The following is a 55,674-nucleotide window of genomic DNA, read 5'->3' as shown; positions in this document are numbered from 1 at the left end:
TTCGACGCAGTACCCGCCGGGGGAAGCAGAGGAAGAGGAAGACCTCCACTCCGTTGGAAGGACCAAGTGGAGAAGGACCTGGCTTCACTTAGAATATCTAATTGGCGCCACGTAGCCAAAAGAAAAAACGAAAAAAGCGGTTGTTAACTCAGCTATAATCGCGTAAGCGGTGTCTACGCCAATCAAGAAGAAGAAGAATACTCTATAAGTGATCCGATATAGGCGGTTTCTGACATATTATATTTAGTGTATAATAAAGAAGCCAATGTCTTACCAAAAGAGGCTTAAAGTATTTCAAATAATTAAATTAGTAAGAGACCACATCAATTGCTTTAGAAGTATTTAGAAGAATTTATCATAAGCTCAAAAAATTCAATTTCAGAAATCCACATGTCCATTACTTTCATCATTAATGTAAGTAACTTGTTATAAGTGCATTGGGCGATGTCAAATTTTGATTTTATCCGTTTTGATTTTATCAATGTGGCTGCGTCATTTTCAAACGCTGTATGAAATTCATAATTCTGGACATGAAAATGGTTCAGTTCGGCACATTTGTATATCAAGTCCGCTAAATGAGTGCGAGCATAAGTCATTCTTTGGCATACCCAAAATTTGGCTCATCTAAATTATCTAAACTCTGCTGCAATGGGTAAAAGCTAATTACCGGTTATTGTATATAAACAGGTACATACAATATACGTATATACATATGTGTGTACAGATCTCAATTTTTTACAACTGTTCAAATATACATTAGAGTGAGTCAAACAGAAATTATACTTAATGAGCTAAAACGAACCTACTATATTTATACAGAGCAAAAAGGCAGAATTTTCAGCTTAATTCTAAAAAGTGTCAATGAGCAAAAAAAGTTTTAAATTTAAATAATACGTTAAACATCGGTTTTCATTAGACATACCGTAAATTTAATGTTTAACCTGAAAACTTTTAATAAAAACACATTAAAATTTAACTTCTAATTCTTTAACTTTTCAAAGGTCTTAAGTACATACAAGAAAAGATTTTTAGGTAATTTTATGATCGAGAAAAATAGATGATTAAAAGACTTATATTTTAAAAGCATTTAGATATAAAGAACATGCGAGACATAATGAGTTCGATAAACCTGAGTTAGCTTTAAGTACCAACCGGAACAGTTTGATTTTTTCATACAATTATGTGTTTTATTCTCTATAAGAGACCGAAAATAAAATATTTTATCTTTAATGTTTCAAAAGCTTTGACATTTTTAAAGATGAAATGTTTTTGTTAGGAGTTATTTAAACGTGGAACCTTAAATGCTTATCGGCACCTTTTAAAATGAAGCTAAATATTTGGCCTTGCAGGGATATTATATATATATATTGTATATATATTCGACATTTAAACTCAAAAATTCGATTGTGTAGTTTGTGGCTCGCCCTATTATACATGCTATATTTACCATATGTATGCCTACTCGTCATATGTAAGATTTAGCTTTGAGTACAATCGGACCAGTTTTTTAATGTACATAATTACGTATGCTTTTGCACAAGTTTCGCTCATTCGTTTTACTTTAAATCATTTTGCAAAAATTTGAAAGTTTCAGCAAATATTTTATTTTTTCATGTTGAAAAAGTGGGCGGATTTATCTTACCTGCAACGTTCAATAACTATATGCCCAACTTAACTTATTGCCATTTTTTATCCCAAACGTTAAACGCGTTACAGACTTTGAATACGACAGCCGTACAGTTAATTTACCTTTTAACTAGAATATTTTGTATTTGTCCAAATGTATGCTGTTTTCCGTTTCTTAACATTAGTATGTCTAGTGATCAATGTGCTTATTATTTTAACATTAACTGAGATTGAGTCAACTGGCGCCCGTTCATTTCAATCGGCTAATGATAGTAGCAATGGGCTCAAACTGTTCTCTGGTGTACAAAACTTCCCTTCGGAAATTTTACCGCCAGCAATAGCACAAATCCAAGTGGACTACACACATCAAATCCATCCATTGTCTCAAAGTGTTGTAGGTAGCGATGTTAGTGAAAGTTTTGGACGAAATTACGTTGATGAGATGCCAATAGCAGCGGATGCAAGTAAATCATTTCAAATTGTAAATGAGTGGAAGTATTTAGATTTTGAATATCCGACTTATGCACAGCGCCAACAAGCCATCGCAAAACGGTGAGTTTCGTGTTAAGATCTTACTCAGTTGTTCAGTTTGGTGAACATATTCCAATTTATGTAAGCATAAAAGCACATCATATATGTACATATTTATGTACTTTACAAAAATATGTAGAATAAAGGCTTTCTTTACCTCTGCTACTCTAATAATTGCTGTCCCTACAGATATTAATATGTTCAGTTGATTCTCACGTATTACGTAAAAAAGCTGTACTCCCGTTTATACCGGATTGGTACAGTGATATCGGTTATCATTAAAAAGTTGATGAGTCTGTACCGCAAATTTCGCTTTATTTAAGAACATTTAAGGTGAAAATTACTAAAAAGTATGATAACTCACTAAATAAATATGTCAGAACCTCTAAGTTTCACATCCTACGTGATACAGAAGAATGCTAAAACTGGGCAATGGATGTCCACATTTAGCTGAAGTCCTATATCTCAGTAACTATTAGACCAATTTCAACCAATATAACATTATCCTGTTATTCTAATATAACATTGCAAAATGGGCGAAATCATATGCCATAATTTTATATTCGTTATAAACATTACTCTTGACATTAAATCGCGAGCTAATGATGGTTATTAAAATAAAACTTTTCATTGCTTATTACCGAAAATATTGCTTAATTTCTGAGATTTTTGAAATTCGTTTCCCGTAATTCCTTGATGACTTGGCACCCAGAAAATAACAATTTTTTTGGAACAATAATACTCAGAATTTGAGCAACTAAGTTATAAATAGACTGTCAAAATTTATTACGTATTTTCCGGTGTTATTCCATGCAAACGGGCATGTTTTTGGTATGGCTAAAGCCTTGGGGGTGAATATGGAATAATAGTCAGAAGGAGGCCTGTTGAAGTCATATTGTTGTTTATAGACATGTCTTGCTGTAGCCATGGCGGGAAGAAGGGTTTTCTTCTTGTTGAGTGTTGAGTGTTGAGTTTTGGAATTAAATATTCAGTTTTCAGTTTGAAACAATATATCCTCTATTGATGGCAACCGTATTTCTGCGAGAATACATCTTGTCGGTGATGTGGGTAAAGCGTTTAAGCTACGGCGGATTGCAGCGTGGTGGGGAGGTTGAATTTCCAACCCATATTCCAACTTGAATAGAATCAAAGCTCAGGTTGAATTAGTAAGAGTATTTACGTGTTTTTCTGAGAATTTTGAACTTAAAAATTTACTGATATTTAATCGAGATTCTAAGCTAGTCTTTAAGGTAATTCAATGTTGTTTAAAGTTAAATTTATTGTCAAATATTACTCCAAGAATCATTAAATTAGCTACTAGTTCTATGATAATTTTATTTATTAGTGTGTTATCAACCGAGCAATGGTGCTTTAGGCAAATAATATATGTAATACTTTGCATTTATTAATAGATAATAAGGCCCCCGACTATTTTCCCAAGTTTTGTATGTCCTGAAGAAAGTTGGAAAAGATATTCTTTATTTTGTTAGTATCTTCTGTTTTGGTATACATTATTGCATAGACAGATATACGAGGTGTGCTCAAAAATTATCGCAAATTTTTTGTTTTTTCAAAAATTATTTATTTATTCATGAATAWCTATTTTGTCCCCTTCAAAGTAATGAGATATTATACACTTGTGCCAACAGTTTTTCCAATCTTCTAAGCACTTCAAAAAATTATTATTTTTTTATCTTCTTCAGCTGTTCCTTCGATGCCGTCTTTATCTCGTCAAGAGAAGCGTAACGTCGTCCTTTCATGGGCCTCTTCATTAGTATGTTGTTTTTGGCCAAAAAGTGGCGCACAAGCAACGATGTGTGAKCAGGGGCGTTATCGTGGTGCAAAAGCCAATTTTTGTCACATCTTCTCGGCCTTCTGAGAACATTTTRTACCTCCGATAAACGTTGCTTCGGTCCAAGGTAGCTTCTCCGTATGCCACARTCAACATTCGGAATGCATTCGCGCACTTAATTTCGTTTTTCACACAAAATTTGATACAGGTTCTTTGATCAATTTTTTTGAATAGGTAAAAATCGAAGACGATCCAAAACACGTGCAAGCAAAGCAGCTGTTAACAATTAAATGAACATTCAAAATAGCCGAGCTTGGCAGCGTAAGTGAGAGACATGCGTACCACAAAAAATTCGAAATACGAATATACGTAACTCGCGAAAATTCAAAATTCGCGATACTTTTTGAACACACCTCGTATGCAAGCTTTTATGATGCGGTACAATTGACTTAAGTTTGTCGAAAGCGATAATGAATAGGATAAAGAGGAACTATGTGGGATGCTGTTAAAAAAGACAGAGTGTTGTTAACTCGTACTCTGAACGATCAGTGAGCTGCGTTTCCTTTATGGTTTATGCCTTTTGTTTGTGGTATTGATGTATTTGCTTTTTGTGGATTGTTTTGGTTAATATGGCAACGTCATGGTGGATGTTGGAATAATTGAAATTAATCGATTTGTTCAATATTTCGTTTATAAATTTACCCGGTTTAGCAGCATCTGTTTTATATTTCGGTGTAATAGCTTTGACAGACGGCAGCGTTAATCCAGCTTAACTGCATTAACCTGGACTATATCAGGAGTTAGTGAAGATTACTCCAATTTAACCCTCGTTCATTTTTGTTGGCAACATTGTTAAAAATGGCCAATTTTAAACTATTGTGAATGAAAAACAAGCAACACTGACAGCTGTTTTTCAAATTTTCGATAATAAAACAAGAGATTTTATGTTATGATGTTTTGATGCAATTTTAAAAATATTGATATGTTTTTGCAATAAAAAATAGTTTTGTAAAAATTAGTCGGCTAACAATCGCAGTGTTTATCTTCTATCCATTTTCATTGAAAATATTATAAAAATCACAACCAACCAGTCACCTACAAATTTGGATCTGATTAAGTGCGAAGTTAATCCGGATTAACGCTGCCGTCTGTCAAGGCCATAAGTATGATTTTTGTCGGTTTCAAATTGTGTAGTAAATTTAACAACGATTGGATAGTGGTAACTGCCATGAAGAAATGTATCGATTTTCCAATGGCTTCCATTAAAATTAAAGATGAGACCATGGTTAGTCAATATTTGTAAACGTATTATGAGCTAAAAAGTAAGTAGCCGAAGCATCGTTAACACCAGGAATAAAGGGATATTCAACTTATTCCAGTGTGAGAGTGCCTCAAAATAAGCGTGTTTTTATAACATTTTCCATTATGGTCAAATCGAACAAAATAATAATTTTTGGGCATTTTAAATTAAAACAGCCAACATTTAGTACGAATAAAAATTACGATATAATGGTTATTTTTTATATGGAGAAACTATTTAAATATTTTTAAAGTATATTAGAACAACTGACTGACTGACTGACTGACTGACTGATAAATTTGATGAAACGTTTTGTAATTTGAAGCATCATAGTACTATTTTCAATAGAAAATTATTAAAAACATTTAATGATTGAGAGCTAATAAGCTTAAATCCTTTTATTGGATATTCAAAGGTCAAAAGTCAGTTGTTCTAATATACTTTAAAATGATTTAAATAGTTTCTCCATATAATAAATAACCACTATATAGCAATTTTTATTCGTATTAAATGTTGGGTGTTTTCATTTAAAATGCCCAAAAATTCTTATTTTGTTCGGACTGGAAAATGTTATAAAAAACGCTTAGTTTGAGGCGCTCTCACACTGGAATAAGTTGAACATCCCTTTATTCCTGGCCCAACTCTCCTGCCACTGGAAATGTGATAACCGCTCACCTACCAAAGTTTGACGTTTTGCAATTGGAATGACTGGAACGGCCAACAATGAAAACTAAAGAAAATGCGAAGTTTAAATATTTTTCATGAAACGTTATGTAATGTGATGCATAGTAATATTAATTTTCAATTACTAATGATTAAAAACAATTATTAATTGAGAACTAGCAGGCTTAATTCACCTTAGTAGGTATTGAAAGTTCAAAAGTCAGTTGTTTTAATATAAAATAAAATCATAAAAAAAAATTTAAACAGTTTCGCGATATATTAGAAGTCCAATATAAAATAATCTTTAATTGTATAAAATATTGGGTATTTTAAATTAAATGCCGAAAAATCATTTCTTTGCCCGATCTGTCTACAATGGAAAATTATATAAAAAACGCTTATTTTGAGGTGCTCTTACATTGGAATAAGTGGGCATCCCATTATACCTGATCGTTAAGAGCAGAGATAAAGAGATGTCTAACTCCTCTTTCATTGAAAGTGAGAGAACAATTGCTAACCTCGATTAACTGTCAAAGTTCAGGAGGTTTTGACGTTTAGCAAATGGAAACGAGCGATGGCCAGATTGAATTTTATCAAAAAAGATTTAAAAGGAGGGATTTGTTGCATTGTTCAAGACCACTTACAAAAAATGTAAGGCAATGAAAATTAAATAAATTTATGAAATTTAAATCTATTAAACGTTAATTTTGAAGCGCTCCCTTTATTCCTGGTTAAGAAGATCGAGGTTGGTTTTCTCTAAAAGGTTTTCAGTTTTTTTAATTCGAGAGTTGGTTGAGGACGATTGTTGAAAATGTGAGCACCGCTCTCCTACCGAACTTTGACTGTTGACTTTATTGGGTAGGTTTTGACGTTTTGCAATTGGAATAACTGGAACCGCTAGATTGATATGATACCAAAAATATATGTGACGGAAGAATTTGTTGCCGCCGTTCAAGATCGCTAATAAAAATTTTAAATAATGGAAATCAAAGGAAATGTGAAATTTAAATATATGTATTTCATCAAATGGTTTGTAATGTGATGCGTAACAGGCTTAGTTCACCTTATTAATTATTGAAAGATCAAAAGTTAGTTGTTTTAATATACCATAAAATCATAAAAAAGGATTTAAATATTTTCGCCATATATTAAAAATGCAATATATAATAATTTGCAATCGTAATAAATGTGGGTGTTTTAATTTAAAATGCAAAAAATTTCTTATTTGGTTCGATCTGGTCATTAGGGAAAATGTTATAAAAAGCGGTTATTTTGAGGCGCTCTCACACTGGAATAAATTGGGCATTCCATTATCCCTGGTTATGGATCCCTTTATCTCTGATCTCTGGCATTAGTCGAAGACTGAATAAAAAAAAGTTATCTCGAATATACTAGAGTAATGCCAATCTGATATAGTGACCAGCAGAGATAAAGAGATGTCCAACACCTCTCTCTCTCTGGAAGTGAGAGAACAATTGCTAAACGTCAATACCTCCTGAACTTCGACAGTTGATTGAGCCAGGGAGAGGGCCTGATGCGCTATTATCAGTCTGCCCCCTCCTGCTTAATTCCTTACTTAATATTGGTTGTCAAAAAAGTCTTGCGGTATTTTCGCTAGTTGGCGCTGAGTGCGCGTGCTTCCAGTTTTAATCGTCGCATCGGGTCATGCTATACCTTTTGGGAAAGGTCATTTCACGAGCTAACACGTGTCGTTTCTTTTAAGTCTTTCGTGAGTTATAGCGCCGCAAACATGGAGCAAAATAAAGAGAAAATACGGCATATTTTACAGTACTACTACGATAAAGGCAAAAATGCATCTCAAGCCGCCAATAAAATTTGTGCAGTTTATGGACCCGATACGGTTTCCATTTCCACTGCACAATGATGGTTTCACCGTTTTCGTTCTGGTGTAGAGGTGGTCGAAGATACGCCATGCTCCAGAAGGTCTGTCGTCGAAAATTGCGATAAAATCGCTGAATTGGTCGAAAGAGACCGGCATAGTAGCAGCCGTAGCATCGGTCAAGAGCTGGGCATTAGTCATCAAAAAAAATTGTATGAGCAATTGAAATTTCAATAAAAATACCGCAAGACTTTTTTGACAAACTACATATCCCTGAAGGCGTCCCAATTCGCCCTAAGAGGGTTACGTTTGGGGGGTAGTTGCCTGACCTTTACCTTTAGATTGAACTTTATAATCCTGTGGTCTGACAAGGAGGGCTCCGCCGAGACTCTCCATTGCGAGACCAATCCGGGTGCAGGCTCATTGTTCAAGGTGATGTCCAACACCTCCGTCCTGCTTATAGTTATGAACGTGGGTTCACACCTTACTTTCTCTATCACTAAATTCCTACCTATATTGTACTCTAAAAGAGACTCACCTCTTACGTTGCAGTCGGTACTGCCCCATTCCGAGTGGTGAGCGTTTGCGTCGCAGCCTATGATAAGGGGGAGCCTGTGCCGTCTGCAATGCTCTACCAGCCTCTCCACCATCTCCGGGGGTGCCGTAGATGCCTCCCTTGAGAAGTAGGCTGAAGCCAGGACGAAGTCCTTGCCCTCGAAGTCCCTGGCTTGCACCGCCTCCAGATCCTGCGTCAGGAACTCTGAAATGCAGAAGAATTCAATGTTATTCCTGACAACTATGCAAGTTCTAGATCTCTCGCTAGAGAGATCTCAGATTACCTTATTTGATTCCGACTTGAGGCCTTTGATCTTTCCTCTGTGGACCCAAGGCTCTTCTATCAGCAGTATGCCCAATTTTTCCGCTGTGAACCTTCTCGTTATGACAGTTGAGGCTGCAGCCGCGTGATGCAGGTTCACTTGGGCGATCTCCGTAATGAAGGCCATTAATGGGTTCGAAGAAGGGCAGATCCTCTTCCCCGCCGGCAATCGTACTGCCATCCATTCGGTCTCCTAACCCGCCGAGGAGTTCCTGCGTGGAGGGTAGCTCTGCTGACTGGCCGCAGTGGCCGACATCGGGGACGTCGGTGGTCGCCGCTGGCACTGCCTGCCTAGTCCTGCTTCCGCAGGGCTACTCCGCCACCTCGTCCACTTGCATTTCTACTACCTCCAGGGCTGCTACAGACGAAGCCGTTGTTCTGGTGAGTCGCAGGCGTTGCAAGCGTACTTGTACGACTCGTTGGCAATGTACAACTACAATCTCCAACCTTTCATATCTCCAATTTCCTCCATTTTGCTGCCAGACCTAAGGCGAACTCATAGGGCTTGTCCCCACACCGAGAGTCATGCTGTGCATGATTGGTAAATCAGCTTTGGAGCGAACTCCCTCAGCCAGTTGGCGGACGTCTCGTCCATGCAGTCTACTTGCAGCATACCTCCTCTGAAGTCCATCCCCAGGAAGTACGCCGCGTTCTCATCCCCTCTGCACACCTCTTCCATGAGGAGGTCCTGGAGCACGATAAGGTTCTCCGGTTTCAACGACTCTGCTGGGTAGTTGTGAGGCAGTACAGCCATGCGGATGCCTTTAACAGCGTCCGCATATCTGCCCCGCCGATCCTGTACCCGGTTGGGAGCCGGTGCAGATGGTTGGCCTCCGACTACTTCAGTGTTGCTGCCCCTAAACCTTTTGGAGCTGGGGGGCTCCTTCGGCGTAATCTGGCCGCTCTTCTCCTTCGCGGTTTTTGCATAAGTGTGCTCGGGCAGTGGCCTCCCATCACCACGCCTTGCGGTCAAGGTGGTACTGACCGGGCCACGGTTGCTGGTTCCGCTGCCTGGCGCGCGAGCTGACACGTTTTTGTCATGCTTCTTTGCCGGGGATGCGTTGCCCTCTTTGCCTCCGTTCCTGGCCAAAGCCTTCGCTAACTCATTAGTTTCCCATCTCGGTGGTATCGCAGGTACCACTTCATGATGGCACCGCTCATACCCTTCCTGCATGGGTCGTCGCACCCGCCGGGTTTGCCGGCTTCCGAGAGGGGGCGTTTCCCACCTCTTCTGCGCCACCTGCTTTTTCTACGCCAACCGTCGGGCTCTGCCCGATGTGATTCACCCGAGTCTGACCCGCTGCGCCTTCCGTCAGGGGTCTTGGCGCGCTCGTTGCTCCTACAGCGGCACCAGGCGTTTTCGCCATGTGTGCGCCACTGCAAGAGGGCATGTCGTCGTCATCCTCCCTGGCATGCTCCTCAAACAGCGCCCGCTACTCTGCCGAAAGAGCGTCAGGGAAGCCAAACCTCCGCCTAGCTCCTTGACCCCTCTTGAATACCTCTGCACCGATATCCTTTTCGTTGTCCGTGTCCGTTCTCCTTTGTTGTTGCCTTGTTTCCGTGTTGTCCGATTTTTGATTTTGGTTTTATTTTTGAGTGCTCATCTTGTTCCTCCGGCCCTTGGCTCAACGGGGTGAGCTGTCGGGTCTATTATTTTGATGGGGAACTAGGAGGTCCGCCACGCCAGAGCCCCTTGACGCGGTAAGGTCACAGTTACTCCCCAATTCGGCCCGGTGTTGGGGAGGCTCCGTTAGAATACAGCCGGATTTACCTCCTGGTTGCAAACCATACAATGGGCACGGGATAACACCCTGGATTAGGAGGTGGTAGCTCTTGGTTAGCGCACGCATGCATCCTTCATGGGCAGTGCTTATCAGCACCATCCATGCCGGTTGGTGGACGTCGAGTATGCCTTGCGCCTAAGAGACTGCCCCGCGGAAAGTTGCCTACCATTCGCAGAGGGATTGGGTATTAAAAGGTAAAAAGTCAGTTGTTCTAATATACTTTAAAAAGATTTAAATAGTTTATCCATATAAAAAATAACCACAATATAGTAGTTTTTATTCGTACTAAATGTTGGGTATTTTAATTTAAAAGCCCACAATTTTTATTTTGTGCAATCTGGCCATAACGGAAAATGTTATAAAAAACGATTTAAATTAAAACATCCACATTTTTATTTTGTGCAATCTGGCCATAACGGAAAATGTTATAAAAAACGCTTTAAATTAAAACACCCACATTTATTACGATTGCAAATTATTATGTATTGGACTTTTAATATATGGCGAAACTACTTAAATCCTTTTTTATGATTTTATGGCATATGAAAACAACTAATTTTTGATCTTTCAATACTTAATAAGGTGAATTAAGCCTGTTAGTTCTCATTTAATAAATGTTTTTAATCATTTGTATTTGAAAATTAATTCAATTATGCATCAAATTACAAACCGTTTGATGAAATATATTTAAATTTCACATTTTCTTTGATTTTCATTATTTAAAATTGTTATTAGCGATCTTTAACGGCGGCAACCAATTCCTCCGTTCACATATATTTTAGATATAATTTCAACCTGGCTGTTCCAGGCATTCCAATTGCAAAACGTCAAAACCTACCCAATCCAGTCAACTTTCAAAGTTAGGTAGGTGAGCTGTTCTCACATTTCCAGTGACAGGAGAGTTAGGGGTCTCTTTATCTCTGATAGTGATTTTTGTTTTACTTTAATTGGTATAGACCTCATATTTCTAAATATGTGAAAACTTAAGTTATTTAGGTTGGTTTTAATATAAATATCTCGAGCACGAAGCAAAATGTTGTAGTGAATCTAAGTGAGTATATGATCTATAGTATGAATTAATAAAATATTTTTATGTAATTGTTATGCATTTATGGTTCCGACAAAAAATGAATGTTGAATTTTTACTCAACATTTTTGTTTTGTCAACTCCTGGATGCGTTTATCCTTCTTTAATACTTGCAAATTTTGGAAATATAATACAATTGGTTACTCTAAAATTGAATACTTCTTTACTTGTTTTATTCTATTTTTTTAGCGATTTTGTTCCAGAAAATAATTTGCCATTGGGCATTGATGTTTATGATGACCGTATGTTTATTACCACACCTCGTTGGAAGGACGGTGTACCATCAAGCCTCAACTATTTGCCGTATCCGCCCAAAGAACGCAGTCCAGCCTTACGCCCCTATCCAGATTGGAGCATTCATAGCAGTGTCAAGGAACTTAACTGTGGTAAACTTATTTCGGTGTATCGTACCTCAATAGACTCTTGTGGTCGCATGTGGGTTATTGATTCGGGCATAGTTAATGCAACAGTTAAGTTAAACCAGATTTGTCCACCAAAAATTGTGGCTTTTGATTTAGCTACAGATAAAATGATTGTAAGCTTTACGCTGCCGGCGGACCAAGTAAAAGAAGATTCCTTGCATTCGAACATTTTGGCCGATATTCAAGACAATCAGTGCCAAGACGCCTACATTTATGTTACAGATGTGTGGCGCTTTGGTATTGTCGTGTACAGTTTGTCTAAAAATATTAGTTGGCGTGTAACTAATTACAACTTCAATCCCAACCCTATAGCATCCGATTTTAATGTTTATGGATTAAATTTTCAATGGTTGGATGGCGTTTTTGGCATGAGCCTTTCGAATCAAGCAACGCCTTCGTGTGGTGAGCGCATATTATATTTCCATCCAATGGCGAGTTTTAAGGTAAAAATATATACAGTTTACTTTTCTGATACTAAATTACTGATTTTATATTTATTTTTTGAAGGAATTTGCTATTTCGACCAGATTGTTGCGTGACGAAAAACTATGGCCAACAAGTGCTCAAAAACTATCAAAATACTTCGTTGAAGTTGGCGATCGCGGAGATCTTGGACAGTCATCTGCAGCAGGTATTTCACGCAATGGGATAATGTTTTACACACAGGTTCATCGGGATAATGTAGCTTGTTGGGATACCACTAAGCCATATGTGCGTGGCAATTTGGAGATGTTGTTAAAAAGAGGGCAAACACTGATACAATTTCCCAATGATTTAAAAGTAGACCAAGAAGAAGAGCAAGGAGTATGGGTGATGAGTAATAATCTGCCGATCTATTTGTATGGCCAGTTGGATTACAGTGATGTTAACTTTCGTATTTTGCGAGGTGGTGTAAATGACATTGTCCGCGGCACTATATGTGACACACAAGTGCAAGAGGCACATTCTAAGATCCCTGTTGTAATCCAGTTACAAGAAGGAGAATGTTATTAAGACTTCAATGGAGTTATTATGTCCATAACTATGAATGACAGCCATAAGTACGTTTCTGTTTCGCAATTTTTGACTCTATTATTTGATACGATACTATTAACAACGTAAATTACGTGAAATAGCAATGTATATAATGGCATTAAAATAAAGGCATTTAGCTATTTCTACATTTACGAGTATTTGCAGTAATAAGTAAGCACGTGTCTCTGTATTAAAATATATATACGTATAATGCAAAAATGATATTTTTACATTTCATTAACCTAAGAAATGGTGTCCACTCGCCCGCCTAAACACTGTAATGCGCTAACATTTTAGGATTAAGTTATGTTCTATAACTGCTGTAAAAGAATAGGCAACTTAAGATCATATCACTCCATTATTTGTCATCAGTGCCAGGTTCTTACCTGCTTGCCACTTTTATTTAATACTTACATTTTCAAATTCATATCATTCGAATGGAATGACACGGCGCAGGCAGCAACAAGCTCGCAACAGCTGACCTCTCTTGGTAGATTTCCTGGGTATCGTTGCTTCTTAATAGTACAGGAGTCTTAGTATGGTTGATGTTACAGACAGGACTGGATCAAGGTATCAAGCGACCCGTGCCTAGGATCTCGAACGCCTGATTTCGTTCTCAATGAGGAGTGTTGCTTTAATGGAGAGCATATTTGCGGATTGAGAACATCAGGTTATAACTTATGGCCAAGTTGGACATATGCGATGGCTAATAAAAAACTTAAAAAAAGCACTAGCAAATACCGGTTGGTTTCAGGCTATATGCCATCGGAACTGAAAAAGAGCTGGTACGGGACCTTTCAAGTGATTCATTATATTCGGATGCAAATCAAATTCGCCCCACACAATATGGAGCAGAACGGATATCAACCAAAGGAGTGAGTTGTTCTTTAACTATTTACTGGGTACTAGGCTTTTGTTATGTAACAGAAGTAATAGGTCAATATTCATAACAAGAAACCAGTGGAAAATATTAGATACTCATGTTAGAAAAATTAATACGGATAATTCTTGAAAAACACTTTTTTTCGTGGAAGTCTTTTTCTGATGATATCGAAAACATAGTGGAAGCATTGGATACCTTCAAAAGCCATGGTAGGCCATGCTTATATAGAATGGCATTGCAATTCAACTATATTCTTCAATATGGAGGAAAGCTAAGGCTACATATAATATACCAAAGGCTGGTAAACACTTGCCATAATTTTTTATGGAAACGTTGGAAATGCTGGTAGAGTTACACATAAAAAGCAACTTAAACCCAGAAAAATGGCAAATACTGTGGGCAGGTCAATAATTTCAACGCAGGGAGCTTGAAGGATATGGGAAGATCTGTGTGAAGGGGTACATACCAAGAAGGCGTTCATATCCACTTATCTGAAATAAAAGTACCCTCGCTAAAATTATACACACAATATAAATTAATTAGGCTGTTCACGATAAGGTGGTTATCGGGTTATGTGGTTATGTGATTAAGTAAACAACAATAAAATGCGATATGACAAAATGACCAACTTTGACCAACCCAGACCCTTGTTTATAGATTATGTGGTTGTTTGCTTATTTCCAGTGTCAGAAAGTCGTTAGCGTTTTACTAAATGGCAGCACAAAAAATAAATAAAACTAAGCGAATGGCATTTCCATTTATATCTTCTAATTGGAAATTCTGCTATCAACAGCTGTTTTTTGTTTACAATTGCATTGTGACACTGTTCAGGGCGCACGATGTCTGCAAATTTTATACAAAGAATCTTTTGAACCCTTAAAATTCGGATTATTTAATAAGCACATACCTTCAATAAAGTCCATTTCCTGAATAGCAGAATTTATCTTAAATTCAATTATGTTGCTTTTCAAACTTTGTTTAGGCATTTTATAAGTAGAAATTTCATTGAACCTAAAATGTAAACAATGAACAGCTGTTTGTGTAAAAATAAGCATATAACCATACAATATGGGATGTTCACGGATCATAGAGGTTATTTTTAATCTAATAACCACATAACCTGATAACAACCTTACCGTGAACAGCCTAAATATTAATCGATGAGCTGTAGTGTGCGAACTGAACTTTAATGATAGCAAGGCAGAGCTAGAGCATGAGACGTGCCTTCCGTCTATCGCAACATAATCGATCGTGTTGCTGACATTTCGATTAAGAGACAGCCAGGTAGCTTGATGTATTTTCTTGTGCTGGAATCTAGTACTACAGATAATCATATTTGGTGTCGAAGTCGATTAGCCTCAATCCATTTGAAGATAGTTCGGCATGGAGGCTGAATTCATCAACCGTTGTGCCAAAGATACCTTTGAAGAATGTTCATAAAAATTACCACCCTTGTGAGATTTTTGTTATTTGTAAGGTTTTCCGTATGCTGAGGTGATTTCAAAAGCAAAAATCTATTATATTAAATAACTTGCGGTCTTTGAACATTTTACTTCCTTCTGAGTATGAATAAAAAGACATGTATATATTTATGTTTAATTAATTAGGACAAGATTTTATTTTTAAATATGTACATATGTATCTAATACATGTGCGAATAAAAAGATATTTATTTGTAAATAATATACTGTAACGCTGCAGCTGCTCCTGAGTTGTTCTCTCATATTTTGAAATTATAAAAATAAATGAAATTATTATACTATATGCACCAAAATTAATAGATTTACAAAATTACCCACTTTTTTTGGTTGTCCATTTCTTTATGTTGTCTTGTTTGTTTAGGTATTGGACGAAGGAGAAGCCAAAACAAATTAAAATAGTATTTGGCAGAAGTTTTCACAAAAAAAAGGGGTTTTGATAAACATCTTCAATCTTGTTTTGTTTTTAGTTGTAATTAAACAAAAAATTCTACGTTCAAGGCCCTGTTGAGTAGTTCGTGAGAGCCCGCGTTTAAAGTTTTATATGACTATATAGCTGATCTCTTAGGACAATATTCTAGGCATGTTATAGAATTAAATAAGATTGTTGTCATTTTTTGAGTCCGTGAAACTCATGTAATGGCTTAATTAAGGACAGGATACCGGAAAATAAAAAAACTGAATAGGCTGTTGTATAGGAGATATATGTTATAGTTGTCCGACTTGATTATTCCAACTAATGATCATGTGAATATCAAAGAACATTTTATAATAACTTAAAAATGTTGCATCGAAAGCGGATATCAACCTATAGCCTCTTAGGCAGAATGGTTCAGTATGATTCGTAGTAGTTTTTGAGCATATGCAATTTTACGCACAAATATGTATCCATTCAAATATGTATATTGATCAGTAAGTTAGTTGCGGAAGTTTTTGTTTTTTTAAAATGGGAAGGAATTAAAATTTTTTTTTTTTCAAATAAAATTATTCTGCTGCCATTTAAACTCATAGTATCATTGAAGAACTTTAATGGTTTTTGAAATGATTATTTGTGAGTTTTAAAATCATAGAATGATTATTTGTGAAATTGTGGCGCCTCATATGGCCAACCATTGTAGCATGTTAGGTATAATAAAACGTAATTAAATTAATATCGGAAAGAATAATATTTAGAGATGAATAATGAGAATAAATTAAATTTATTCGCCTTAAACTAATCTACTCTTCTTCTTCTTTACTGGAGTGCACACCGTTTACGCGATTATAGCCGAGTTAACAACAGCGCGCCAGTCGTTTCTTCTTTTCGCTACGTGGCGCCAATTGGAGATTGCAAGCGAAGCCAGGTCCTTCTCCACCTGGTCTTTCCAACGGAGTGGAGGTCTTCCTCTTCCTCTGCTTCCCCCAGCGGTCACTGCATCGAATACTTTCAGAGCTGGAGTGTTTTCGGCTATTCGGAAGATATGACCTAGCCAGCGTAGCCGATGTCTTTTAATTCATTGACTTTCGAGGCTGACATTGTTGTTGCTGTTAATACAGTGATATACAATACTATGGTATCATTAATATCGGGGAACGCCAGTAGCTTTTACAAAAGATTGTGCTTCTCGATTCAGCTTTGCAGTTCGATAATTCGAGTAGATCAAAGAGTAGATTAACGAAGTCGAACGAAAAGGAGTCGCCTTGTTAGAACCCTCTTGTGGAATCGAACGGCTCGGAGAGGTGTTTCCTGCCCTGACGGGGCTTTTGGTGTTGCTCAACTTCACTTTGCATAGCCCTATTAGGGTATACCAAATTCAGACATCGCGGCGTAAAGGCAGCTTCTTTCCATGATGTCAAAAGCAGATTTGAAATCAACGAAGAGGTGGTGCGCGTGGATTCTCTGATCACGGGTGTTTTCCAGGATTTGGCGCATGGTGAATATCTGATCGGTTGTTGATTTGCCAGGTCTAAAGCCACACTGACAAGGTCCAATCAGTTTGTTGACGGTGGGCTTTAATCTATCACACAGTACGTTCGATAGAACCTTATTCGATTTGTTGAGGAGGCTTATAAAACGGTAGTTGGCGCAGATTGTGGGGTCTCCCTTCTTGTAGATTGGACAGAGCACACTTAAATTGCAATCATTGGGAATGCTTTCGTCTGACCATATTATACAAAAAATTTGACGAGAGTTCCTTATCAGGTCTCCGCCGCCGTATTTGAATAGCTCGTTCGGCTGTCTTTGGTGATTACAGCTTTTCGACGACGAACGTTAATTGTGCTGGTTGACGTTCGTTTTTTGCTTCACAGACATGTGATAACATTCTTCCAAAGTCCATCGGTATTCCTAAATATTTAATTACATTTCAATACTAAATTTCACGTTCATAAATGTTTGCAGTCGTTTCGAAATATTTCGTTCTTCTTCCTTGCTTAATTGTTTTAAATGGAAATTTCGTAGGCTTAAATGAAATAAAATCCAAATATTTTTTTGCTATTGACAGCATTTGCTAATACAGCTAATCTATATTTATATAGGCCTCCGAAAGAAAACTAACGGTTAAATCTGTAGTTAAATACCCACTAGTTTTACGAGAGAGAGAGAGTTTCTTAAGGCCGATTTAACAACTCTTTTGTATGTGCGATCGTTCATCCCTATTTTACGGAAAGGCCTTATGCACGGTTGCACGGTGTGTTTGTATTAGTTTCCTAACTATTTTTTTTTAATGCAATGTATGTTTCGTTTGGCGTAACTTGCTGGGGCAAATTCATATGTATTGCACTCCACATTACGTGTCACTGAATATTTGTTTCATTTGTACATACATATATATGAAGACCAAATCTGATGCTGATACTTAATACGAAGAGAAAAGCATAAAAGACGAAAAATATCTTGACATAATCCCTTACAATTGTTGAGAAATATTATTCTTCAGTTTGAAATTTTTTTTTAAATGTATTCTGTTTATTGTTGCACATACACATTGTTTTGGTACTCGTTAATATAACTTAAGATATACATACTTTATTATTTAGTGTTGATGTATGTGGCAACGCTGCCGTTGATGTGTCATGGGTTTATGTTACATACTTTTGGGGTCAAAAGCTAAGGCGTTCGCTGGACGTAGGAGTATCAGCGCAAAATAACAATAAATCTAACAAGTGAAAACAGCCTGCACAAGACAAAATCCAAAATCTATAATAAAGCATATTTAAAACCTAGGGGTTTGGACACTCAGGTATATTGTGAAAACTATTTAGTTGAAGCAAGTGGTACGAAAAGGTTCTAATATTGTAATCAATAATTAGAGCAGCAACTGTTGTTGGCACGCACACACTGGCACGTACACGCACAAATCCTCACTGCTTGAGTTCTAAGGAATAATTTGCTCGCAAACGTACATATTTACTTACACACACATATGTGGGAGTGTCAACATTCGGTTCAACTTAGCAACGTGAAGCTTTGCTTATGTATTAAAAAAAACTCACACCACAAAGTAAATCGCGCTTATTTTCATCCGTTATACTTATAAAAAATTGCACACTAACAAAGTAAGGCAACAAATAGCAAAATAAATATATCGATTATATTCGTATTTGACGTTGCCGTCGTGCTTAACGTCGTTGTCGTCAGTTGCTGCAGTGTCCTGCATTCAGTGTTCAGTATTCGCTCGGCTCTCCTTTTGTTCGCCCAACTGGCGACGACAATTTTCGATTTCGAACAAGCTAATTACAAACGAAACAATAACAAAAAACAACATAACTATATTTAATGAAACATTAATGCGTCAAAAAAGTATTTGAAGAGAAAATATATGTTTACCTATGCGGTATAGAACGAAGCATAGATGCATACATATATGTAATATTTCACAAAATTTAGAGAGTACACAATATAAATATGTACATGCATCTGTACAAAATGAACAAGTATAGCATCTTTGGATTAGTAAGGAATACTATAACACAATCAGACGGATAGCCAATTGCACGCTTCATATATGTATACTACTGTGATGAAATTTATATTTCTCGTGTTTTTCGAATCGGTAAATTTTTTTTCTGTAAGTTGATAGCACTGTTAGTGACATCTATGCCAAATTTCTCGTCAAAATATTCATTAGTATTTGAGATACGCTCCGTTTTTCGAGGCTCTAAAAGTGAATTCTTCGATTTTTACTATGTCTGAATTTATTGAACAAATACATAAGTGCGATAGTGCTTCATCTCATACTGCAATAGTTATCGTGCCACAATCACCGTATTCGCCTGATTACCTTCGAATAACTTCCGGCTATTCAGCAAATTCACATGACCACTCCGAGGACATGGTTTTGACTTAATTGAAGATATAAAGGCTGAATCGAAGAAAGCTCTGAGCTCTTTTTCTTTTTCCAAGTGCTATGATGACTGGAAAATTCGTTGGCATATTACAGCGGGTGGGGATTACTTTGAAGGAGATGAAAAGAACAAAATCCTCCTTTCAATTTGATCACATACTCGTATTCTAATGTATGCATGTATAATAGAGAGTAAATGAATGTGCATGATAGAAAAAACTCAGAAAAAGAAAAGTGCAAATACATGTTTTTGATTTAGGGGGGAAGAAAAAAGAAACAACAGAAAGTGTTATAAAGTGGCGAAAATATTACGGCGGTACGATTTGATCAGCTGCTTCAATATGTTTTTGTAATAACTCCTTTGCACATGTGCATATGTGATTTAATGACAAGAGTGTCGTGTTTTGCCTTATGAGTGATTATTTTGATATTAAGTAGACATAGTCAATGGAAACTGGTGTAGCTTACAACAGGCCTATAACTTATGTCACATTTCGTTTAAAAGTAAATCCTTGCAATATCTATAAAAATTTATATACAGATATATAACATACATATATACCTACATATTGCACATTTTTAATTCAATATAAGTGATTTTTAACAATTATGCCTTTAATTATTCAAATACAGTTCGGTAGAGCCACTTTATGTAGTATAATCTAGGTTAAGCCTTTTCCGCAATTTAACAAAATCAGATAAGAAATATTAAACTTAAATACAATTAGAACTCGTTATATCTTCGAAAATATTTATGAGTTCCTCAAATTACAATTGCAATACAGGTGCAAATCCATATGTATAAATATGCGGCAAAACGTACCACTATTTACTAAGAAGATTAAATCCAGGGTATTCAACAACGGCAGAAGGGACTTAATGTTAGGTCGACCCCCCTAATTTGAGTTCCTAGTAACAGGAACATTTTCGGCAACTCAAAAGCAGACGAATTCGCCAAGCTAGACGCTTCTTCAGACGAATCCTAGGTGTAGTTAATAGTTATCATATCAGATGGGAACGATATAGAGAGAGCTTTATACTTATTTTGAACAGAGAGCTCAAAACAGATGAAAGTCAAAAAATTAACTGAGAGATAACGAAGCTTAGAATAGGTATAAGAAGGGTATATTCATAACTACAGCTATAACGGGGCATTAGTCTTTTGGATAATGATATTAAAAATACGTCTGCCTCATATAAATAATTTGTGGAAAGAAGAGAATAAGGAAACTGTTTCCACATTCTTTGTGAACGCCCAGTTATAGCACAAACCCGTTACAGAATACTTGGAATCCATCAGGCATCAAACCTTGAAGGACTTCCACAAAAAGCATAACGGATATAAGTAGTTTCATTGAGAGCACCAAATGAATTAAGTGCAACGATGGAACGAGATAGCAAGATAATAAAGGCCTTACGATAGTGCATCAAAATGGTACATACAGCGCTAATTGAGCCTTGGATGGCGGCATTTCTATCTACCTAGAAATGGATAAAGTGCACACAGTTTGTAATATCTATAATAGTGTTTGGAATATATACCAAAATTTCTTAATATCAACCAAATTTTTTTAGTTTTACAAAACATGTATGCATTTTACTAAAAACATACACCAAAATAATAATCTGCTGTATAATAGCAATCTCTTTCGCTTATAATGGTGCATGCCCTAATCTTAAACTCGATTATTTTCGCTCAGAAAAAGTTTTGCAGGTTTGGCACTTTGTGGCTACATTGAATGATTTTAGTTTTCTTATATACCACTAAATGAAAGTAGCTGTATCGTCAATCCATTACAATTAAAATAAAAACAAAAGAGCATTAGACGGAATTTTGTTTTAAGCAATATCAATTTTATCAGCAAATAAAGACGAGACTAAAAATGATTTTATGTACTTTCTTGCATTTGAAATGCCAACATTATATTATTTCTTTTCAAGAATACATCATATCTACAAATCTTGAGAAAGAATACTACAGGGTTTGTCTTGAAAGTAATGAGACTGACGATTGAACAAAATTGGTTGAAACAATCGTTCTGCTCTTCCTCTCTGGCGTAGATACCTCTTACGCGATTATAGCCAAGTTAACAACAGTGCGACAGTCGTTTCTTCTTTCTGCTACGTGACACCAATGGTATATTCCAAGCGAAGCCAGGTCCTCCTCCACCTGGTCTTTCCAACGGAGTAGAGGTCTTCCTCTTCCTCTGCTTCCCCCGGCGGGTACTTCATCGAATACTATCACAGCTGGAGTGTTTTCGGCTATTCGGAAAACATGACCTAGCCAGCGTAGCCGATGTATTTTTATTTGGTGGTGTTGATACTGGTTCCAAGATAGACAAAATTTTCTACGACTTTAAAGCTATCACTGTCAACACTGACGTGAGAGCCAAATCCCGAGTGCGACGATGGTGTTCGATGACAGGAGATATTTCGTCTTGCCTTCGTTCACCACCGTACCCATTTGCTTTGCTTCCTTGTCCAGTCTGGAGAAAGCAGAACTAACGGCGCGGGGGTTGAGACCAATGATATCAATATCATCCGCATACGCCAGCAGCTGTACACTCTTATAAAAGATTGTACTTGCTCGATTATTTTCCCAAGCAGCAGATTGAAGAAGTCGCACGATAGATCGCCTTGTCTGAAACCTCGTTTGGTATCGAACGGCTCGGAGAGGTCCTTCCCGATCCTGGCGAGGCTTTTGGTATTGTACAACTACAGTTTACACAGCCCTATTAGGGGATACCAAATTCAGACATCGCAACATAAAGGCTGTCAAAAGCAGTAGTTGATGCAGATTGTGAGGTCTTCCTTTTTGTGGAATGGTCAGAACGCTCTTAAATTCCAATCGTTGGGAATTCTTCCGTCCGACCATATTTTACAAAGACGCTGATGCAGTTCTTCGATGCTTTGGCTTTGTCGTTCTTCAGACGGGTAATTGCTCTTCGAACTTCTTCATGGTCGGAACGTCTGCTCTATCGTCATCGATTGGAAAATCGGGTTCGCCTTTTCCTGGCGTTATGCATTAAATTTTCGAGCATTACTCTTGTCGGCCAACTTGTCAAACTCTCCATACTGACATATTTAATCCTGTCTCTGTGTATGTCTGTAAATGCGTCTCGCTTTCCTCTTAAACTTTCTATATACATCCCATCCCGGATGTGTTGTGTTTGATCGTAACGTTGCGATGTATGCGGTCTGTTTTCTCTGCGCTACGACACGGCACTCCTCGTCGTACCAGCTCTTCTTTTGCATTTTCCGAAAACCAATGGTTTCCTTTGTATCTGTTCTTAAATCCCACAGTTTTCTTATACCGAGTTGCTGACGAGTGCTCTCAGAAAGCAGGAGTGCAAACGGAGTAAAACATCGCTCGGCCGTCTGTTGTGATTGCAGTTTCTCGACGTCGAACGTTCCTTGTGTTTGTTGACATGCGTTTTTTGCTGCACAGAATCGGGTGCGAATCTTGGCTGCAACATGATATCTTAGCTGCAGCAGGAAGGCTGGAGTCGATGGTCGGACCTCGGAACGTACGCACGTCTAAAACACTGGAGACGGGTATCCGTCTATCACAATATGGTCGATCTGGTTGAAGGCTTTTCGATCAGGAGACAGACAGTTAGTGTGATGACTTCTCCTATGTTGGAACCTAGTACTACGCATAACCATATTTCCGGCCCGGGCGAAGTCGATCAGCCTCAACCCATTTTGGAATGTTTCCTCGTGGAGGCTGAATTTACCGACCGTAGTGTCAAAGATACCTTCGTTGATGACGCTGGCGTTAAAGTCAATCACCAATCATGAATTTGACATCGTGGCGGGAACAGCTCTCATAGGTGTGCTTCAAGCGCTCATAGAAGGCATCTTTGGTCACATCGTCCTTCTCTTTTGTCGGGGCGTGGGCGCAAATCAGCGATATGTTGAAGAACTTTGCTTTGATGCAAATTGGGGCCAGACGTTCATTCACCGGGGTGAATTACGATACTCGGCGACGGAGTCTCTTTCCTACCACAAATCTCACACCAAATTTGCGCTTCTTTATATGGTCGCTGCAGTAAATGCCACGAGCACCAACTGATGTTAGCCTTCATTCTAACGAAGACATCACCCATCTGGGCAGCGGCACCTTCCCAATTAAGGAACCGGACATTCCAGGTGCAAGCCCTCAAATCGTAATCCTTAATAAGTTTGGTCGTCATCAAAAAGAGGGGTTTCGCATCCAAAGCTGATTGTTATTTTTTATTAGGTGCGTTTTTTTATGTGCCGGATCCCAAACCCTCCCCTGTCGAGGACTTTGGCTACCCATAAGATACTTGGTCTAGGTCCGGAAATCGTGAGCTGCTTAAGTCATATGTAAAAGAATCGTTTCTGACCACTCCTTAGTGAAAGGCAATCAGAGAACTTTTCTCACTTGCGTGAACTTCTTCAAATGACTTCACCCAACCAATCGTTACAATGCAGCGCTGCCAGCCTGATATTTAATAATGAAAGGCATCACGGAAGGCATCCTTCGTAATAGCCATAAGAGGCGAGATGCATGCTGCTTGGACCCCTCTGTCCTCTCAAAATGCTTGCCTTTCATCGGCCTTTTCAGGCAAGGAAACGAAATAAGTCGGGGGGCATATCAGGGTTGTAGGGCGGCTGCGAAGGCATTGGGATGTCGGCCTTGGTTAGGAAGCTGTTCACAAAAAAGGCATTGTCGTATTGAAACTTCCAATCGGCTGCGATGCCTTGTCGGAAGCGATTGACCCTTTGTTTGAGTCTCTTTAGGACTTCCACGTAAAACTTGTGGTTAACGGTTTGTCCAGGAGGAACAAGTTGATGGTGGATGAGGCCTTTGATGTCAAAAAAGACAAGGAGCATCACTTTCACTTTGGATTTGCTCATTCTACATCGACCTCTTTCACGCTCTCAAAAAAGTCCTGATGCCCCCGAAACACACTACTTCTTGGTAAAGCAACATCTGGGTAAGCCTGCGTAATCATATCAAACGAATTTAATCGCTCTAACGAATGCTCCATTTTTGGTTAGCACCACTCACAGAAACATGTCGCGCAAAAATGTTTGTCCTGACTCTCCTGGTGCTCAACAACTGACCTGCAGCTCGTTCGTTAGCTAGAAGCGTCCTCTACCGAATTCAGTCGGTGCGCGCACACTTTGAAGTACAATCGCGGCAGGAAAAAAATCAGTCCTCTTACTTTCAGGACAAACCCTGTAGAAACAGAATCCAATTCAGATCTTATGAATAACCAAGTGCTTAACAAAAATAACCCACAATTCACATTTTTCTTTTTTTCTTTCATAAAACGAGTTTGATTACCTTTTGAATTTTACTTCAAAAAAGTAACTTTTTTGTCGAAGGATCTCAAGAATACTTAGCTAGCGTCTGTGTCCAGACGGACGATGAATAATATACTTATTGAAAAGTCAGTAAAGACAGTTCCACTTCAAAGCAAAAAAATACAAATGCACATATAACTCGTAAAAATTGAAAAAATGTACTGTGATCTGATGAAATAAAAATGAATTTGTTTAAATCTAAACATTTGCCTAAATATAGTCAATAAACATAGATTTGGAGGATGGAGTCATATTTTTAGCAATGTTACTATTGAAGCACAGAGCTTTAACATGTAATACTAATATTTTTTTTTCTAATTATAGCAAACAATGTTTTGTTTTTTTATTTATATTAAGGCTTTGCAACAGCGTACAATTATCACCCACGTGGCCAATATGCATTGAAGACATTACAAACACTGCCGAACCACGCTACCAAAACATGATCTCACCGAATCCATCAAATTGTATCGAAAATGATCATCACCGCACTCATCACACAGCAACTGCAGGTTCTCAGACTTGTGGCTTTAGCTCGGGAGTTCGCAATAACCGACGTAACATGAGCAACAATAATGTGTGCGGTGTACGCTGTCGTTCTTTATTGGGCTATCAACCGCATTTGCAGCTTATCAATGATGCTAATATTATGGGCAGCAATAATTGCTGCGATATTGGTGCATCTGGAGGCCGTTATAGTCCACATCCGAATGAGATGTTCTTGCATCATCATGGTAAACTCTCAACCCAACCGATTAATGGCTTTGATGATTCAACAAATTGTTGTTTGCCGCCACCATCACCAGCGCCGAATAGTGATAGATACATAATGGGCTTAACATCACTGCAAAGTTCTCAAATATGTGGCACTTCCAGTAATGTTAACTGTTTGGATATGCATACGACATACACTAATTATGATGGCGGTGGCAATATTGGCGGTCAAGTACATCAAGCAAACACACAGCATTTATATCATCATCATACTGCACAATCGCTTTCTTCATCCGCATCAACATTACCGTCGACTGTTTCTAGTAATTGCGGCACAAACTTGTCAGAAAAGTACGCAGGCAGCATGCAACAGTGTTCAAATTCACCGAATACTCGATTTCGCTTATCAGACCGATATCGTGAGGTTTCTACGCCTAAATCACTGGTTTTGAATAGCACAACCACCATTGGTAGCCAAGGCGCCTCTGCTGCGGCCACGGGTGATGTCTCAACACCGCCTTGCAGTACCGCACGATACGCCTCTTCCGCACATTTTTTAACACAAGGTACACCCTTGGTGACAAGCGACACATACACATACCTTTCGTCGACAGTGCATACGCCTGTAAAGCGCTATGTGCCGACCCCTCCACCGCCAAACGAACTATACACTGACATATCGGTACAACAGTCTACACTGACGCCGCAAACATATGTAGGCAAATGCACGAACAACAGCAGAGTGATCGGTGGAAATGGCACAACGCAACATGTCAACACACTGCCTCTCCGCTTACGCGTGAAATGCTGTGCCAATGATTTGGCACATCCACCAGTCATGCAGGCAGCTAATATAAATACCTCGCATATGACGCATAGTCTTGAGCATCGGCCACTCTTAGTTACCGACTACTATGCCACATCTCCGCGTAATCGATCATCCTTCAATGTTGTTAACAACAGCAATATCATTGCTAACGGCATGGATAATTCAAAATGCGCTGGAGTAACAGCAAAAGATGCTTCCATTATCATCTTACAAGATCAACAAATGCCAACAAATGAAAACTTGACATCGCTATCTCAGTTGCATAACACATCTAGCTGTATAACTTCTGCGTCGACGGCCTGTTCAGCGTCGACCGCTGTGGCGGGCGGTTCGAATCCTTTATGCGTTAGACCTTCGACGGCCTCACCACTATCTATTGGCGCCAACGGTATGTATGTAGTCGGCAACAGCCGCTTGAATTCCAACGGTGTCGTTCGTGGTAATAACTCAAATGTGATAAATGATAGTAACAGCCGCATTTATACGACACCTGTCACCCAAATGGATGCTAATTCTGGCTCAAATAGTGTTGGTGACAACAGTATTAGCAACATAAATTCTGGACCCGGTGCAGCCACAACTTGTTTGCATTGCAACACAGTGCGACGTACAACCGGCGTCCATCAGACCACTCAGACAACAGGCCCGATCAGCCCAATACCTATACAACAAGTACTTGAAGGCAATAGTGCAGGAGTCACCGGTAGTTGCAATGGCGTCTTTATACAGAATAAGCTGGAACAAACTTCTCTTTCACTAACACCATCCACTAGCGAGTCGCATATTTCCCCACAATCGCCGTTGGCAAACGGAGCACCGAATTCGCGAGTACCTTTTCGAAGTAAAGCGAATGATCACAGTAGCAATAGCGGAGTTGAGCAATTGCTACAGCAGCAAGGAGAACAAATGTATGTGACTTCAAAAGCCCTGCATCATCCAATGGATGTAATAACAGAGGGCACAATCACAGAGCACATTAGTATTACTGGCAACGCCCAAATGTGCAAGCAGCAGCAGCATCAACAAGCTTTGAACCTTAATCGGCAACTACTGCAACATTCGTCTTTGCAAATGCATCATCAATCACAACAGCCCTCACCAATACAACAACTGCCTGTACCACAACAGCAGCAGCAAATTCAACGCTTTTCTCGAAAGAAACGTTTGAGTCAATATATACGCAAAGAAATAGCCCGTTTTTTTGGTGTAGACGCCAGTACGGAAGCTGAAGAATTTGCTGTTTGGCAAGGTCGTCAAAGGCGTTTAGCCCTCCGAAGGTTTGGTGCGTTGAAAAGCGAGAATGAGTTACATACTGAAATAAACAACACAGATACCAGTGAGGTCAATAACCGCATAAATTTCTATAATGGAGTCGGTGGGGGGACTAATCAACAATACTATCAACATCATTATCACCCTTCGGAAAGGCCTGATATATTACCCGCTCATTATACAGAAGGTGATGACTTGACAATCGAATATACATCGCGACGACGTCATTTCTCATATACTGACTTCCAGTTAGGAGATCATGTCGAGCGGAAAGCATCCGTAGGTACAATGATTATGTCTAGTCTAACTTATGTCGTACAGACACTGAATAAACGACATCCACGCCACAACCGACAATGGTCACGGAGTTTTGCGCAAGCTCATATAAATCAAATCCATGGTATCGATAACTCAGGTGATATTTTTGAAGGCTTACCAGCGCTTCACGAAGAGGAACTATTTTTCGACACTTCAGGTACTGAGCAAACTCTAAACAATAGCCATGTAATTGGTTCGAATAGCAGTAATGGCGCAATTAGCGGCTCGTTGCAGCAATCGAACGTTATGCGACCCGGTGATGGCAGTGCCACGATTACGAACAATACTGGCGTACAGCTACTTGAACATCATCGACAAATATACATGAGTGAACGTATGCACGGATGGCGTACTTCGGCCGTAATGGGTGGTAGTGGAAAACATGGCACTCCCAACACCAACGTTGCTGCAAATGGTGAACAAATAACTGCATCCATATTACTGCAGCAAGCCACAACCACCAACATTAATACCGGTGGTCAACAATCAAGTAATGTTTGCAGTACTAGCATCTCCCACCAGTCCAATATGACACCGATCGCTGGTAATAATGGCACACCTTTACTGCCAAATGTACAACCAACAAACGGAACACGCGGCAATCGCATAGCGGCACAACTTTTAGATGGCGTACTCGAGAACTCGCGTCGCTCAATACAGCGCAAAGTTAAATTGTTTACAGTTAATGATCTAGACGATCGTGCGGATCATCGGCCATTTTTTACGTATTGGATAAACACAGTGCAGACATTAGTTCTCTTATTGTCGCTCATTTGCTACGGTATAGGGCCTATAGGAATTGGAGTTGAACAAAAAACGGGACAGGTACTGGTTACTAGCCTTAGTTTGCAAACAGTGCAGCACACCGAGCAGCGAAATTTATGGATAGGGCCACGAAATAATGACTTGGTACATATGGGTGCGAAGTTTGCTACTTGTATGCGTAGCGATGTTCGTATCACGGATGTGCTACTGAAGACGAGGCGGCAAGAACGTGAAACAGCTTGTTGTATACGCAACGATGATTCAGGATGCGTACAAAGCTCTCAAGCGGACTGCTCTGTGCGTGGACTATTCCCAACCGTAAGTGAAAATACAATTTTGTATACGTAAAAATAAAATGTGACAAGAGTATATATAAAATAATTTTAAATCTAATTTTAGAAGTCTATATCAACCTGGAAAAAATGGTCGCCTGGTGAATCTGGACCAGGTGGTCGCATTTCGGGTTCCGTTTGTGGACTGGATCCTAAATACTGCGATACACCCGCATCCATAGCACCATATGAATGGCCAGATGATATAACAAAATGGCCCATTTGCCGGAAAACAAATTCGTTTTCACAACGTTTTCGCTACAAAGATCACACCGCCGAACACATGGTATGTGAGGTCATAGGTCATCCGTGTTGCACTGGAGTTTATGGAGAATGTAGAATAACCACTCGCGAGTACTGTGATTTCGTCAATGGCTATTTTCACGAAGAAGCATCGTTATGTTCGCAGGTAAGGTCCATATTTGTCAAAGTTTGAACCATTCATCAATTTCTTAAATTAGATAAGAAAAATGCTTATTAGCATCTTTAAAATCATTGAACATATTCTTTCTAAATTTAGAACATTTATTTTTAAATTCGTTAATAATTTCTGTTTTACAAGAACAAATTTTCGGATTATATAACGAATGGATTTTGATTTCGGATGATACTGCGCCAAGATACAGAAGTCACCACAGTCCTACTTTTTTAAGAAATATTCGAATAATAACCTGCATTTCCGTTTATATACTCTAGCAACATGTTGATACAAGGCTATTGTATTGTTGTCACCTAAACATTGTTTGTATATTTTTCTTCTTCTTTACTGGCGTAGACATCGCTTACGCGATTATAGCCGAGTTAACAATCGTTTCCTTTTTTCACTTCGTGGCGAAAATTGGATATTCCAAGCGAAGCCAGGTCCTTCTGCATCTGGTCCTTCCAACGGAGTGGAGATCTTCCTCTTCCTCTGCTTCCCCCGGCCGATACTGCATCGAATACTTTCAGAGGTAGAGTGTTTTCGTCCAATCGGACAACATGACCTGTTTGTATCATCTGAAATCAATGTAGATAGATATGGAGTCATATGTATATTATATATATACAAAGTTATATACATATAACTCCATGTCTATCTAGATTGATTTCAGGTGATACAAACAGCTCATGTTGTCCGATTGGACGAAAACACTCTAGCTCTGAAAGTATTGAAATAAGCTTTCCAAAAAGGTATAGCATGACCCGATACGACGAATAAAACTCTCGCTCTCAGCGCCAACTAGCGAAAATACCGCAAGACTTTTTTTGCAACCTAATATATAAATGATTATCGTGTTAGGAAATGAGCTAAATTTCGATTGACTGTCTGTTCGTTCGAGACAAATTGCAAATTGTGAGCGTGTAGATTTACACCAAAAACTAACTCTTGGGTATTTGTTTATTTCTTGTCCTGCAAAGTACGTCGTCCTTATATATTTTCAATACCCCAAATTTGTATAATTACAGATTTCCTGCTTGAGCAACGTCTGCGGCATGGTGCCATTTATATCTGGTGAGGTGCCTGATCAATTTTATCGTCTATTCACATCACTTTGCTTACATGCTGGGATTCTTCATTTGGCCATTACTATCGCCTTTCAACATGTATTTTTAGCCGACTTGGAGCGTTTAATAGGGCCTGTTCGCACCGCTATTGTTTATATTGGCTCAGGACTGGCTGGAAATTTAACTAGCGCCGTATTAGTGCCATACAAAGCAGAAGTGAGTATAACGAAATATTATTTTACTTGATAGATTTTATTTGATCAACTCATATTTAGGTTGGACCATTGGCATCATTGTCTGGTGTAATTGCATCCCTGGTTGTGTTGCTAATACTTATCCACTGGAAGCATCTACGTAAACCGCACGTTGCTCTTTTCAAACTTATGTGTATGACAGCATTGGTTTTTGGCGTTGGAATACTACCTTGGCAGTTGAACTTTGCAGGACTGTTAGCGGGCATTTTTTGTGGGATATTCTTAACCATTGCGCTGGTGCCGTTTGTGAGCGTTACCAAATATGGACGAAAGTCTAAGGTTTTCACTTTATTCGTCGCATATATTTTTATTTAATGATAAATGAAGCACTCATTACACACATTTTGAAAGAAAATTTAAATTATATACAGTGAATATGTAAAGGGGTACCTATATAAAAGGGGTATATATAGTATAAAAAAGTTGCTAAATTATTGAGAAATTAAGTTTTCAGAAGGGGAAAAGAAATTGCTTAAGCCATTTTTTCTATCTGCTTAATTTCATTAGAGATAACATAAGTGATCTCTGAACAAAACTAACTGACTTTACGCTCGAACTACAGATGTACATAGCTACGATCGCTTTTACCATATTTACAGCGCTTTAATAAGATGAAACTGCATAATGAATATAAAAACTTAAAATTTTTTTTTTTTAAATGGACACGCTTTTAATGATCTTGCTATTTTTGATCTAATAAACCAATTTTGTCCGCCCTACCCATCAAGTGTATAAAATAAAGCATAGCATAAATTCCAAATGTAATCACAAAAAGTTAAGTTTCTGGATAACTCTAATGAAGTGATTTCTACAACTCGTTACTTATATTTTAAGCATCAGCCAAACATGTCTCTAATTTCGCAATATTTCTTTTTAATTTTGTTTTACACTTTTATTTCTAGATCAATCTTATATGGTCCTGCGTCATCTTCCACCTGTTTATATATTCAGTGATGCTGGGGATTTTCTACGTATTTCCAACGGAGTTAACTTCACTAAATGTGGGAGAAGTTTTAAAAACAAATTTGAACGGTAATTCAGGCAGTGACAGTAACGTTGCAGACAGCGTAATTGTTGGAGCCGGCGTTGGAGGAATCGGCCTCGTCGGTGGCCATAGTGGTGAAATACCTGCTGGTATCAGTAATGGCAGAAGGTATATTGGTAAAAACAAATGGTACCAATCGATGCAGCAGCAGCAGTATTACTATCACCATCGTTCCAGTGATATAATTACGAGTGGAGTGGTATGTAAACATACACATGTATCCACATACATGTCTTTAGCAAGATATGTATATTAATGCAATTGGGTGGGCATACAATTCATAATTTCCTCCCAAAAACGAATTTGCTGAATTCATGGTCAAATTTTCTATAGGAACATATTTTATATAAATGTTCTGTCACTAATTATTCTTAGAAAATACTGCAGTATATAATTAAAGCTGTACCAAATTTTAACACTTTCTTTTTATATCTTACTTAAAACATGATTATATTCTTGTATTTCTCTTCTATAATTAATTCACGGCGAATACTTAAATTTTGGTAGATTCCCACTTCTGTATTCTATGCATTTTTCTTTCGGATGTAAATGATAAATCGAACCGCTGTGTACCCGAACAAAGTTTTTGCTTTGCGATTACAAAGTAGAGCATATTTTTTCAACAATGGAAAGTGTTTTCCTTCTAAGCAAAGCTACTTCATCATCAGACTCAATTGGGTGCCTATTCATAGCGCTAAGCGAATGATCGGAATCACATCGGAATATTAACGAGTTGGATCTCCATTGCCATCTTGCGTGTTAGCACTGGACCAATGGAACACGCGTGCGCTTAGCAGGATTTGGTCACCGACTCGCTCCTGTGCGAATCCAAGATCTTTTTAGCCTAGAGTAGAAAGTGAGAGATCTACTGAATTACTTCCAAAGTTCATTTTGCCGCAATAGTAGAAGTTCTTACTGGACATTGCTCAATAGGTATTCATGGGGTAAGGCTAAAAATCTTGTCGGATGCAAATTGTCAAAATTGTACGTAGGAATATTATTTGGAAACATTCAGTCAAGACTGAGGTTGAATGATCACGGCAGTCTTATCTTCATTGAACCAGTAGACATAGCCGTAACTGACATTAGCCGTCTCCACAAAGTGTTTTGTCGATTTGTGAGGATGTTATAAACAATTATATAGGAGTTTTAGGTGCCACAACAGATCAGCGTTCTAAGCTGTCCAAGTAAGGTTCGTGTCTTCTCTTAACATAACCTGCTTTCTAAGAGAGTTATTCTTCCTATTAAAGCTTTCTGTGCTACATATTTGAACAATAAATGTACAAAAACTAAATGTTTAAGCCTATACATTTTCTTTGTTTCTTATTCAGGATTTACATAAGGAACCATTGCAAGTGCAGCAAAATGAAATGGGTCCTGTGCCATCATTTTATAATTATGCTTACCATATGAATCGCAGCAATAATCAAATGAGTAGCAAATACAAATATAATCCTAATAATAACGGTAATAGTAATAACAGCAGTTTCACAAATTTTTATTTTGCGAATAACATCAAAAGCTTTTTGAACAGCAGTAACAAGTCACACCATATAACTGGCGACAGTAAAATATTGTCAGAAAATGCGCGGCCTGTCAGCAAAATCATAGAAGTTGAAGCGGGATTGAATAATCGTAGTAATAGCAACACTAACATAATCGCGTATAACATTAAAAAAAATAAAAGAATTGGTGAGGAAGATATCCTTGATGGAAGCAATAATATTGACATTGACGTTATTGTCGGGGACATGACAGTTGGTAAGCTGCAGTCGTTGCAAACATTCAACGCTATAGTCAATAAGACGCCGAATTACGGTAGTGATCGATATTCGTTTGAGAAGCAAACTAACAACTTGAGATTTGTTGGAGTCAGTGCCAATGCTAACTTCAGCAGAAGTAGCAGTCTCATCTTAGAAAATCAACAGCTACAACTACAACAACTAAGACTTATGCTACATTCAGGACGAAAGCAGTCACACCCCAACGGCAATATTAAGGACACGAGCTTTTACAATGATCGCCAAAAATTAGATAATATTGTAGATTCGTTACATAACTTCGACGACATTGACTTACACAGGGAAGTAATGTATATAGTCCAAGCAGATACCGACAACAAAGACGACGTAGAGGTATCGCTTGTCACAAGACCACACATAAATCCAGATGAGAAAAGCCAGTTCACCTTCCATTTAAATGATAGCAGCGTTTTTGCGTTCACCAATGACAAAAATGTAAATAAGACTTCAACCAATCCAAAAGTCGCAAGAGTTGCCAAAACAAAAGTTCGTTTCAGCACAAAGCCATGGCAGAACTTTACGGGTAGTCAACAACAGCAGCTAAATTTAGTATCAAATGTTGCATCCCCATTTAAGAGATTGTATAAAAAAGTCACAGCGTTAATAGATACAGTAAATATGTCAGGTTCGGCTACTGGAGATCCGGCATCAACAGCTACAGGACCAAGAAGCCCCACATCGTCATCCACGCTGGGTGAAGCGGATAAATTGAAAACAAAAACTGAATTGATGAACAACAAAAGTGCAACAAAAACGACAAATAGCAACAGCAGCAAAAAAAAAAAGAAAAACAATAACACCAACAATACAGCAATAAACGCCAAAGGGGTATGAGTATAATAATATAAATATTTACAAATAATTTCACAAACAATAGTAGTAGCGAGCAAAAGCTAAAAAAGATTTCATTGTAGAACTAATGCTAAATACAATTTCCATATATTGCACATGCTGGTACACATACACACATATATTTGTACAATTGCATTCATACAGATATATCAGTAATGCCTACATTAAGCGAAAAACACTCCGAAATACCAAAAGAACGAGCATGCGTGCATGATTTTCAAAATATATGTATGTATAGCTTTGCGCGTGGCCACATGATCACTTATTAAATTCTCCCTTTTACACGAAATGGCTTTTAAGCAGACCCTTCAACTTATCTCTTATATATGTCGTTTTCGATTCGCCATATCTTTATATCATTATTTGCTTATGCCAGTTACTTCATTTATACTAGTAACTCGATTGCCACTTTCCACGAAAACAACTAGAATATTGCCTAACGCGATTAGGTGACTGAAGATTTAGAGCTTTGCCCAAGTTTAAGGCATGCTGTTAATTATAATTTTTATACGCTTGAAAAATGATGCTACAGAGTATAATAGTTTTGTTTACCTAATGGTTGTTTATATCACCTAAACCTAATCGAAATAGATATACATAGGTTTTATAATATATATAGTACATATATAAATGACTAGCAAACCCGGCCATGCGTTGCTGTGGTTAAATTTTTTGTTATATTACATTGTAGTAAACTCTTCACGGGGAACAGTTACCCCTTAATACAATGAAATTATTATGTACGAACGAAGACGGAAACGTTAAATCTTAAGAATCCACTGGATTGGAATTTCAAAGGGAAGTACTTTTAATACGATACAAAAGAATTAATTTAAAAATATTTTATTTTTATTTAAATTTCTAACAAATAGTTTTAATGCTTTAAGAATAATAATCAATATTTTGAATTATCAATACTTTTAATCTCAATTTAATTTAGCACTAATTGGTGCACAATATTTTTGGTTAATCCGTATCGTCATTGCAAAAGCTAAACGAAATGGAAATTGTAGCCTCCTGAAGGGTATCGTAAAATCCAATGGTGTCATTGCAATACGTGGCAACAGGACCACTTCACCTTTAAACTTTCCAGATAATATATTTCTTTCAAGAATATTTCCGGTGATCTTTTTGATAGCCAAACTCGCACTATTGCTTAATCAATGTGGATTCAAATTACGCAGGAGAAAAATAGGTGAACCATTCTTTAATGTGGTGGCATTCCAGGTATATCTAGTGAATTTAAAAATTCAATTGGAAAACTTACACTTTCATTTTCATTAAGTCATTTAGTGTAGATTGATTTAAAACAAATCAGATCGCCTGTTAACAACTGTTGTATTTGAAAGTTAATTTCGTCAACATCTACATTTTTAGATGCCAAAATAGGCCAGTTATAATTCAAGTAATTACTCTATATATTCGGAAAAATACTCTGAATCAATTAATTTTTTCCTCAAGAACAGTTTATAAATTATCAGGCAGTTGAATGCTCTTTCAACACGCTTGCGTCGGGCCTCTATGTTTCGTGCGTTGTCGAGGTTACATTTTTTCGGTGGCATTCGACTTAGAATAATAATTTCATCGTTTAAATATAAAAGAACTGAAAAACATGCTAATATAACACATTGAAATGAGGAGTGCAAAATAATTTGTAATAGAAGTGTAATAAAAATAATGAAAATAAAAATATTTGCACAAGTATTAAAAAAGTATGGGGAGCTTTTTATAATTTTTTCATATATACTACTTTGATGAAATTGAAAGGTGAATTTTTAATTTGTACTTCGCGTGTTTTTCGAATCGGTAAGTTGGTAGTATTGTTAGTCTATACTAAATTTCACGTCAAAATATTCATTCGTATTTGAGATACGCGTCGTTTTGTGAGGCTCTAAAAGTCAGTTCTTCGATTTTTACTATGTCTGAATTTATTGAACAAAGAAGAGCGATAATGCACCATCTCATACTGTAACCAATGCAGTGATCATTACGCCACATTTTCAAGTATATCACGCCGCAACTAACGCGTCGCCTGATTTTCCTTCGTGTAACTTCTGGCTATTCAGCAAATTCACGTGAGCTCTCCGAGGGCACCGTTTTGACTCAATTGAGGATATAAAAGCTGAATCGAAGAAAGCTCTGATGGCCATCACGACGGAGGATTTTTCCAATGAATATTGATGATATATGTAGATGAATCGAAAATTCGTTGGCATAAGTGTATTGCAGCGGGAAGGGAATACTTTAAAGGAAATGAAATGGACAAAATTCACCTTTCAATTTGACCACAGTAGTATATTAATTAATTTTTTAAGATAGCATTATTAAACGCCGTTTAATTATCTGCAAATTGGTAAATACATTTTTGTAAATCGATTAACTATCATTAATAAATAAATCAATAACATGAGAACCAAGCGGAAAATAAATAGCTCGATAATAAAATTTAGTTACGTATATCCTTTAGCCTTAGTTCCTCTTATTATCAAAATACATATTTCATACATTGTGATTTGAGGCATAGTAAATTTAATAATAGCCGTGTTTTATTTGACCATCACAAGCTAAGAGCTAAATCATGGACAAATAAAACGCACTTAGCTTATTCCAAATATTCGCTTAAAAATGAATAGGGTTGGTAATGCGGACAAGAACAATCAGCTGATATACAATTTAGTTTGAAATTTCAAATTTGTCGACGGAATATTAATACGCTATACAAATATATTTATTTTAGTTATTTGATGCCTAGAATACAAAAAACTGAAAACCAGTGTTCATATTTTTCTTAATTTAAACATAATACTCATCTCTAACTTTGGTTGGTTTACATTTTCTTCTGTCAAAATGAGGTTTCTCGACTTGTTAACTACTTCGTTTTGGGGAAAACCTTGCTATTGTGAATGAAAAACAGTGATGAACTGGCAATGCCTCTAGTTCAATATACAAGCTATAATAGCTTATGACATAATTATGTTGGCTAAGTCTTCCATACAAAATACGCTAATAGCTTAATTTTTTGGTCAAATAAAACACGCCTAATATAACTATGTGATAATACCATGAACATTTTTGTTGCCAAAAATTTGCAAACAAAGTACTAATCTCTTTTGCGATGGTTAAATAAAATGCACGGGTATTTTAAGTGTACATTAATTCAACGTTTATTTAGAACTTATGAAAAATATAATGTTCTATTTGAAATCCGAGTACACGTATATGGAGCGGGGAGGATGTAAACCGGATCGCTGAGTGATCGGAGGAGGTGATGTTTTATGATCCCAGTGCGCAATAGTTGTAGAAAAACCTTGAGTTCTGGCGAATTTGGTACAACGAACGAAAGCTTCTTACAGCGCAGTATAGAGCGGAATGTATATAGAACGAATGATGACTCCTATCCTGTTGTCCATCCTTTTTGTTTAGTGGGTAGGGGTACAGGTGCGTTGTAGTGTCATCAGCTGTGGTGAATTACGCTATTGTATTAGGATGCGCCAGTTTTACCGGGTAGAGGGGGTRGATGCTTAACTCATTTAAACAACGTACATGTACATATTTTAATTAAATATGTTTGAACAATCTAGGACTAATAATTTAAAAGCTAGTATAATTTCACTGTATTATCTTCATTATAAAGGAATTTAATTTATACTTCTAAGTGACACATGGCCGGCTACGCTAACATCAAAAATTGAAAAAGTAAGAATATTTGAATATTTTATTTCGAATTATTTTTCTGTTGATATGATAGCTTACATTTTAATTTATAATAGCAATATTATTTTATTTCAAATTCTTTGTCTCTTATTTGACAGTCACAATTATCCGTTAGATCCAAAATATTCTAACGGATGACGTTAACTGTGGGCTGGATTCAGTAAGTATAGCATGACGAGACGAGTTGAAATCGGTCCGCCTATCAGTCTGCTTGTGCATGCGGTAGCTTAAGTCAAAATTGAGATATCGTAATGAAACTTAGTACACGTGTTCCTTAGCAAAGTTCGGTTCTGTAAATGGGATTGGATCACTACCACGCCCACAAATTTCCGTTAACCGAAATCCAATCAATCCAAGGTGCCATAACTGATCAATAAATAAGATAGGCACTTGTGATGTAAAAATTTTGTAAGAATGGGAGTGCCCCTATGGCCTTTAAGATGTTCAATGTACATTTATCCTAAACCCTTCAATCGATAATAATCAAATTCACTCAGGACAAATCCCTTAAGTACCTCCACGTACACTGCTAAAATGGATTATTTAATGTATAATGAATTAGTTGGTATGTAAACTGATTAGGTTTTCTTAAGTAATATAAAACATACAAATACTTTAAAAATGCTAAGCTACTTAAGCTATTTTTTGTGCATAGCAGGGCAGGTAATAAAAATGTTAAACAGTAACAACATAAATTACAAAGAATACCTAGAGTAGTTTTGGCTAACAAAACGAAATGGAGAAGATTCAAGGGTTTTTTTTATATAGAGGACAGGCTTACCAACTGACTAAATAACAATTATCCGCAAAAATATCAATGGCTTCGTTTAAATCCAGGCTTGTTTTTAATTGCTATTAGCAATAAATGTCGGAGTCGAGTGTGGTCCTTTTAGTTGCTGCAGAAGTGACAGGAATTGTCTTGAATAATAACACTGCTGCAAAAACTTCCGTTATATACACTAGTCGGCATATTTATTTTGACGAAAAACAAATGGTTTAAGTTTTTATGTAACTTTGCAATGGTTTAATATAACTCAATGATTTTTTTCTGTATTACATAGTGCTAATACAAACTTAAAAATAATGAATTCAACATTTTGTCATATGAACTTCAAAAAATATAAGCTAAAGTAATTTTCATATTGTGGCGTAAGTATTTTGACAACAACCTTTTTATGTGAATAACAAAGTTTAAACTTAAAAAAACTAAAGGAAAAAAAGGAATTTAGTAAAATATATAATTTCCTTTAGTTTCAATAACTTTTTCCGGGCGTCCCGGTACTGAATCGATTAAACTCTGGAAATATCTGTTCCCAAAGGGAACTGACCTCAGAAATTTTCTCCTCTCTGGTTTTATTCAACGATACTCTTCTTTTACGTTTCATAAGAGAATAGACCTTTTCAATTATATTTAAATCTGGACTTTGAGGTGGCCAGTCCAAAGTGGTAACACCAACATCCTTCAAATTGTTGTAATCTTGGCTTTGTGTCATGGGGCCACAATAATCCTGTCTCCAGAAGTAAATGCATTATCATTTAGAACCCGTAAATATTGGTCTTGGTTCATCGAGCCGAACTTCGTTCCTGTAGTCACCCAATCCATTATACGCTACACATCTCCAGAACATCACAGAGCCTCCACCATGGCTTACTTTTTGGCAAACGGGCCGCCTTTTCTGCCTTTGTTCCATAGGTAATCTTACAAAAAATTTWTTTTTTTTATGAATTATACTCAAAGGAGCTTTCATTTGTCCATAGAACGCTCCACCAGAACTCCTTTGGCTTATGGACATATTCCTTTGCGAAAGCCAGCCTTTTGAGCTTGTTTGCTTTTGTTATATATGGTACTTTCTTGACTTTATAAGTCTTAAATTCACATTCTTTTAAACATCGACGGACTGTGCGCTCGCTAATTGGTGTTTTAGCTGTCAAATTAAATTGATCTGCTGCGGATTGGGGCTTCAGAAAAACATTTTTTTTTAATTCCCGTACAAGGACTCGGTCTTCACTGAGATTTGTTTTGCGTTTAGCACCTGCTTTTTAAACTTTTTAATTTGGTAGTGCACAGTTTGACGCGACACTTTAAACTCATTGGCAATGTCTTTGACTGCTATTCCAGCGTTAAAACTTAGCTCAGCCGTTTTACCCATGTTATTTAATAATTTTTAATAACTTTTTATTTTAATAACAACGTTTAATATTGCTCAAAGTTAAACACAGAAGTTCTTTAATTCTCGCGTGCTTAAAAGTGGGAAAATATTTCCATAAAGATGCTGCAAAAGGCCGATGCTGCATGCATTCTTATCAGCAGAAAGAGAACGCAAAAGGTAATAATTATGCCGACTAGTGTAGTATATTTTGTTCATTGTTGTGAGTATCCATGTTTGAATTGGTTGAAGTAAAACTAGGTGGTAAATATTAATAAATAAGTGAAAAACTAGGGCCTATTATATCTGAATATTTTCTTTGGATTTCGTCACACTTTTATAATAATATTGCTTCATCAACATGTAATAAAAATGTTGTTGTCAGAAAATCAAATAAATATTTTTTCTCGTTTTGGAATTCGGTGATAAAGTGCTAATTCATCAAAATGTTTTTTAACTTTCCCTTTCATTTTTTACTGCAAATGGGTATCAATACCATATTTTCTTGCAGTTTCACTAGCTTTGCACTTAAAAAATTCGAAATCAAACCTATAAATTTGCAACTTTGTTCTGATCTCTGCTAAAACTATACTCACCTCGCCCAAATTGAAGGTAGCATTTTTGTAAAGTTTTTAATGCATAATTGTTGCTGTTCAATACACTGTAAATGAATTCGCATAGGAACGCGAACTCGAAATTTAACACTTTTGATTTAGTATTCTCTGCTTCACTACGCTCATCTTTATTACGGCTCTTTAGAACTATTTCTGATAATGCTTTGATAATTTCAAAATAACGAAGTTTTATTGCAGACCTGATTTTTTCATGATATTTCACAATAATGGAATGAGCGTAGCCGCAATCTATAGATTTGACACAATTTATTGACTTAACGGACAATAATAAGAGTGGTCAAATCAAATAAAATTGAACCACTATATGGACCAGTACAAAACTGTTCTCTATAAAAATCTTAACTCGAGTTCACAGTAAAACGTTTATCGACGAATAAAAAACGCACATATCTCTATCCGTCAAATTGACAGCACTGCCAACCTACAGAAACAATTTAGGGGAAATCCCTAGGCATAACTTTTGAATTTCTCTCAACTGAGTTGTCATGATTAAAGTGGCGTTGTAACCTGTCATATTTATTTTGAAAATGGGAGAAATTTTCAAAAGTTCAGTTCGGTCGAAATTTCTGGTATGCCGTCTAGCTCCTGTATATGTAGCTACTCCACTGGTGTGATCGTTATAAGAGCGGGTGTCAATTGGGCGTGGCATCGTCTACATTTAGGTGAATACCCATTTCTCAGGACCAACCTAACCGATATCGACAAATTTGATAAGCATATCTACATATTATCTTCCTATTCCTATATTCCAATGTAAAAATGGGCGGAATTGGACTACATTATAAATTTCCCATATAACAAAATTTTAATTTCAAATTCATCTGATTCAATGAATATATTGGGATAAAACATTGAGCGGATAGTGTCTTTAAGATATGCGATCTTAGGCCAAAAAAAATTTAAAATCGGTTCAACCTTCAAATACCGGAAATATGAACCCTAGAGCCTCAGAGTGACTTTTAACCGAAAATATTGCCCAATATGTACATAATTGAAATTAGGAGATTCCTGATAATGTTAAGTCTGTATGCTAAAAGAGGGTTGAATCGGGTCAATATAGGCTGACTTTATACCGCATCGGTATATCGGCCGATAATGAATTATCTCAATAAGAGAGCGTGTTTTTCTGATAATGCACCGTTATGTGCGTAAAATGTTGTTGAAAACATGTCCTTAACCCAATATAACTAACAAACTTTAAAGACCTGTAGATATTTCTACACCTTTGATCCCTGGAAGTTGCAAGAGTAGGAAATATTTGGATACACCCGAACCTAGCCCTTCCTTACTTGATTTATTTACCTATAAAATGTATTTACAAGAGTTGCTTTTTATTTTTCAGGATTATAGAACAAAAACAAATATAAATCATCGAAAATCCCTTTATAGTTTTTTTTAATAGTTTCCATTAAAATTAAATCATCACTTTTGCCACTTTATTTGAAGTATCCCCAAAACAAAGAAACAAAAAAGTGTAAATAGTTCATGAATTAGATGATGTCAGAGACGAACGAAATACAATCTTAAATAATTAATTATATAAAAGTAAAACCATTGCATCATGACTTGATGGAAATTTTAAAAAATTACAAATTTTAAAAGTAAAGGCTGTTTGTCTAGATCCGGTCCCAGGCGGTGTTCGGAAATCAAAAACAATCGAACAAAAAAAATTTTTTAATAGTTATTCTAGTGCCAGATTGTGGAGAAAAACCACGTCGCAAACGTCGAAATTAAGAAGAGTGCTTCGAAAGTTCCTTCTGTTTTCAAAAAGCTCTATAAATTTCACCGAAATCTTCTGAACGGTTTTCAAGCTACATTGGACGCCATAAAATACCTTGATGGCTTTATTTGTTTTAACGGATACATGGAACGGTTCTTGATTTGTATACTGGAAAGTAAAAGAATCAGATGAAATTTAAAATTGTGTTATATGGGAAGTAGGCGTGCTTTTTGTCTGATTTCCCCTTTTTTTAAACTGTAGGAATATCAGGATTATATTATATACCGAGTTTGGTTGGGATCTAAATATGGGCGATGCCATGCCCATCACCCAATTTTAACAATTGCTCCCATAAAACCATCTCGTGCAATTGAATGTTAAATTTAACGTCTCTGATGCATTGAGGTACTGATTTATCTCGCTTTTAGTAGTTTTTGACTAATCCGTTATATGGGGAGTAGATGTTGTGGTTATAATCTGATTTCACCTATGCACGTTCGCAAGAAGTGTCTTCAACTTCTAGGTAAAACTAATATACTCTTGTGCAACATTTTGCAAAAGTATAAAAAAATATCACTACCCCTAGCCCTTTAATATTACATACAAGTCATACAAATACTTACACTATAATCACATTTCAAATAGACCAGACAAAAAAAAAGACAATAGCTTAAAATAATTTTTGGTTAATCTTTCACACTTTCACAAGGAGCCGGCAGCATAGAAAATGATAATAATATGCTCAACTACTGCGAGTTAAGATGAAACTTTCAATCAAAAATAAAATTTGAAGTATTTATTCTGAGCTGGTTTCTCTTCGCCGATAAATATTCAGTGATTGCCCCTAGCAAAATTATGTACTAATTACCCAATCGAGAAACACTATTATACTACATATGCTGTCTATTATTCGCGATTTCATTTATCGCCATCTTTGCGCCCGACTCTCTTGTTAAAAGAATTACATACAATATAAAAGCATACCGCTATCTTCAATGCCACCAAGTTTTGTTTTGAATACTTTAGCTACATCAATTTTACTATTGCGAATGGCTGAAATGACACATATTTCTTTTAATTATCAAACGGAAAAAATAATTTATCTACCCAGAAGGAATCGTAGTACAATTCCGTATGAGTCAAGGACATGTTATAGCCGGTCATACCAGAATTGTTGCCTGTGTGTCGATTGGCTACTCTCCAACCATTGGGGGTTCAAAGACAACTATAATCACTCTCTAAAATTATAACAGATATACATATTTACAATTAATTAATGATACTAATCCTCATTAATCAGGTTGCAACACACGTATATATGTATATACATTTATATGTCCATAGTCCTCTGTTGGCATCCGTGAATTAAGTCCACAAGAGAGTAAAAGTGATCAACGAGGATTCGAATCCTAAAATTTACATGATCCCATTCGTTTCATAATCATTATATGTTATATATTTTACGTATTTGAACATTTTTGCTATGCTCACATTTGTTGATATAACGGTCATGGTTTAGCATGGCAAAACATCTTTGAAGGCAATATATACCTATTTATAAAAGGATGTCATTCATTTGAATTTAACATTTTGCAAAGTTTTTTTTAAGTTTGTACGAGATATCAGCGCAGAAACCGTGTGCAATAACAGCATAAAAGGTACAATATTCAGGCTGTCCTCTTTCTATATTGTGTGGAATAACTTATCCCGTAGTAAATTATTTTCAATACTTTTTATGGGTTTTTAAATTTTTGCTCCTCATCCTCACACATACAAATGTTCATCCACACCTAAAAAACATAAATAATGAAAAAGGTATGAAGTAACGTAAATAAATCGGGCATGTAAATATGCAAGTTCGAAGTCATAATCACAAGTGAATAATCTGATGATACGATATATAAAGAACCATAATTTTTTTATATTAAAATATAATATTAATAATGATTAACACATATTTTCACATTCGTACATACATACAAACACACAAGTCATACGTGTCTGGAGCTGTTGTTGGAAAAACAACTTGGAATTACTTGAATTTGCTTTGTTGTCCTCCTTCCACTCTTATATGTATATACATATAAAGTTTTGATTTATATAAAAAACCAAAACAAAAAAACCGCAAACATGAATTGGCTGTAATGTGGAGTATAATAAGATATAAAAATGTGCATAAATTAAATATAAAATGGAGAATAAAATAGAGATACATACTAATAAAGAACAGTTTTCAATCAACTAAAACTTCATTTTCTTTAATTTCTTAATGTTACTTACTTGCTGAATATACCCCTATTTTCGGAAGGCTACAAGATTGTCGTTGTATTTGCTATTGATAATGCAGCGCTGTCAGATGGGAAGACTTTTTGGCTTTTTCCAATCCCGCATTTATGCGCAGTTATACCTGTTTTTTAAAAGTTTAATGTTACAACCTGTTTTTTTTTTTGGTATTTATATATATTTCGGAAGAAGAAGTATATCGGTTTCTCTATTCAAAATGCGAAGATAGAAAACACATTCCATCCTTGGCTGATCAAAAGAACTGGACATGGCCGAACTCTGACACTTCTTGGTTACTTGTCTCCAATATTTCTCACACTTTATCAATGATTCTGATTCCACGGTATGTTTCTCATGCGCCCTATGCGAAAGTTTGGATCTAGATCCAGAAAATAGTTTTGATATTGATTTACGATCAGTACTTTTTTTTTACCATTTATAGCCGATTTAAATTAAATAAGTTATTAGCACTTTTGTCCGAATAGATCATCTCTTTAAAATTTATGTCACTGAAGTGGATGTATTAATAGTTCTTCGGGTGTGATGCCTCTTCTTGCATAATCACGTGGATTATGAACGAAATGAATGTGATGTCATCGGGCGGGCGAAAAAGTCAGATGTGATGTGGTAGCAGTTACGTATCGTCATAAGAATAAAACGTACAAAGTCGTTTGCGTTACACGTCTTAGAGAAAATAACCGCTGCAAATACTTGTAAGCTAGCATCGTAAAAGCGATAAAACGATGTTTGTGAGCGTGGGATCATTTCCACCGACCGTTCGATATGAAACGAATTGAGCTTTGGAAGCTGTGACTTCATTCATTGGTGGCAAGATCAGCAAGCCATGGTGAGCCTCAAGATAGTTCCGCAGACTGCACTTGATAAATGAATATTTTCTTACGACAAAACGCAACGGAGACTAGGGAAAGAAAGACAGTCAGCAGATGCCTGCCGCATAGAAAACTTGACACGAGTCTCTTTGGTTCGAGGGAGAGCTGTCAAAACTCGCATTTTTTATAACATATGCCAATGATGCCACTGCTGAAAAATATTAGATTAGGCATTTTATAAACAATTTTTACGTATTTTGCAGTTTCCACATTACCACTGAGGTATACAAATAGCGCGTTCTTCTTCTTCTTGATTGGCGTAGTCACCGCGCGTTACCAATATTATTTTTAGGTGCTCGGTTCCCCAGTATTAGCCTCGGGATGTTATGATAAAAATTGTTATAATACTTACACTGTTTGGGAAAAAGTGGTGCACTATTAGTATAAGGAAGAAACAGAGCTTTGAGATTTTGAATTTACCCATTGAGAGTAGCCAATTGAGAAGCAAAGTCCTCTCTCAACAAACAAAAACCAAACTCTATAGGGCACTCATAATTCCCGTCCTGCTATATGGTGCAGAGACTTGGACGATGTCAACAACGGATGAGTCGACGTTGCGAGTTTGCGAGAGAAAAATTCTGCGAAAGATTTATGGTCCTTTTTGGCCACGGCGAATATCGCATTCGATGGAACAATGAGCTGTACGAGATATATGGCGACATTGACATAGTTCAGCGAATTAAAAGACAGCGGCTACGCTGGCTAGGTCATGTTGTCCGAATGGACGAAAACACTCCAGTTCTGAAAGTATTSGACGCAGTACCCGCCGGGKKAAGCAGAGGAAGAGGAATACCTCCACTCCGTTGGAAGGACCAAGTGGGGAAGGACCTGGCTTCACTTGGAATATCTAATTGGCGCCACGTAGTGAAAAGAAGAAACGACTGGCGTGCGGTCGTTAACTCGGCTATAATCGCGTAAGCGGTGACTACGACAATTAAGAAGAAGAGTGAGAGAGTAATGACTCCTTTCCATATGAAAAATGTTCAGAAACAGATATATTCATTGGAAGTGAGTGAACAAAAAAACATTGCACTTATTCATTTAAAATCAGAAGAAAAAAGCATGATTAGAATTCTATAAAGCCAATTCAACAAATTATTTTCAAAGATGTTGATAATCTGATCAACGCAAAAAACAGGGTGGTTGATGAAAGCCGCTACCAAAAAAAATTAAATAACTTATTTTCTATCTAATGAATCTGTTTTTTTAATTTTATTTTGCAGATTGGCTTTCACATTTAACAAAAATGGATAACTGGGACACTGAAACAAGAATTTGGATTGTCCGCCGCACTGGAGTCCGTAGTTTCGGTTCAAAGAGAGTATAGGCGCACGTTTGGCGGCAATCCTCCGAGCAGATGGACCATAATGTGATTTGTAAACAAGTTTGCCAAGCATGGGACCTTAAAACCCTTCAGTTCGAACGAAGAAAACAATCGCTGCTGTAGCTGCTACCATACAAAACAATCCACGTGTTTCGACAGGAAGCTTATCTGCTCAAATGGATGTAAGTAGACAGTCATTACAGTAAATTATGCACAAAGATTTGGACTTATTCCCATATAAAATTCAAATGGCCAACAAACTGAACGCTGCAGACTTGCCGATTCGCTTGGAATTTCGCCAAAAGATGCTTCAAATGGTGGAAGAGGATGGAAACATGTTGAACTGTCTTTTCATVTMKGACGAGGCCCATTTCGATTTAAACGGCAACATAAACAAACAAAATTGTCGAATAGGGAGTGCTTCCAACCCACAGATACTCCATGAGACGGAATTGCATCCGCTTCGTGTCACAATGTGACATGCAATTTCATCACGCTGCATTGTCAGGCCCTACTTCCTCGAAGAAAACGGTCACACCGTTACGGTTACTGGAGACCGTTACTTGAGCATGTTGAGGGATTTTTTTTATCCAGAATTACGCCGAATGAGAATTTCTTTCAACTCTGTGTGGTTTCAGCAAGATGGTGCAGCTCCTCCCAATAAGTTGATATCCAGAAACTCCACATTCCGTTGGCCACCCAGGTCGCCTGACCTTACTGCACCTGACTTTTTCTTGTGGGGTTATTGCAAACAGGAAGTCTATAAAGCAAAACCAACAAATTTGAATGAACTAAGGCAATCAATTCGAGAAACAATTTCGGCTATTCCTGTCTCAACTATCCAAGCAGTAATGGATAACTTTTTGGTAAGATGCCGCACATGCATCAACGAGCAGGGGGGCATTTAAATTCCATTATTTTTAAAACTAATTAAGCTATATTTAATAAAATTGATTGAGCTTTAACATGAATAAAAGAAAAATGAACTCCATACACTGAAAAAAAAATTATTTGAGTTTCTTAATGTAGCAAAATTCATCAGCCACCCTGTACATGAGATTAAGACCACAATCAATCATCAAATAATTTCAAGAATTTATAGACTACATCCAAAGCACGAAGAAGAGGTAAGAAAGCAAATTTATGAGCTAGAAAGTCAGGGAATAATCCGAAAAAGTGGGGGCTGATATGGCTCACCTATTTTAATTGTACCAAAGAAAACAGAGGGTTCAAATATTGAAAAATATAGATTAGTGGTTGAATATATGATAATAAATACTCTCTGCCAAACATTGACGGGATTTTGGATTAATTGGTCAAAACAGATTTTAAATTTAGAGCCATTGATTTAGCCAAAGGTCACCAAAAATTAATGGCAGAAAGAGACATCGGAAAACAGCTTTTGTTACTCCGACAGGACAGGTATGAGTACGTCCGAATGCCTTTTGGGCTTAAAAATTGCCCCAGCGACATTCCAAAAAAATATGAATGAGATTCTAAAAGAATTCATAAAAAAAATTTGTGTTGTCTATCTGGATGATATTTTGGTCTTTTCCACGTCCCACGGAAGAGCAAATTCTAACACTTGAAAAAATTTTCGCTTTTAATGAATCACAATTTAAAAATTCAAGCAAGCAAATTTAGCTTTCTAAAACAGGAAACGACATTTTTAGGGCATACGTTAACTCCCTCTTTTTTAAACGTAATACAGAAAATTTTGGCAATAAAAGAGTTAGAACTTTCGAAAGCAGAGAGATAACTTAAAGGTTTTTTGGGAGCTACAGGGTATTATAGGAAATCCATAAAGACTCTTCGAAAGCAGTACGCTAAAATACTTAAAAAAGGTTCTAAAGTAAATCCAAGACATTCGCAGTACATAGCTAGTTTTGAACATTTTAAAACACTAATTTCATCACATCTAATTTTAAGGTTCCCTGAATATGGCAAAGAGTTTACTATCACAACTTATGCAAGTGATTATCCAATAGGAGCAGTGCTTTCTCAATAAGATCAGCCAGTATACCACTTTTCCAGAACATTAAATAACCTTGAACAGAAATATGCTACAACAGATAAAGAATTTTTAGGCATTATACATATATTCAATAACCTACTATATTTCAGGGGCCAGTCCGCATAAGCAGGTTGGAGTTATCTCCAAGGGCTCCTGCTCCAAGTGGTACCAGAATTAAGTCCCCGGTCAGACTTCGTAGCCGAAACTACTTCCAGTTGAGCTTTAATACTGCTCAGGACTGGTGGCCAATAAAGAAGGTGGGGTTGGACCCCACTGAGACACAAAATATAAACCACACAACACACAACATTCATACTAAAAAACTAATCCTAATTCACAGTTAAACGCCTTCGCAGCTTAAACAATTCACGCGCATACAACCCTAACAATTCGGTATGCCGACTAGTGGAGGTCACACCACTAACATCTAAGTGCCCATTCATCCAGCTAATTCCCATATCACCCAAATCCCTAATGTCCGAGTACATCGGGCACTCCGCAATTAAATGCGACCAATTTTCCGACCCCGCCCCACAAAAACACCCCGACGAATCCGATAGGTGCCTCTGATGCAAAAATGCACCCGGTTGCAATGCAACTCCACATTCAACTGACGAAGTCAGTTCTTCCCGCAGTTGGGTTTTAACCACAACCACCACGATACTCCTCGAGGGGCCAGTCCGCATGAGCAGGTTGGAGTTACCTGCAAGGGTTCCTGCTCCCCGTGGTACCAKAATTAAGTCTCCGGTCAGACCTCGTAGCCGAAACTACTACCAGTTGAGCTTCCATACKGCTCTGGACTGGTGGCCAGGGATTGGACCCCATACGTACATCACATACACACACCAATCATACAAATCTAACTCTTCGGTATTCCGACTAGTGGAGATCACACCACTAACATCTAACTGTCCATCAGTCCAGCTAATCCTCCCACCATACAGGGGCTCCATATGTGGCACAGGCCACAAACAAGCCCCGATATATGGTGCGGACAGCACGGCGTCCGCGACATTAATCGCTCTTCAAAATGCGGCGTATTTTGCCTACGGTTGTCTGCAGTCGCTCCTTCACATACGCCAAGTGTGGAGTAAAACACATCCTTTCACTCATGGTCAATCCCAGATATTTGACTTGCGTCACATATCTGATGCTGGCCCCATTCACACGGACAATCTGCCCTTAAGCAGCATTATCACCGTTTTTCCCTTGATATGTCCACCTCCACATCTACACCCCAAGTATTAACGATCTCTAAGAGATCTCCTCCCGCCCGTTCTAACTCAGACCGCGAGCGACCTTCGACCATAAGAAGAAGGTCGTCCGAATACGCACAACACTTACAGAGGGGCTCGAGCTGCCCAAGCAGAGTGTCCATCATAAGGTTCCAAATATATGGACCGCAGATGGAACCCTGCGGGCAGCCACGAACCACTCCAAGCTCCACACTCCCATTCATGCCGACAAGAGAGGCCTTTCTGTCCAAAAAAAAACTCCGCCAAAGAGTAATTTCCGGACAGCCAAGCTCCTCCAGCCGTTGCACCACTCGATCCCAGCTTAGGTAGTCAAACGCCCCCTTGAAGTCAATAAATATGCCAAGGACATACTTGTTGACATTCTCCCTAACGACGTCCTGAACATAAAACCAAGCATCCTCTATACTGCGTCCCTTTTACCACGACCGACCAGGTCTATATAGGCTTCGGCATCACCGGTGCAATTGCTTCAAGCACAGGCGCTGGAGGCGTCGAGGAGTGTCTCCCACAACTTCCCCTAAGGGCATCAACCTGACCGCGAAGATGGGCATTCTCGGTTATTACCGTCATCAAGAGCGCCTCATATTTTGAGGCAATCTCCAACAGTCCCTTCGCAGTCCCTACATCAAAATTCTTGGCTTCAAAGACCAGCTCATTGAGCTCCCCAGTTATTCTTTTGGCAGCCGCAACATGGCTGACTGCTCCACCCAACAAAAACAGCCCCCCGTGAAACATCCCGCGTTCCCTCTTTTTTGGCACTCGAGACGCGAGTGCCCGCTTTCGCAGCGCCCTCCTTCCCGACGCCTTTGACCACCACGATAACCGGATGGACTTTCACAGCGGCGGCGACGCTTCCCCTCCCGCTCTCTCCCTAATTACGCGGCGACCCCGCACGCGAAACCGCTTTCTCAGCGGTGGCCATTTTGGCACTCCCGCCACAACTACCGCTCCCTCCCTTACCCCCGTCGTCTAGACGTGGCGCCCCAAACGCGCCTTACTACGCGGTGGAGACCTTACCGCTACCGTCATCTCCCCTTCACCACCCGACGTAGAGTCGTCCACGACTATAGAAGCGGCAGAATCTCTGCTTCCAGCGAGGGTCTTCGTCCTCCTCTTCCGTCCAGGAGGCATCTCACTTTCCGACTCACCCTTCAGTCGAACTGATCCGCTGGCGTACCACTAGCGTAGAAAGCTCTTGGCCAGAAAGATTCTGGAGCAGCTGCTCTCCAGATGCGAGCGTCTGAACGCGCTGAAAAGTGCGACCCACGCGAAGGCCCGCTCAATAAAAGTGACCACCCAAGCGGTCGATTATAGCGCGCTCGCAGTGGCACAGCCCACAACCCCAACCACTCAATTGGACACCGGACGGACAATGTCCCCGTAAGGGTCCGGAGTCGACCGATGTGGCGCTGAGCCGAATCGCACAGTGGGCTAAACGGTTCGCTTTTACGACCGTTGGTCCTCGCAGCAGTCGCAATCCCCAACGCTGGACAGACGCTTGCACCCTTTGGGCAATCCTGTCCAGATCTTCCACACACTGAGCCAACTAAGCGCCAGATGCTCAGCACAGATCTACTGTCAGGCAGTCCAGTCAGCAAGAACGCCAACAACACGGTGCTGCACTGTATGCGCTCCTTAATCGTACCCAAGTGTGGAGTAAAACACATTGGGCGAGTTCCAAGTTGCATGTTGCTTTGTATTTGTACAAAGTATCGAGTTCCTGAATGCAACCTGCTTATAATATGCAATGTATCGAGTTCCGATTAACATTTTATGCGTTATCGATACGCATAAATCAAGCATATGACGCATCAGAAATTTTGATTACGCTCAAACAAAACATAATGGCTGAAGAAGAAAGGTAAGAATAAAAATCTGTAAATATTGAAATTTGTGATTAAATTAGATGATATTCTTATTTAAATATCTTTTTCCTCCTTTTTAGTGATAAAAAGTGGACGCATGAAAGGAAGCTTTTGCTTTTAAATAAAAGGCTGTCCAATGAAGTTGATTTTTGCGCCAAAAGGAAAAAGAAGTCCGTCCTTTGGGAAAAGGTGCTCCGTGAAATTAAGGGAGTAGATGCAGAGTTTCCTTTTTCATGGGATGACATAACCAGAAAGTTTAAATAAAACGTCTGGAGAGGCTAAAACGTGGGAGTTTTTTGATCAAATGGACGAAATTTATGGAACCAGGACCGACATCGTTGTACCAGAGGAACTTTTGGATTCATCTTTAAGTGACATATTATCTGGTATAAATGATCACATCGCAGATGACGCTAATAGTGACACAGATAAAGAACCCCCACGAAAACGGGCTCGATGCGATGTTTTGGACTTCTTTCGCGCTGAAAGCCAAGAAGATAAAAAGTTTTTGAGGGAATTTTTGGACTGTGAAAAAGAAAAGCTAAAAGTGGAACGGGAAAAGGTTGAAGAGATGAAGAAGCTGCGTGAGGTTTTGTCCAACATTCGTAATTAAAACGCTGATAAATTGGTCATTAAAAGTAGTACGTGTAAAACGTAATAATAATTATATTATTTCATACAATGTGCTATTTTTTAATACCAATTAAAAGACAAGTTTTCTACAATAAAAATGTTTTTATTGCGTTCTTCAAGCAGAAAATAATGTAGTTAACCAATTTCTTTTATCACTTGCTGCAACCAAATATTGTTGTGCATTAAGGGACATATGAAAATGTTCGCTTTTATCGTACACTATTTCGAAAGGCTTTCCATTGTTAATTATAAAGTTATGGAGTACCAAACATGACATTATTACTTGTTTACCCACTTTGGGGTTTTGTACATCAACATAGTTTAAAATACGGAACTTGGTTTTCAAAATACCGAAAGCTTGTTCCACACACACTCTTGTGGAAGCTAAAACATTGTTGAATATAATTTGTGGAGGTGTTAAAAATTTATTGTCCTTATATGGAGCCATAAAATATGTTTCCAAAGGGTAAGCCCCATCACCCAAAAGGTGACATTCCGGTGGAAAGGGAATATTATTGTTGACAATTGCCCTTTTAAGTGGACTGTTCTGCCATACTAAAGCACCGTGGCATCGGCCGGGGTATCCCACACTGCGTCGGTGAATCGCAGTTCTCTATCAGCCACAGCCTATATAATGAATTAATCATTATATTAGTTTTGCTTTTAATGTGGATATTTGATTTATGATACCTGCAGAACAATTGAGCTTGTGCCCTTTCTGTTATAATAACTTGTTGAAGGTTGTGGAATACGAATATGGGTCCCGTCGACACAACCCAAAACAAAAGGAAAGGGATGTGCTCTGCTTGCCTCGAATAGCTCCATTGTTTTCCTTTGTGAAATTTCCGTAGACGGGAACTTGATGAGCTGTCTTTTGAGATTAGCCACGAGCCTTGTTGTTTTAATGAAAACTCTATAGCTCTTTCCGGCCTATAGCAAATCAACTTAATAAAATTTGTTTCTCTTTTAAGTCCTATTACTTTGGCCATTGTAGATATTAACCAATACGTTTGTTTTTGAAATTTTCAGTTTATCCTTTATTTCTAGGATACGCACAATTGTTGCGTTTCGGCCTGATTTCAAATAAAAAAAATGTGCATATATAACTCGAAATGTTCTTTAATTCATTTTTATTCATAACACAATTTTGTCTTTTATTTAAACATAAATAAATTTGACATTTGGAACAAAATGTGCGTGTCCGAGATGTACAACTAACAAGCCTACAGCATCTTGCGGATGACAAATCATGCTCAATTGGCCAGTGGTTGAACCGATCAAGCCTCTTATCATTGCATGGCTGGGAAGATGGACGATATCTTTTCGCAAAACCTTGAGTCTTCTTCCTCGGTGTCGGATTCATACTCAGCATGTGTCCTTTTCTCAATAGCGATCAGTTGTTCAGCTAAAGCTAATTTAAAACATAACATGTCATGAGAATCTGCCAGAGATTTCGAGTTTATTTTGCTATGATCTCTATATTGTAGCCAAGCGTTACAGCAAACAAGATCAATGAAGTGTATGAAAACTTTCAAAGTCCATTTCCGCGTCTTGAAAAATGAGCGATATGTATCCATTAACTGATCACAAATATCCACGCCTCCCATCGATTTGTTGTATTCTCTTACTATCCTTGGGGCTGGAACTTCAACATACCTTTTTTCTTTTTTTTCCCAGCGTTTAACATTGGAAACCGGTCCACAACCATAAGCTGATGATGCCAGGATTACCGCTTTAGAATCTTTCCACTGCACCACGACAATATTGTCTTCGCTACGACAAAGTTCTTCCATATCGCCCCTTTTCATTTGTTTTTCATTGGTGAGGTGGATATTTTTTATTCTGTTTCTCATTATTATCCCAGGGGCATAAATACCACGACTTAAAAGTGTCTGAAGAAGCGGTATTGTCGTAAAGTAGCGGCCAAAAAAAACTTTTGAACCTTCTGGCAGTGTTTCAACCAAACGCAAAACGTAGGCTAGTCCTAGACCCAAGTTCTTATTCGAAAGTGGTGTCGTCTTTACTTGATAGATTTCAAAATCAAGCACCAGACCTTCAGATGTTGTTAAGGCTTCATTCTTCAATCCCACTCCTCTTGGTTTGTTAGGGAGACTTTGTCGAACAGGACAACGGCCAGTGAATGTAATCATTTGTTCGTCTATAGAATAATTATCGCCTGGCTATATATCAAAAGGGCTTTTCCTCCAAATATCACGGCGATTGTCGTTTTCAGTGACATTTTGTGGTGTCTCCGTAGTGTTAGTTTAGTAATCATCTTCCTCACTTTGATCGTCTAAAGTTTCATCTCCCACAGAAGGTAGTTCCCAAGTCGCATCCACAAGCTCGTAATCGCTACTAAATTCTTCTACATCCGACTCCAATAGTGCACTAAGTATTTCGTCTTCAGTGAATTGCTCCAAATGAAAAAACAGATCATATTCATATTTCGTTAAATAAGTCCTGAAAAAAAAAAACTGCCAAATTCTTGGTCACACCAAAAAACGTTGTAATAAACCCCCTGTATGTGACACATGTGCTTTGCCACCCCACCCTCCACCATGCACCC

The 55,674-nt window shown here is 37.8% G+C and overlaps 3 protein-coding genes across 10 annotated transcripts; all 3 read left to right on the top strand.

The window, feature by feature from the left end:
- The first annotated feature begins 1,682 nt into the window (after positions 1–1,682).
- On the top strand, positions 1,683–13,111 carry LOC108972977 (protein yellow). Its single transcript, XM_018939938.1, has 3 exons — positions 1,683–2,178; positions 11,690–12,365; positions 12,430–13,111. The coding sequence occupies exons 1-3, from the start codon at positions 1,781–1,783 to the stop codon at positions 12,913–12,915; spliced, it is 1,560 nt and encodes a 519-aa protein (XP_018795483.1). The 5' UTR covers positions 1,683–1,780; the 3' UTR covers positions 12,916–13,111.
- A 5,215-nt stretch (positions 13,112–18,326) lies between these two features.
- LOC108972982 (inactive rhomboid protein 1) lies at positions 18,327–34,821 on the top strand. Of its 8 annotated transcripts, none has more exons than XM_018939949.1 (7): positions 18,327–18,518; positions 25,317–29,175; positions 29,257–29,598; positions 30,636–30,890; positions 30,950–31,207; positions 31,831–32,172; positions 33,305–34,821. In XM_018939949.1, exons 2-7 carry the CDS (start codon positions 25,402–25,404, stop codon positions 34,607–34,609), a joined length of 6,276 nt encoding a protein of 2,091 aa, XP_018795494.1. In that variant the 5' UTR covers positions 18,327–18,518; positions 25,317–25,401; the 3' UTR covers positions 34,610–34,821. The 8 variants fall into 8 exon arrangements, with proteins under 8 accessions (XP_018795494.1, XP_018795495.1, XP_018795493.1 ...); XM_018939950.1 differs by lacking the exon at positions 18,327–18,518 and adding an exon at positions 18,653–19,331; XM_018939948.1 differs by lacking the exon at positions 18,327–18,518 and adding an exon at positions 18,653–19,346.
- A 16,745-nt stretch (positions 34,822–51,566) lies between these two features.
- On the top strand, positions 51,567–53,178 carry LOC108972980. The gene is made up of 2 exons (XM_018939940.1): positions 51,567–52,471; positions 52,556–53,178. The coding sequence occupies exons 1-2, from the start codon at positions 52,335–52,337 to the stop codon at positions 52,737–52,739; spliced, it is 321 nt and encodes a 106-aa protein (XP_018795485.1). The 5' UTR covers positions 51,567–52,334; the 3' UTR covers positions 52,740–53,178.
- Positions 53,179–55,674: the final 2,496 nt, after the last annotated feature.

Source organism: Bactrocera latifrons, unplaced genomic scaffold (genome assembly GCF_001853355.1).
Source record: "Bactrocera latifrons isolate USDA-ARS-PBARC rearing strain unplaced genomic scaffold, ASM185335v1 scaffold_440, whole genome shotgun sequence".
In the NCBI taxonomy this organism is placed as follows: domain Eukaryota; kingdom Metazoa; phylum Arthropoda; class Insecta; order Diptera; family Tephritidae; genus Bactrocera; species Bactrocera latifrons.
The sequence above is the reverse complement of the archived record's forward strand: the minus strand, read 5'-3'. Positions and strand labels throughout refer to the sequence as shown.

Coding starts and splice junctions, on each gene's coding strand:
- LOC108972977 (XM_018939938.1), top strand. CDS start 1,781: ATGTATGCTGTTTTCCGTTTCTTAACATTAGTATGTCTAGTGATCAAT. Junction 2,179..11,689: donor CAACAAGCCATCGCAAAACG/GTGAGTTTCGTG, acceptor CTATTTTTTTAG/CGATTTTGTTCCAGAAAATA. Junction 12,366..12,429: donor ATCCAATGGCGAGTTTTAAG/GTAAAAATATAT, acceptor TATTTTTTGAAG/GAATTTGCTATTTCGACCAG.
- LOC108972982 (XM_018939947.1), top strand. CDS start 25,222: ATGTTACTATTGAAGCACAGAGCTTTAACATGTAATACTAATATTTTT. Junction 29,176..29,256: donor TGCGTGGACTATTCCCAACC/GTAAGTGAAAAT, acceptor ATCTAATTTTAG/AAGTCTATATCAACCTGGAA. Junction 32,173..33,304: donor ATATAATTACGAGTGGAGTG/GTATGTAAACAT, acceptor TTTCTTATTCAG/GATTTACATAAGGAACCATT.
- LOC108972980 (XM_018939940.1), top strand. CDS start 52,335: ATGCAACCTGCTTATAATATGCAATGTATCGAGTTCCGATTAACATTT. Junction 52,472..52,555: donor ATAATGGCTGAAGAAGAAAG/GTAAGAATAAAA, acceptor CCTCCTTTTTAG/TGATAAAAAGTGGACGCATG.